This window comes from Symphalangus syndactylus, chromosome 17 (assembly GCF_028878055.3).
Source record: "Symphalangus syndactylus isolate Jambi chromosome 17, NHGRI_mSymSyn1-v2.1_pri, whole genome shotgun sequence".
NCBI classification, from domain to species: domain Eukaryota; kingdom Metazoa; phylum Chordata; class Mammalia; order Primates; family Hylobatidae; genus Symphalangus; species Symphalangus syndactylus.
This window is the reverse complement of record NC_072439.2, coordinates 12,695,943-12,764,749: the sequence shown is the minus strand read 5'-3', so window position 1 is coordinate 12,764,749 and position 68,807 is coordinate 12,695,943. Positions and strand designations below refer to the sequence as shown.

Genomic DNA, 68,807 nt, shown 5'->3' with positions numbered 1-68,807 from the left:
TTTCTATAATTATCCCACTATACAGGGTCACAGTGACGCAGCAGCGGAGGTGGGGTTTGAACCCAGGCTTGCACATCAGTGACGGTCTCACAGCCTCTGGGGGTAGCGTGATCTCTGAGATCTCAGCTGACCCCTACGGGTTGTGTTAGCGCTGGGCAGGTTAGCAGGGGACCTGGCGTCGTGTCCGGCATGCTGGGTGACCTTGGTGAGGTTCTATCCCTCTATGGGCTTGTGCACTTACTCTCCCAATAAATACAGCGTAGCCGGTAGTATGTTGGGGCCTGGGCAGATCATTCACACAGAAGCGGACAGATAGTATGTGTTCTGACAGCCACAAGGCCTCTGAAGAATGAGGGAAGCTGAGTAGGTAGGAGGAGGTGAGCTACTCTAGCCAGGCTGGCCTCTCTAGGATGTAATGTTTGATCTGAAAGGAAGAGAAAGGCTGGCTGTGGTTTAGGCAGAGGGAACAACCTATGCAGTGCAGAGGTCTTGAGGCTAGACTCTGGTTTGAGGAAGAGGGAGAAGGCCTGTGTGGCTGGAACAGGGGGAGGAATGGGAGGAGGTGAGAGGAGGGAGGCGATGGAAGTCAGATGACATAGACAGAGGTAGGGAGTTTCGATTTTATGTTGAGGGCAATAGGGAGCTATGGAAGGTTCTTGAGCAAGGGAGGCATGGGCTCTGATTCACTTTTTTTTTTTTTTTTTTTGAGTGGGGGAAGGATAGAGTTTTGCTCTTCTTGCCCAGCCTGGAGTGCAATGGCACGGTCTCAGCTCACTGCAACCTCCGCCTCCCGGGTTCAAGCAATTCTCCTGTATCAGCCTCCCAAGTAGCTATAGGCGCCCGCCACGACACCCAGCTAATTATTTTATTTTATTTTATTTTATTTTGAGACGTAGTTTCACTCTTGTTGCCCAGGCTGGAGTGCAATGGTGCAATCTCGGCTCACCGCAACCTCCGCCTCCCGGGTTCAAGCGATTCTCCTGCCTCAGCCTCCCAAGTAGCTGGGATTACAGGCATGCGCCACCACCCTGGCTAATTTTGTATTTTTAGTAGAGACAGGGTTTCTCCGTGTTGGTCAGGCTGGTCTTGAACTCCCGACCTCAGGTGATCTGCCCACCTTGGCCTTCCAAAGTGCTGGGATTACAGGCATGAGTCACCGCGCCCGGCCTTAATTTTTGTATTTTTACTAGAGACAGGGTTTCACCATGTTGGCCAGGCTGGTCTCGAACCCCTGGCCTCAGGCAGTCCCTCTTGGCTTCCCACAGTGCTGGGATTACAGGCATGAGCCACCATGCCCAGCCCTAATTCACATTTCAATTGATCATCAAGGATGTGGGGGCAATGGAGAATGCATAGCATAGATGTGGAGTGTGAGGGGAGGGTGGGAGAGAAGGACCCTTTAGGACATAGTGGGGGCTGGACACAGTGTTTCACACCTGTGATCCTAGCACTCTGTGAAGCTGAGGCAAGAGGACTGCTTGAGCCCAGGAGTTGAAGACCAGTCTGGGCAACATAGTGAGACCCTGTCTCTACAAAAAAAAATTTTTTTAATTAGCTGAGTGTGGTGGTACGCACCTGTGATTCCAGCTACTCCGGAGGCTGAGGCAGGAGGGTGGCTTGAGCCCAGCGAGGTCAAGGGTGCAGTGAGCTATGACGGTGGCACTGCACTCCAGACTGGGTGACAGAGTGAGACCTTGTTTCAAATAATAATAAGGACAAAATAAAGAAATGTTGGGAGTACAAATAGCTACCCTTTATGGAGCATTTACTATGCATTATTATTATTATTGTTATTATTTTTATTATTTTTTTTTTTTTTTGAGACAGAGTCTTGCTCTGTCCCCCAGGCTGAAGTGCAATGGTGTGATCTCAGCTCACTGCAACCTCCGCCTTCTGGGTTCCAAGGATTCTGCTGCCTCAGCCTCCTGAGTAGCTGGGATTACAGGCGTGTGCCACCTCGCTCGAATAATTTTTCTATTTTTAGTATAGATGGGGTTTCCCCACGTTGACCAGGCTGGTCTCGAACTCCTGACCTCAGGTGATCCACCCATCTTGGCCCAACCCAGTGCTGGGATTACAGGTGTGAGCTACTGCACCCGGCCTACTATGCATTATTGTAAGTACTTTAGAGGCCTTATTTGAACATTCTATTATCAACCTTGTGTTCCAGACAAGGAAACCCAAGCAGAGTGACCATGCCTGGCACTGAGCCACTGTCACACTGGGACTTCTCCCCCAGCCACCCAGTTCTTTCTCAGGGAGAGGCTGGAGTTTCTGAGCCCCTTGGCCCATCCTAGTGCCTCCTGCCACGGGCTCCCAGTCCCTGACTCCTACTGGTCAGAACCCAGTGTGACTTCAGGACCCATGCAAAAGTAGGCACAGGGGCCCTCTAACCCTAGGGCGTATCTACCTCCCCCCTACTTCACAGCTGGGGAATGTTCACAGATCCACACAGCAAAACTAGGGGTCAAAGCCCAAGGCTCACTCTGTCACAGGCAAGGGCTTAAGGCTGCCCCATCTTTTTCTGTCCACTTAGGGTTAGGGTGATCTAAAGGCACTGCTCAAATGAGGCAACTCCTATGCATTCTGCAAAACCCTAGCTTAAATACCGAAACCCAACATCTTTTTGTTTTGTTTTGTTTTTGAGACAGAGTCTCACTCTGTTGTCCAGGCTAGAGTGCAGTGGCACGATCTCGGCTCAATGCAACCTCTGCGTCCCAGGTTCAAGCAATTCTCCTGCCTCAGTCTCCTGAGTAGCTGGGACTACAGGAGCTGGGACTACCACCATGCCCGGCTAATTTTTGTATTTTTAGTAAAGACGGGGTTTCACTATGTTGGCCAGGCTGGTCTCGAACTCCTAGCCTCAGGTGATCCACCTGCCTCGGCCTCCTAAAGTGCTGGGATTACAGGCGTGAGCCACCACACCCTGCCTCAACATCTATTAAATACTACCACCCAACATCTAGAAAGCTATCCCAACTTCCCAGTGGGGGCGCTAAATCCTGGCTGAGCCTGCCCCCACTCCCACCCCCAGCTCTGATCCTCCCTAACCCCAACTCTCACCACAGGAGTTCTGAGAGAGCTGGGCTCCCTCCCCCTCCTCCTAAACTTGGGAGCCCCTCCTTGAGTTTCCACCAAGGTCAGCCCTGGCTGCTCACAGGCAGAACAGCACGGAGTATGGGCTTCAAGAATGAGTTTTGTCCAGCAATCTCACTGTGCATGTGGGTAAACTGAGGCTCAAAGAGAGGCCCTGGAGGTTCTAGGGAGATGGCTCCCCATGTTCCTGGGTGGAAGGAAATGTGTGTGTGTGATTTTTCCGGGGGGCACCCCGCCAAGCGTGGCGGGGAGCTGAGGCTCAGAGGTCACCCGAGAGCCCGGGGCCAGCGGGAGGGGATAGGCCTGGCTGGTGTCCCAGCAGCTCGGCTGGAGGGGGCGGTAGGCAGAGGTTGGCGGTGTCGGAAGCCAAAGGCTTGGCCTCCCCGAGGGAGCCGCTTTCCCGGCCCGGGTCGGATCAATGGGCTGTAATTATACCGCGCCGGGCCGGGAGCCGGCAGGGAGGGAGCGGGAGCTGGCGGGAGGGAGGCGGCGGGCGGGAGAGCGCGGGCCTGAGAGGTACCCACGTTACTTTGATTGACAGCCTGGGCGGGCGCCGCGCGGGAGCTTCTGGGAATCGTAGTCTTTTTCTGAAAACCCGTGCTCTCCTCCAGCTTGCACGCTCGGGGAAACTGAGGCACAAGGACCAGCACCGCCCCCCCCTCCACCCCTGCCTACCTATAGGCCCATCCCCCCCATCTGGGGGTAAAACTGAGACCGTTCCTGGAGCCTCCGGGCTCAGGTAAGAGCTTCAGCTCTTCGCCGGCCGTCCAGCGTGACTTAACTACTCTTTGCCTCAGTTTACCTATCTGTGAAATAGGGAGAAAGATGCAACCTCTGCTCCGCCAGCTAGCTGGTAGCATATTGCACGAGGGTCCCTTGTTTTTAAGGGGAGATAGGCAAGGCTTGGGGGTGACTCGCTTTCCCCTGTTTCTGGAGCCTTATTCCCCCTCCTCCAATCCGGCCGGGCTCGGGCGTCCACTAGGGTCTCAGATTCTCCTAGGGAGGGGGGCCACACTCGCCAAACCCCGCCGGGAGCGCCGAGCTGCCTTCCGATTGGCCCTATTGATCCCAGTGCCTCCTGCCATTGGTTGCTGGTCTCCTAATCCCCATTGGCCAGTTTCCTCTGTGACGTCACTGACCCATGTGGGAGCGTCGCGAGCGGATTGGCTGGCGCCCCCAGCCAACCACCGCGGAGAAAGGAATTTCCACAGTAGCTGGGGCGGCCAGGCTGATTTAAGGTGGTCTGAGCAATCCGGGGTCCCAGCGCAGCTTCTCAGCTTTTTCCCTTTTTTTTTTTTTTTTTTTTTTTTCCGTAAACCCACATCCACATCATAAAACCCTAGCCAGGAACCAGGGGCTGAGCCTCTCTGTAGTGGGAAGGGGGAGATCTGTGGCTGAGCTCCTTTTCCCCTCAGGCAGCTTCTTCCCTGATGGTGCAGCTGGGGAAACTGAGGCCCTAAGAGGTGGTCCGTGAAGTCCCACGTGGCAAATGAAGTCGCTGGGGACTCTGCCCAGGTTGGAACATGCCTGGCAGGTTGCTTCCCTGCTTCCTGCTCTGGCCGGATGTGGTATTTTGGGGAGTTATGGAGTCACAGGCGGCCAGGGGTTCCCCAGTATGCACACAGTTGCTGGCAGCTGAGTCTCCCCAAATTGCACCCGCTTCTCCCAAAGTTGGGGCGTTGCTGCCCAGAGCAAAAACTCCTCCTTCCTGGCGGATCGCACACACCAAGGGATGGGGTGTGTTCCTGTGTGCGTGTGTGGTCTTGCGGCTTCTCGGGCAATCCACAAATCTGTATTTACCCTCCCCGGTGCAGTGTGCCTGTTAGAGGGATCTGAAGATCCCCTCCTCCAGGAAGCCTCAGCTCACTCACCGGGCAGGGCCCCTGTTCCTCGCCTGGCTGCCTTCATCCTTAGCTCGCTCCTGTCCTGACACTGACCCTATGTGACCCTGGGAGGGTACGTCCCCATACCTCTGTCCCCGCCAGATGCTCTGGGAGTCCCTCCCTGGAAGGCCTGGGGCTGGGTCTTCTCTAGGGCTCCAGCCTCTTGCAGCATGTGGAGGTGGTCGTAGACTAAATATCCATTTATTCCCCAACACCAAGCAGTTTATGTCGTGTGTGTGTGTGTGTGTGTGTGTGTGTGTGTGTGTGTGTGTGTACATGGAGAAGACAGGAGGCGAAGAAAACAGGAGGCGAAGAAGACAGGAGGCTGGGGGAGATGGCTTTTGCAGGAGACAGTTTTTGGGTTGGGCCTTGAAAAAAATGGACTTTCTCCAGGCATAAAAGGAGGGGGAGGGAATTCCAGGAAGAGGTAACAAGCAGGGAAAGGCCCAGAAGTGGGAAAGAAAGTACACAAATTAGGTAATCTGGCCAGGGCGACTGGAGGGGGTTGGGGGTGTGGTGTGATCTGGTGGAGGAAGGTGAGGCTGGCTGTGGCAGGGATGCAGAGGTTCCAGTGTTAGGCTGAAGAGCTGGAAATTTATCCCTAGGGCAATAGGGAGCTAGGGGAGGGTTTGAGGGAAGGAGGGCCAGGCTCCAATTGAAGATCACCAAAAATAAAGGCTGCTAAGAGGGAGGAGGTGGCTGTGGTCCAGATGGGAGAGAGGACAAAGGCCTGGTCAGGGTGGGGGCTGCTGGGGTGGGGAGAACGGAGGAGGGTTGCAGGCCAGGTGCTGGGAATAGAGGGCTAGGGTGATGCTCTGGTTTAGAGTATCTGGGGGGCTTTGTGTGGGGACCCTGATAGGAGCAGGGGGTAAGAGTCTGAGATCTGGGGGACCTCTAGGGGAGATACCCAGTTGGTGGCTGGACTCACAGGGCTGGGTCTCAGGCTAGGAACCGGAGGTGGAGCCAGAGCTTGCAGCCATCCTCATGAGGTGGTCACTGAAGCCTGGAGGGGGAGGCAGTATCTCAGAGCCCTGGAAGCCAGAGGTGTGGGTTCAAGGTGACATTCAAGTGACTGGGCTAAGGAAGGACAGAGACCTATGTTTATTATTTTACTTTTTGTAGAGACGGGGGTGGGGGGTGGGTCTCGCTATGTTGCCCAGGCTGGTCTCAAACTCCTGGCCTCTTTGCCCTCCCAAAGTGCTGGGATTATAAATTTGAGCCACCACACCTGTGCTTAGAGAGGGAAGAGGGCTGCCTGGACAGGAGAGCCCCGCAGAGGGAGGTGAGGCTGCTCTGAGCAAGCCTTGTGATGGAGGTCAAGAAGGAGCCATTGGGTTTCGAGAGCCAGGGGCTTTGGCAGAAGAAGGAAGATCTGGAGGGGCGCGGTGGCTCACACCTGTAATCCTAGCACTTGGGAGGCCCAAGCGGGTGGATCACCTGCCAGGAGATCGAGACCAGCCTGGCCAACAAGGCGAAACCATGTCTCTACTAAAAATACAAAAATTAGCTGGGCGCGGTGGCTCACGTCTGTAATCCCAGCACTTTGGGAGGCTGAGGTGGGTGGATCACGAGGTCAAGAGATTGAGACCATCCTGCCTAACACGGTGAAACTCCGTCTTTACTAAAAACACAAAAAATTAGCTGGGCGTGGTGGCGGGTGCCTGTAGTCCCAGCTACTTGGGAGGCTGAGGCAGGAGAATGGCGTGAACCTGGGAGGCAGAGCTTGCAGTAAGCCGAGATGGCGCTGCTGCACTCCAGCCTGGGCGACAGAGCATCACTTTGTCTCAAAAAAAAAAAAAAAAAAAAAAAAAAAAAAAAAAAATTAGCAGGACGTGGTGCGTGTCTGTAATCCCAGCTGCTCAAGAGGCTGAGGCCCGAGAATCACTTGAACCTAGGAGGCGGAGGTTGCAGTGAGCCGAGATCTGTAATCCCAGCTACTCGGGAGGCTGAGGCAAGAGAATCACTTGAACCTGGGAGGCGGAGGTTGCAGTGAGTTGAGATCATGCCACTGCACTCCAGCCTGGACGACAGAGCATGACTCTGTCTAAAAAAAAAAAAAAAACAAAAAAACACCAAAGCAAAAAACAACCAAAAAGAAGGAAGATGTGGGGTGGACAGTTGCAGACAATGAGGACAGATGCCACCATGTATGCTCAGGGTCCAGGCAGGGGAGATGTTGGCCTCCCAGGGGCAGCGAAACACCTGCGGGAAAGGGTTTGGAATCAGCACTTCACAGACCCCCAAGAACCTGGAATGACGGACTCTTGGCAGCGTGGAATGGTGGCGCTCCCTGTTTGTGAGAATTTCCGAGCAGGGAGTGTGGCCGGTGGTTTCTGGCTTTAGGCTGGTTATTGAGCACTTACTGTGTGCCAGGCCCCGCAGAGACCTACACAGGCTCGGTCCCTCCACAGCCTTCTTCGTGGTGAGGGAGACAAACAAGGACGCGAACAACCTCCGAGTAAACATACTCACATCCAAAACACACTGTGGACCGGGCGCAGTGGCTCAAGCCTGTAATCACAGCACTTTGGAAGGCCAAGGAGGGTGGATCACCTGAGGTCAGGAGTTTGAGACCAGCCTGGCCAACATAGCGAAAGCCGGTCTCTACTAAAAATATAAAAATTAGCCAGGCGTGGTGGTGGGCGCCTGTAATCCCAGGTATTCGGGAGGCTGAGGCAGGAGAATCACCTGAACCCAGAAGGCGGAGGTTGCAGCAGTGAGCCGAGATCACGCCACTGCACTCCAGTGACAGAACGAGACTCCATCCCAAAACAAACAAAAACAAACCGAAGGCCAGGCATGGTAGCTCAGGCCTGTAATCCCAGCACTTTGAGAGGCCGAGGCAGGTGGATCACCTGAGGTCAGGAATTCAAGACCAGCCTGGCCAACATGGTGAATCCGTCTCTAGTAATAATACAAAAAAATTAGCCGGGCATGGTGGCAGGAGCCTGTAATACCAGCTACTCCAGAGGCTGAGGCAGGAGAATTGCTTGAACCCGGGAGGCATAGGTTGCAGCAGTGAGCCGAGATCGCGCCACTGCACTCCAGCCTGGGCAACAGAACAAGACTCCGTCTCAAAAACAAAAAGCCACACACTATGATAGGAGCCAGGAAGAGAGGGAGAATAGGACGGAGAGTGTGAAATAACGGGGTGGGCAGAAGCTGTTGAAATGGGTGGCTAGGAGGGGCCGTTCTGAGGAGGTAGCTTTTGAGCTGAGACTTGAATGATAAGAAGCAAGGGAAAAGCATTCCAGGTACAGGGAACAGAAAGTGCAATGGCCCTGAGGCTAGACTGTGCCTGGTGTGTTGGAAGACGCCAGTGTGACTTGGGCAGAGTGAGTGAGGGCGAAAACGACCGGAGTTAAGATCATGAAGCTGGCTGGCCGGGTGCAGTGGCTCATGCCTGTAATCTCAGCGCTTTGGGAGGCCGAGGTGGGAGGATCAAGTGAGCCCAGGAATGCAAGACCAGCCTGGGCAACACAGTGAGACCCTGTCTCTATAAACAGTAAACAAAACATAAAGACATCATGAAGGGGAAAAGGGGAAGAGTTTTGTGCAGAGCCTTGTGGGAAGAGAGACGAGTTTGGATTTATTTTGAGGGCAATAGGGAGCCAGTGAGTAGTACACACACACACAATTGTATCTTTATCCCAGGCTTTCTCTCTTTTCCCCCCTTCCCAGAGCTGCCCAACCTCATCGTTCAGGTCTCATCTCCAAGGCTACCCTCCCCCAAGAGTCCTCTCCCAGACACCCCAGATAAGCAGGTTCGCTCTTGTTCATCTCTACCACTGCCCTCTAAACTCTTTCTCTGTCTATACAAATAGTCCCATAATTACCAAGCTGTGAACCTGCCCAGCCTGTCACTCACATCCCACAAACTCAGAGAGGGCAGGGACCTGTCTCCCTTATCCACCCTTATAATCCCGGTGCCTGGAAGGATGCCTGACACCGCGTAGGTGCTCTGTAAATATTTGTGGGCTGGAAAACGATGGCTTTACATTTGATAAGGGCTTTTTTTTTTTTTTTTTTTTGAGACAAGGTCCTGCTCTGTCACCCAGGCTGGAGTGCAGTGATGTGATCTCAACTCATTGCAGCCTTGACCTCCAGGGGCTCAGGTATCTCCTGCCTCAGTCCCCCAAGTAGCTGGGACCACAGGTGTGCACCACCATGCCTGGCTAATTATTTTTGTATTTTTTGTAGAGACACAAAAAATACAAAATTTTTTTTTTTTTTTTTTTTTTATTGTTGCTGTGTTGTCCACACTGGTCTTGAACTCCTGGGCTCAAGCGATCCTCCCTCCTCAGCTTCCCAAAGTGCTGGGGCTACAGGCGTGACCCACCACCACCCCTGGCCCATTGATAAGGGCTCTTGTGCCCATTTGTAAGGGCACAAAATGGGTTTTTGTAACCCTAACCCTTAGGTACCGTTAGGTACTCGATCACCTAACGACACAGGTCCAAGCGTGATCAAGGGGCATGGATTTAATCCCAGCACTTTGGGAGGCCGAGGCGGGTGGATCACGAGGTCAGGAGATCGAGACCACGGTGAAACCCCGTCTCTACTAAAAATACAAAAAAATTAGCTGGGCGTGGTGGCGGGTGCCTGTAGTCCCAGCTACTCGGAGAGGCTGAGGCAGGAGAATGGCGTGAACCCGGGAGGCGGAGCTTGCAGTGAGCCGAGATTGTGCCACTGCACTCCAGCCTGGGCGACACAGCGAGACTCCGTCTCAAAAAAAAAAACAGGGGCGGGGGCATGGATTTTTCTCTGTTTTGTTCCCAGCTGTGCCCCAGTGTCTACAGCAGTGTGTGGTCCACAGTATGCACTTAGTACATGTTTGTTGATTGACTTCACGAACCTCTCCTGAGGTTTCTCCAGAGAGAATAAGAACTTCCCACTCCCCGGGTGGGCCTGAAGGATGCTGGCTGGATGTCTGTGGTCTCTGGTCGGGACTGGAGCCTTTGCCGTGGGAGAGACTTGAGTCTGATGGCAGAGCTGTGGTTCTTCCAGTTCTAAGTGGGCCATGGCTCCTGCCTTCAAGACACCCAGTCTGAGAGGGGAGACAGCCCAGTCCACGGGTGATGGCAGTAGGAACAAAATTCCTATCTGTGGAAGTTTGCTCTGTGTAGGGAAAGGCTGAGAGCGTTCATGCACCATCTCATTTAAGTGTAGTACCTAGTGTGGTGGCTCCCGCCTGTAATCCCAGCACTTTGGAAGGCCGAAGAGAAAGGATTGAGTCCAGGAGTTCAAGACCAGCCTGGGCAACATAGTGAGACGCCCCCGCTCATCTCTGCAAAAAATTAAAAAATTAGCTGGGCGTGGTGGTGCACACCTGTAGTCCCAGCTACTGGAGAAGCTGAGGGGGAAGGATCGTCTGAGCCCAGGAGTTCGAGGCTGCAGTGAGCCATGATCGCCCCACTGTACTCCAGCCTGGGCAACATAGCGAGACCCGATCTCTGCAAAAAATTAAACCCTAAAGATAGCGCACCACCCCTGTCCTTTTGTAGAGACTACTGAGGCCCCCAGAGGGCGAGGGCCCGGCGTGATCTGGGAAGCGGTGTTTGCTGTGAGATTCCCTTTCTGGCAGGGTTCCCTGCCAGCGCTTGGCAAGGCTGCGTCCTCCTGATCCTTCAATCTCAGCCCAATGTCACTTGTTTAGAAAAGCCATTTCCGACTCCAGACTGGCCCCCGCTCCCCGCAAGCCCCCCCTCCCACGGAGGGTAACACGGTGTGAATTTCTTCACTGGTTTTTCTTCTCCCGCCCCTCCTGGAGGGGGTGGGGACCCTGTTTTAAGGCACTGGGCGCCTCCCCACTCGGCCTCAGTTTCCCCACCGGCCCAGGGCCTGAAGAAAGGGGGCGGGTGCCCGGGGGCCGGGGGGGCCCGGGCGCGGGGAGGGGCGGCGCGCGCGGGGGTGGGCGCGGGGCGGGCCGTGCGCGCGTGGGGGCGGCGGCGCCACCTTAAGGCGGCTCAGCCCGAGGCTCCCGGCCGAGCCCCGCCGGAGGGAGGCGGCTCCGCGCGGGGCCCGCTGCCCGCGCCGCCGCCGCCGAAACCCGGCCGCGGCGCGCCCGACCTTCTGCGCCGGCTGCCGCGGCCGCCCTCGCCGCGCTCCCGCCCCGGCCGCTGCCCCCGCCCGCCCCGCTGGCCCCGCTCGCCCCGCGCGCCTCAGCCCGGGGAGGGGCTCCCACGACCCCGGGCGCGCGCGCTTGGGGGCGCGCCAGGGACTCCAGGGTCCCTTGCCCCGCGCCGCTTCTCCCTCCTCCCTCTTTCTTCGGGCAGCCTCCCCACCACCCCACTTCAGCCTCCCCCCACTCTTGCCGCCTCCATATCATCAAGCTCTGGTGGCGCTTGGGGGGGCTTCTCGGATCGGCAGGATGTACCCCCAGGGAAGGCACCCGGTGAGTGGGGACTGCGGGGAGGGGGCCCCCGTGTCCGAGAACTCAGACTCTGACGTCTCCCCCAAACCCTCCCAGACCCCGCTCCAGTCCGGCCAGCCCTTCAAGTTCTCGATCTTGGAGATCTGCGACCGCATCAAAGAAGAATTCCAGTTTCTCCAGGCTCAATACCACAGGTGAGGGGGGCCGCCCCAGGGGCCGCAGGAGTTCAGCTGGGCGCCAGGGCGGGGCGAAGCCTCTGGGGTGCAGGGCGGGGAGGAGGGGCTCCCGGTGAGGGGGTCGCGAGAAAGGCCTCCAGGTGGAAGCGCAGGTGCAGAGGGGTCTGGGGACAGTCAGAGCTTGGGCATTTGGAGATCAGGAAGGGGCGGGGAGGGACTGGGACAGGAGGTAGGGGGAGGTCTGTAAGGAAATCGGGAGGGGAAATCCAGCCCCTCACTTTGGAAGCCGGCCCACATAGGGCGGGCGGGAGCCCCTTGCCCTCTCTTTCCTTCTCAGCCTCAAGCTAGAATGTGAGAAGCTGGCCAGCGAGAAGACGGAAATGCAGCGACATTATGTCATGGTGAGGGCACTTATGATGCCAGGGTGAGGGGAGAGGCGGGCAGGGCTTTGAGTCACGGTGGACTCTGGGGTAGGTCCCTGCCCCACTCCGAGCCTCGTCTTCCCTGTCTGTACATTGGGCAGGTTGGGATTTCAGGCTCTCTAGGAGGGTCCTCCCAGCTCTGGGAACAGGGAGACAGGGAGGACCCCCCTCGCCTGATGGGAGTCTCTGTCGGGCCAGGGCCTCTGGATACTTCCTACCTACCCTGCCTCTCTGGGGAGGGTAGAAGGGGCCCTTCCAGGCAGATCCCCCGCTTCCTCCTCTGGGCTTCTCCTCTGGGACCCCATGGAGGTGGGGGGGGGGGCTCTGCATCCTGCTGTGATCCCCGAAACATGAGGACTCTTGGAAGACCCTGGCATCACCTGTCTGGAGGAGGGCACCCATCTCCACCCCAGACGTTCTTACTTGGTTTTTCCTTTGCAGTATTATGAGATGTCTTACGGGCTCAACATTGAAATGCATAAGCAGGTAACTGGGTTGGGGTTAAGCGTGTTCAGGAGGGAGGGTGGGGGTCTGGAAGCCCTGAGAAGGACCCAGTGTGGGCAGCCAGGGCCAGAGCAGACCTAGGGAACATGGGTCTCATCCTGAAATCTCTGCAGAGGTCACAGAGGGCCCATCTGGGACCAGGAAGACAGATTTCAGCCTCATAGAAGGAAAATGAGTCCCACTTCTGAAGACAGTATCTAGCAGTTGCAGCGTCCAGGAGAGAGGCAGGCAGTGGGCAGGGGCCACCAGGCATCCCCATCAAGAAGGGCACATAGCAGAGGCAGGGCAGCCAGGCCAGGGAGGCTGTGGAGGTGACTTCTGTCCTAGGAGGGAGCTGGATGGCCACTCTTAGAGGTCCCTTTCAATCCAGAGAGTCTGAAGTTTTGAGATGGACCCCAGGTTCTGTTGCTGCTTTGAAGCTTCTGAGATTGGTCTCAGTGTGATTGGCTGGAAGGTTCCGAGATTGTTCTCCAGGCCCTGAATTTGATGCCATGGTTCAGACTGTGACCCCACTATTCCAAAATAGACCTCAAAACTCTGTGGCTGTTTTCAGGGCTTTGAGATTGACTGCAGTGCCATAAGGCTCTGAGCCTCTTCTGGAGCTTCTCAGTGTGATCCAAGGTTCTGAGATACACCTCAGTGTTCTGAGATAGACCTCAGGGTTCTGAGATAGACCTCAGGGTTCTGAGATAGACCTCAGGGTTCTGAGATACACCTCAGGGTTCTGAGATTGACCTCAAGGTTCTGAGATTGACCTCAAGGTTCAGAGATAGACCTCAAGGTTCGGAGATAGACCTCAGGGTTCTGAGATAGACCTCAGGGTTCTGAGATAGACCTCAAGGTTCTGAGATAGACCTCAGGGTTCTGAGATAGACCTCAAGGTTCAGAGATAGACCTCAAGGTTCTGAGATAGACCTCAAGGTTCTGAGATAGACCTCAGGGTTCTGAGACCTCAGGGTTCTGAGATAGACCTCAGTGTTCTGAGATAGACCTCAGGGTTCTGAGATAGACCTCAGGGTTCTGAGATACACCTCAGGGTTCTGAGATTGACCTCAAGGTTCTGAGATTGACCTCAAGGTTCAGAGATAGACCTCAAGGTTCAGAGATAGACCTCAGGGTTCTGAGATAGACCTCAGTGTTCTGAGATAGACCTCAAGGTTCTGAGATAGACCTCAGGGTTCTGAGATAGACCTCAAGGTTCTGAGATAGACCTCAGGGTTCTGAGATAGACCTCAAGGTTCTGAGATAGACCTCAAGGTTCAGAGATAGACCTCAAGGTTCTGAGATAGACCTCAGGGTTCTGAGATAGACCTCAAGGTTCTGAGATAGACCTCAGGGTTCTGAGATAGACCTCAGGGTTCAGAGATAGACCTCAAGGTTCAGAGATAGACCTCAAGGTTCTGAGATAGACCTCAGGGTTCTGAGATAGACCTCAGGGTTCTGAGACCTCAGGGTTCTGAGATAGACCTCAGTGTTCTGAATAGACCTCAGTGTTCTGAGATAGACCTCAGGGTTCTGAGATAGACCTCAGGGTTCTGAAATAGACCTCAGGGTTCTGAGATAGACCTCAGTGTTCTGAGATAGACCTCAGGGTTCTGAGATACACCTCAGGGTTCTGAGATAGACCTCAGGGTTCTGAGACCTCAGGGTTCTGAGATAGACCTCAGTGTTCTGAGATAGACCTCAGGGTTCTGAGATAGACCTCAGGGTTCTGAAATAGACCTCAGGGTTCTGAGATACACCTCAGTGTTCTGAGATAGACCTCAGGGTTCTGAGATACACCTCAGGGTTCTGAGATAGACCTCAGTGTTCTGAGATAGACCTCAGGGTTCTGAGATAGACCTCAGGGTTCTGAGATAGACCTCAAGGTTCTGAGATTGACCTCAGGGTTCTGAGATACACCTCAGGGTTCTGAGATTGACCTCAGGGTTCTGAGATACACCTCAGGGTTCTGACATAGACTTCAAATTTCTGAAATTGACTTCAGGGTTCAGAGATAGACCTCAAGGGTCAGAGATAGAGCTCGGGGTTCTGAGATTGTCCTATCTGTGTACTGAGATGGGTTAAAAGGTTCTGAGGCTGTTCCTGAACTTGTGATCTCAAGGTTCTGAGATAGACCCAAAGATTTTTTTTTTTTTTTAATTTTGAGACGGAGTTTCACTCTTGTTGCCCAGGTTGGAGTGCAGTGAGCCGATCTTGGCTCACTGCAACCTCCGCCTCCTGAGTTCAAGCGCTTCTCCTGCCTCAGCCTCCTGAGTAGCTGGGATTACAGGTGCCTGCTACCATGCCCGGCTAATTTTTTGTATTTTTAGTAGAGACGGGGGTTCTCCATGTTGGCCAGGCTGCTCTCGAACTCCTGATCTCAGGTGATCCACCTGCCTCGGCCTCCCAAAGTGCTGGGATTACAGGAGTGAGCCACCGTGCCTGGCCAATAGACCCAAAGATTCTAAAATTGACTTTAATGGTCCGTGCTTAACCGTGAGATCCTGAGACTGGCCAGTGGTTTCTAAAGGGATGAGAGGGGTCCCAAGCTTCTGAGCTTCATGGGCTCCTAGATTCTATCAGAATATTAGAATCAATGAGTAGAACCTTGTATTGGGACTTCCCGGTGGCTGGGAAGGAGAAGGGGGTGGACTGGGAGTGTGGGGTGCCTGGGGGTGCCCACCCTGGCATGCTTTCCTGCATGTGTGGGGTTGGTTCTGATGTGGGCAGGAGGGGGCTTGTCTGCTGAAGCATGACGTGGCCCCATGGGTCCACGCAATAGACCCCCCCCTTATGGGGTGAGGGACACCCTGGGATCCCGGTTCCACCCCCCTGGTGGGAATAAGAGACAGACTTCGCCAGACACACAGCACACCTGTAACTCAGGCAGAGGCAAAGCCCGTGGCCATTGTACGCCCGCCCCCTTCCCCACCCACACGCCTTCTCCTCTGCTCAGCCTCTTTGGGGCACCTGGGCCCAGACCCGCTCCAGGTGAAATCCTTCCCTTGAGTGTGGCGTGCTGAGATCTCCACCTGGAGGCATCCCCACCTGGTAGATCAGTCCTGGGAATGGGAGGAGACCAAGAGAAGGGCCTTGCCTGGGACGGACTTGGGCCCAGCTGGGGCTGGAATCTGGGACTCGGGGTGGAGGCCCCTTTCCTTTGTTTCAGCTGAGCCCAGCACCTCTGAGTGTCTGCGTCTGAGTTGGGTGTCTGAGCGTCTGTCTCCTGCAAATCCCTGGCGGGTGTGCGTCTGGCGGGTGGTGTATCTGTGACTCGTAGGACCTCAGCCCTGGTCTTCCCAGCTCCAGGCCACCCTGGGCCTCGCTCAGCTGAGCATGCAGCCTGGTGGGGCTCTGAATCCCGCCTCGGCCCATGCCATGCTGGCCTGAGTTCCCTCTGTGCACCTGCGGGCGCCACCTCCCCAACCCTTCAGCTTTGCAAGCACCTGGTCCGCCTGGGAGTCCAGAGCTGGGTTGCAAATCTCTACCCCGCTCCAAGCTTCCTCTCATTGCTTCCTGCCAGGCGGAGATTGTGAAGCGTCTGAGCGGTATCTGCGCTCAGATTATCCCCTTCCTGACCCAGGAGGTGAGTGGGCCTGGGGGTTGGGGGAGGAGGGGAAGGGAGCCGGAGGAAGACGGGAGGGAGTAGGTCTGGGCGAGGACGCCCCAGGCACTGATTCTGCTGCGTAGCCTGCAGTACGGATAGAGACCATTTTTTCACTGCAGTAGTCCCGCAGCCCTGAGGCCAGGCATCCCGCTGGGGCAGGGGCTGCGGGGATGGAGGGAGGTGCTGGCTGAGGGTGAGGACTGGGGGTAGAGGTGACCCCCTCAAGCCCTGCAAGTTGGCTGCCTGGGTCTGAATCCTGGCTGTGTGGCCTCAGGCAGGACACTTGTCTCTCTGTTTTTTTCAGTAGCGTAGGTGTGAAGTTGAGATGAGCTGATATACCCAGGGTGCTGAAGATGATGGGTGCACTTACTCAGCACCCGATGAACGTTAACCCTACCGTCTTGCTAGAAGAAATCACTGAGGGACAAACACTGGGTGATCCGCTCCTAGGAGGTCCCAGGGTCGTCAGGTTCACTGAGACAGAAAGCAGAATGGGGGGTGCCAGGGGTTGGGGAGGGCACAGGGAGTAAGTGTTCCATGGGGACAGAAATTCAGTTTGGGAAGATGGGAAAATTCTGGAGATGGTGCTGGGGATGGCTGCACAACCGTGTGTGTGCTTTATGCTGCTGAGCCGTGCACTTACAAATGGTTAAAATGGCCTGTAATTCGGCCCAGTGCGGTGGCTCATGCCTGTAATCCCAGCATTTTGGGAGGCCGAGGCAGGTGGATCATCAGAGGTCAGGAGTTTGAGACCAGCCTGTCCAACATGGTGAAACCCTGTCTCTGCTAAAACTTAAAAAAAAAAAAAAAAAATTAGCTGGGCATGGTGGTGTGCACCTGTAATCCCAGCTACTCGGGAGGCTGAGGCGAGGTAATAGAATTGCTTGAACTCGGGAGGCGGAGGTTGCAGTGAGCAGAGATTGCACCACTGCACTGCAGCCTGGGTGACAGAGTTAGACTCCATCTCAAAAAAAAAAAAAAACAGTTAGCTCTTCTGAGAGTGCCCCGGGTTCCTTTCAGCCTCAGTACCTTTGCACAGTCCCTGTTTCTTGATTTTTTTCTTTTTTCTTTCTTTCTTTTTTTTTTTTTTTTTTTGAGATGGATTCTTGCTCTGTCTTCCAGGCTGGAGTGCAGTGGCACGATCTTGGCTCACTGCAACCTCCACCTCCTGGGTTCAAGCGATTCTCATGCCTCAGCCTCCTGAGTAGCTGGGACTGCAGGTGTGCACCACCATGCCCAGCTAATTTTTGTATTTTTAGTAGAGATGGGTCTCCCTATGTTACCCAGGCTGGTCTCGAACCCCTGGACTCAAGCAATCTGCCCGTGTCAGCCTCCGAGTGTTGGGTTTACAGGTGTGAGCCACTGCACCCAGCCAGCACTGTCCCTGTTTCTGTATGGTACATTCTCTCTTCAGAGAGACATGAAAGATAGTTCTATTTCAGAGTGGATAAACTGGGAGGACCCTAATGCCTTGAGGACCAAACCCAGAGGGGAGATGCTCAGTTTGGTTCCGATACCACTGAGTTTGAGATTTCTGGAAGCTTAGGGTGGGGGAGAGGTCCTGTCTAGACACAGAGCATAAAGAATATCTGCAGCGGAAGGTGGGGACAAGGTTGTCCAGAGAGAGAAAGGCAAGAGCCACAAGAATTTTAGGTAGGGCCGAGCGCAGTGGCTCACGCCTGTAATCCCAGCACTTTGGGAGGCCAAGGCGTGCGGATCATGAGGTCAGGAGTTTGAGACCAACCTGGCCAGCATGGTGAAACCACATTTCTACTAAAAATACAAAAATTAGCTGGGCGTGGTGGTGCACACCTGTAGTCCCAGCTACTGGGGAGGCTGAGGCAGGAGAATTGCTTGAACCCGGGAGGTGGAGGTTGCAGTGAGCCAAGATCGTGCCATTGCACTCCAGCTTGGGCAACAGAGTCAGATTCTGTCTCAAAAAAAAAAAAAAAAAGTTAGGTAAAATGACTGTTGAAAGGAATGAGTAAAGGCACACATTTCCAGGAATTAGCAAACTGCAGCTTGAGGGCCAACTCTGGCCCTCCACTTGTTTTTGCAAATAAAGTTTTATTGACACAGCCACGCCCACTCATGTACATACCATTTCCAGCAGCTTTCCCACTGCAGTGACAGAGTTTGGTAGTTGCAACAGAGAACCTCTGGCCTGCAGAGGGAAAATATTTTCACTCTCTGGCCCTTTCTAGAAAGTCTTCCAACCCATCCTACACACACCCACACACAGGTGCACCACCATGGGAGCTCTGTATCCGCATCCTGATACCTCCTGGGTGGAGACAGCCCAGATGTCTGTCTTCAGGAGCGTGTATACACAAGCAGCCTTAGAGTGCATACAGTGCAATATGCTACTGTTCTGCTATCCTACACGGCAGTCACCAGCCCCGTGTGATCATTTACACTTATGTTAACTATTAATAATATTTAAATCTATTATTTTTTTCCTTAAAAATTTTTTTTTTTTTTTGAGAGAGAGTCTTGCTCTGTCGCCCAGGCTGGAGTGCAATGGCATGATCTCGGCTCACTGCAATCTCTGCCTCCCGGGTTCAAGGGATTCTTCTGCCTCAGCCTCCCAAGTAGCTGGGATTACAGGCACCCGCCATCATGCCCGGCTAATTTTTGTATTTTTGTAGAGAGGGAGTTTCGCCATGTTGGCCAGGCTGGTCTTGAACTCCTGACCTCAGGTGATCCACCTGCCTCAGCCTCCCAAAGTGCTGGGATTACAGGTGTGAGCCACTGCACCTGGCCTAAAAAAATTTTTTTTTACAAAAATTAGCTGGGCGTGGTGGCAGGTGCCTGTAATCCCAGCTACTCAGGAGGCTGAGGCAGGAAAATTGCTTGAACCTGGGAGGCAGAGGTTAGCGTGAGCTGAGATCACGCCACTGCATTCCAGCCTGGGCGACAGAGCGAGACTCCGGCCTAAGTATATGTCTATCTGTATGTATATATATATTAACAGAGAGGGAGTCTCACCATGTTGCCCAGGCTGGTCTCAAACTCCTGGACTCACGTAATCCTCCCACTCCGGCGTCCTGAAGTACTGGGATTACAAGTATGAGCCACTGCACCCGACCTGAAATCTGTTAAATTAATTTTATATTTAAATTTATATTTAGGCCAGGCGTGGTGGCTCACACCTGTAATACCAGCACTTTGGGAGGCTGAGGGGGGCAAATCACTTGAGATAAGGAGTTCAAGACTAGCCTGGTCAACATGGTGAAATCCCGTCTCTACTGAAAGTATGAAAATTAGTTGGGTGTGGTGGTGCGCCTGTAATCTCAGCTACTTGGGAGGCTGAGGCAGGAGAATTGTTTGAACCTGGGAGGCAGAGGGTGCAGTGAGCCAAGAGCATGCCATTGCACTCCAGCCTGGGCAACAGAGTGAGACTACGTCTCAAAAAAGTAAAAATAAAAAAAAGCCTATTAAATTTATTTTATATTTAAATTTATATTCGCTTAAATTTAATAAAATTAAGCATTCTATTCATCAGTTGCACCAGCCACATGTCAAATGCCTGGTGGCCACACACATGACCAGTGGCTTCTGTGTGGAACAGCAAAAATACAACATTTTCTTTCTTTCTTTTTTTTTGAGACTGAGTCTCGCTTTGTCGCCCAGGCTGGAGTGCATGGCACGATCTTGGCTCACTGCAACCTCCCCCTTCCAGGTTCAAGTGTTTCTCCTGCCCCAGCCTCCCGAGTAGCTGGGATTACAGGTGCGTGCCACCACACCTAATTTTTGTATTTTTAGTAGAGACGGGGTTTCACCATCTTGGTCAGGTTGGTCTCGAACTCCTGATCTTGTGATCCACCTGCCTCAGCCTCCCAAAGTGCTGGGATTACAGGTGTGAGTCACCATGCCCGGCCTCTTTTTTTTTTTTTTTTTTTTTTTTTTTTTTTTTTTTTTTTTTTTTTTTTTTTGAGACTGAGTCTCACTGTCGCCCAGGCTGGAGTGCAGTGGCGCAATCTTGGCTCACTGCAACCTCTGCCTCTTGGGTTCAAGTGATTCTCCTGTGTCAGCCTCATGAGTAGCTGGTATTACAGGCACCCGCCACCACGTCTGGCTAATTTTTTTGTATTTTTAGTAGAGACGGGGTTTCACCATGTTGGCCAGGCTGGTCTTGAACTCCTGACCTCAAGTGATCCGCCTACCTTGGCCTCCCAAAGTGCTATGATTACAGGCGTGAGCCTCCGCGCCCAGCCTAGATATAACATTTTCTCGCAGCAGAGTCCCACAGCTCTGAAAGCTGAATATGCTGCCGCCACCCACCACATCATGGAAGAAGCTTAAAATGTGATACTGAGAGGCCAGACGCCAAAGAGAACACAGAGAATGAGCCCACAACATAGTTGAAAATGGACAAATCCACGCAGGTTTAGGAAGGCAATCGTAGGAGGCAGAATTATACAGAAAAACAAATTATTGTCATGAAGGTGGAGAAGGGAGGGTGTTCCAATGGCAGGGAGTGTACGGGCTCCTGGAGTCTGGTACTTTCTGTTCCTTAACCTAGGAGGAGGGTCCATGGTGCTGATTTATTACAGTGGTTTTTTTTTTTTTTCCTGGGGGTAGTTTCACCACCAGGAGACGTCTGTGGTTGTCACAACTCGGGGTGCCCCTGGCATGGAGTGGGTGGAGGTCGGGGATGCTGCTCAGCTCCTTGTAGTGTCCGGAACGGCCCAGCCCCAGAGAACGATCCAGCCCCAAATGTCTTCGATGCCCCAAAGGAGAGACTGATTTGTAATTTTTTTTTTTTTTTTTTTTTTTCTTGAGACGGAGTCTCGCTCTGTCACCCAGGCTGGAATGCATTGGCACGATCTCAGTTCACTGCAGCCTCCACCTCCCGGGTTCAAGCAATTCTCCTGCCTCAGCCTCTTGAGCAGCTGGGATTACAGGTGCCCGCCACCACCATGCCTGGCTACTTTTTGTATTTTTAATAGAGACGGGGGTTTCACCATGTTGGCCAGGCTGGTCTCGAACTCTTGGCCTCAGGTGATCCGCCCACCTCAGCCTTCCAAAGTGCTGGGATTCCAGGCATGAGCCACCGCGCCCGGCCTGATTTGTAATTATTCTACCTGCACTTAGGTTTGGTTTCTTTCTCCGTGTGCTTATTTCAAAATTCCAAAAGGAAAGGGAGAGAGTGAGGGGGAAAAGATTAAAGAGAAATGGAGAGTACCGGGGCAAAGATAAGAGGGTGGCGGGTGGAGGTCAGGCCCCCAAGGGCACCGCTAGCGTGAGCAGGGGCTCAGCGTACCCTCGACCTGATCCTTCCCACCCGCCAGCATCAGCAGCAGGTGCTCCAGGCCGTAGAACGCGCCAAGCAGGTCACCGTGGGGGAGCTGAACAGCCTCATCGGGGTGAGTATCTCCAGCCCCTGCCCCGCCATGGGGAGACGCCCACTCCCAGGTCCCTGGCACCCACCCAGGAGGTGTTAAAGCTGTGGGTGGTGTGTGGGCCTCGGCTCCGGAGGTCCTGGGAACCCCAGAGGCACACGCTGTGCTTAGGCCCTGTTCCCTGTGTCTGCCTCTTGGGCTGGGGAACCGCTGGGCTCCCGCCACGCCCCCCGGTCCCGGCCCATCCTCCCTCCTTTCCAGCAGCAGCAGCTCCAGCCGCTGTCCCACCACGCACCCCCTGTGCCCCTCACCCCCCGCCCAGCCGGGCTGGTGGGCGGCAGTGCCACGGGGCTGCTTGCCCTGTCCGGAGCCCTGGCTGCCCAGGCTCAGCTGGCCACGGTTGTGAAGGAGGACCGTGCGGGCGTGGAGGCCGAGGGGTCCAGAGGTGAGTGGGCAGCGCGGGGTGGCATTGGCTGGGGGGACGGGGCTGGGGAGGAGGACTGGAAGGCCAGGGCAGCAAACACATCACTGTGAGGGGATGAAGTGGCTCATGCCTATAATCCCAACAATTTGGGAGGCCGAGGCAGGAGGATCGCTTGAGCCCAGGAGTTCATGACCAGCCTGGGCAACAGAGCGAGACCCCATCTCTACAAAAATTTAAAAATTTGCTGGGTGTGGTGGTGCATACCTGTATTCCCAGCTACTTAGGAGGCTGAGGTGGGAGGATCACTTGAGGCCGGGAGTTAGAGGCCAGCCCGAGCAACATAGCAAGATGCCATCTCTATGAAAAATTTAAAAATTAGTCAAGCATAGGCTGGGCGTGGTGGCTTATGCCTGTAATCCCAGCACTTTGGGAGGCTGAGGTGGCTGGATCACCCAAGGCCAGGAGTTCGAGAGCAGCCTGGCCAACATGGGAAAACCCCATCTCTACTAAAAATACAAAAAAAAAAATTAGGCGGGAGTGATGGCGGGTGCCTGTAATTTCAGCTACTCAGGAGGCTGAGGCAGGAGAATCGCTTGAACCTGGGAGGCAGAGGTTGCAGTGAGCCAAGATTGTGCCACTGTACTCCAGCCTGAGTGAGACAGTGAGACTCCGTCTCAAAAAATTAAATAAATAAATAAAAATAGCCGGGCACGGTGGTTCACGCCTGTAATCCCAGCACTCTGGGAGACCGAAGCAGGCAGATCACCTGAGGTCAGGAGTTTGAGACCAGCCTGGTCAACGTGGTGAAACCTTGTCTCTACTAAAAATACAAAAATTAGCTGGGCATGGTGGTGGGTGCCTGTAATCTCAGCTACTCGGGAAGCTGGGACAAGAGAATTGCTTGAACCTGGGAGGCGGAGGTTGCAGTGAGCTGAGTCCAGCCTGGGCGACAGCGAGACTCTGTCTCATTCATAAATAAATAAATGCCAAGCATGGTGGCATGCCCCTGGAGTCCCAGCTACTCGGGAGGCTGAGATGGGACAATCACTTGAGCCCAGGAGGTCGAGGCTGCAGTGAACTGTGACTGGGCCACTGCACTCCAGCCTGGGCAACAGAGCAAGACCCCAATTCTTAAAGTGTGAGGGGATGAACGACAGCGGCTGCAAGGCCCTGGGGTTCAGCGTCACCCCCAATGGGCTGTGTGTCTTGAGGCGAGTCACTATCCCTCTCTGGGCATTGATCTGAATGCAGCGGAGGGCTAATCCACCACTTGCAAGGGTGTTGGAAGGATAGAGAGACTCTGAGTGGGGTGGTGGGGGCGGGGGGCTTTATAAACTGTGGAGGGCTGTACTCTGGCGCCATGGATACAAACGCCTCATTCTTTCTCCTTCTTTCTCTTTATCTCATTCCCAATCTGCCAGTGGAGAGAGCCCCAAGCAGGGTAAGTGAGTGGCATCCTGGGACTCTCTTTATATTCTTGGGAGGCCGACACTGGTTCTGAGCTGATGGGGGCCTCAGAATGAGACCTGGGCTGAGCATGGTGGCTCACGCCTTTGATCCCAGCACGTTGGTAGGCAGAGGTAGGAGAATCATTTGAGGCCAGGAGTTTGAGACCAGCCCGAGCAACATGGCAAAACCCCGTCTCTACAGAAAAATACAAAAAGTTACTGGGTGTGGCGGTCCATGCCTGTTGTGTCAGCTACTCGGGAGGCTGAGGTGGGAGGATCGCTTGAGCCCAGAAGGCCAAGGCTGCAGGGAGCTGTGATCGTGCCACTGCACTCCAGCCTGGGTGACAGAGTAAGACCCTGTCTCAAAAAGAAAGAAAGAAAGAGAGAAAAAAATCCAGGCCAGGTGCGGACCTGTAATCCCAGCACTTTGGGAGGCCAAGGTGGGCAGATCACTTGAGGCCAGGAGTTCAAAACCAGCCTGGCCAACATGGCAAAACCCCGTCTCTACTAAAAATTCAAAAATTGGCCGAATGGGGTGGCGGGTGCCTGTGATCCCAGCTACTCGGGAGGCCAAGGCAGGAGAATCACTTGGACCTGGGAGACAGAGGTTGCAGTGAGCTGAGATTGCACCACCGCATTCCAGCTTGTGCGACAGTGTGAGACTCTGTCTCAAAAAACAAACAGCAATTGGCCGGGCGCGGTGGCTCACGCTTGTAATCCCAGCACTTTGGGAGGCCGAGGCGGGTGGATCATGAGGTCAGGAGATCGAGACCACAGTGAAACCCCATCTCTACTAAAAACACAAAAAATTAGCCGGGCGTGGTGGCGGGCGCCTGTAGTCCCAGCTACTCCGAGAGGCTGAGGCAAGAGAATGGCATGAACCTGGGAGGCGGAGCTTACAGTGAGCCAAGACTGCGCCACTGCACTCCAGCCTGGGCGACAGAGCAAGACTCCGTCTCAAAAAAAAAAAAAACCAGCAACAACAACAACAAAAAACAAGATCCATAGCCCAGTTTTCTGAAGCCTTTCTGTGTGGGAGATGCCCGCAAGGCTGTAGTGTTTAAAATTTTCAGTCGTGGCCGGGCGCAGTGGCTCACACCTATAATCTCAGCACTTTGGGAGGCCAAGGCAGGTGGATCACTTGAGGTCAGGAGTTCGAGACCAGCCTGGCCAACATGGCGAAACCACGTCTCTACTAAAAATACAAAATTAGCTGGGCGAGGTGGCGGGCGCCTGTAGTCCCAGCTACTCGGGAGGCTGAGGCAGAAGAATGGCGTGAACCCGGGAGGCGGAGGTTGCAGTGAGCCGAGATTGCGCCACTGCACTCCAGCCTGGGCGACAGAGCGAGACTCTATCTCAAAAGAAAAAAAAAATTTCATCCTCCAGCTTTTTTCGGGTAATTAAATAAATGGATGCATGACCTTGGACCCTTCTTCCCATCCTCACTTTCGTTTGTGTAGCCATCATCCTTTCAGCAATATCTGTAGGTGCCCAACAGAAATGTCATGTGAGCTGTGTCTGTTTTTCATAAAATGGTTTAATTTTTTTTTTTGAGACTGAGTCTCGCCCTGTCGCCCAGGCTGGAGTGCAGTGGTGCGATCTCGACTCATTGCAAGCTCTGCCTCCTGGGTTCAAGTGATTCTCCTGCCTCAGTCTCCTAAGTAGCTGGGACTACAAGCGCCTGCCACCATGCCCGGCTAATTTTTTTTTTTTTTTTTTTTTGTATTTTTAGTAGAGACGGGGTTTCACCGTGTTAGCCAGGATGGTCTCGATCTCCTGACCTTGTGATCTGCCCACCCCAGCCTCCCAAAGTGCTGGGATTACAGGCGTGAGCCACTGCGCCCGACCAAAATGGTTTAATTTTGAAATAATTATAGATGTCAGAGAGGTTGCAGAAGAAGTAAGGCGCTGGTTGCGGTGGCTCATGCCTGTAATCCCAGCACTTTGGGAGGCCGAGGCAGGTGGATCACCTGAGGTCAGGAGTTTGAGACAGGCCTGGCCAACATGGCAAAACCCTGTCTCTACTAAAAATACAAAAATTAGCTGGGCATGGTGATGGGCCCCTGTAATCCCAGCTACTGGGGAGGCTGAGGCAAGAGAATCGCTTGAACCCGGGAGGCGGGGCTCTCAGTGGGCCGAGATGGCTCCCCTGCACTCCAGCCTGGGCAACAGAGCAAGACTCCGTCAAAAACAAAACAAAACAGAAGAGAAAACCGAACCTTAGCACTGAGTCAGCCCTTGGAAGCTCCCATTTCCCAGATGGGAAGCTTGAGGCCCAGACCCTAATAATGGTGGGGGACCCTCAGTCTCGGCTGGATCACAGTGCAATCTAGGAGCCCGGGGTCCTGACCCTGTCTCCCCCGGCCTTTGTCTCTCCTCAGAGTGCATCTCCCTCGCCCCCTGACAGTCTCCTGGAGGAGGAGCGACCGAGTGGCCCTGGTGGTGGTGGGAAGCAGAGAGCAGATGAGAAGGAGCTGTCAGGACCTTATGTGAGTGGGGGCAGGTGCAGGACTGGGGTGGGCATGCATGGCCCAGACCAGCCTGGCCCCTCAGAGCCTTCTAGAGCCCAGCTCTGGCCATGATTCTCTCACTCCAGAGCCTGCCATAGCTCCCTACTACTCAGAGTACTGACCAGTCAGAGGAGATCCTGTAAGGCAAGACTTAACTCCAATTGCTTGAAGTCTCTGCAGCCTCCTGGCCGTACAGCCATTTTCCCACCCTCTAGCTCTTGCTCCAGCTGTTTTCTTTCCCTAGAACACTCGTTTTAGAAACCCGTTTTTCTGTCAAGAAACAAAGTGCCACCTCCTACAGGAAGCCTTCCCTGACCACCTCCTACAGGCTGGGACCTCCTCTCATTGCCAGACGGCTGCACACTTGTAGTTTCCAACTCTAGCATCCCAGGAGCCAGGCTGAATGTGGGGAATGGGGCTGTGGCCAGCTGGGGAGCCCCTTCTCCCACCTACAGGGGCAGCTGCCACTTGATCCCCGGAGACTGGCAGGCTCAGTGTGGGCCAATATTGCTGTTTCTCAGAGAAGCCTTAAATCTTCCTTTTTACCTAATAGCTTTTTTTTTTTTTTTGGCAATGAATTTTATTTATTTATTTATTGAGGCGGAGTCTCGTTCTGTCGCCCAGTCTGGAGTGCAATGGCACGATCTCGGCTCACTGCACCCTCCGCCTCCCGCATTCAAGCGATTCTCCTGCCTCAGCCTACCCAGTAGCTGGGACTACAGGCACACGCCACCACACCTGGCTAATTTTTGTATTTTTAGTAGAGATCGGATTTCACCGTGTTGGCCAGGCTGGTCTCAAACTCCTGACCACAGGTGATCCACCTGCCTTGGTCTCCCAAAGTGCCAGGATTACAGGCATGAGCCACTGCACGCGGACACAACAAATTTTCATTTAAAGAAGAAAACTGGGCATGGGAGGGGAGTCTAGGAGGACCCACCCACTGGGCGGATTTTGTTTTCCAAGCTGCGACCTTTTTTCTTACTTTCGTTTCCAGCCCACCCAGAGGTTGCCCTCAAGCCCAACATGTCAGTGGTGTCCCATCCCACCCCGCTCCCTGCCACGGTACCCAGGATAGTGTTGTCTGCATCAGTGAATAGAGTTGGAGCTTGGTCTTTCTTCCCAGGCAATGGGGAGCCATAGAGGGTTGCAGAGCAGAGGTGGGGATAGGTCTTAGGAAAATCTGTCTGGGGCCAGCTTGGAGGGTTGCCTGGAGGGGCAAGGCTGGAGGCCAGGAGCCCCAGGAAGGGATTGGGAGGGGATGAGGTCTGTCCTAGGGCTGTGGGATAGTGGGTGGAAATGGCCAGAGAGATGGGTGAGAGACATGCCTGAGAGACTGCTTGGCTTTGTGGGGTGAGATTGAGGAAGGCGGTAAGGATGATTGCTGGTCTCTGGCTCTCCCCTCACTATGCAGAGGGGTAAACTGAGGCCTGAGAGGGCCAGGAGTCACACAGGGCACTCATGTAGTCCACATCCTTCAACGTCCTCTCCACAAGGTGCCCACCTGCCCCGCCTCCCCCCGTCTTTCCCAGATGTGGGCACGTGCAGCCTTCCCTTCTGCTCTGAGCAAACGGGCACAGTGGTCTGAGAATCCCAGTCATGCCCCGGGGCTGGCTGGGCTCATGCCCCCAACTCCTGCAGAGCAGATAGGGGGCACGGAGGCAGGGGCATGACCACGATGAGCTCTCTCCCCCGTCTGCCCCCAGGAAAGCGATGAAGACAAGAGTGACTACAATCTGGTGGTGGACGAGGTGAGTCTGGGGGTCCAACCTCTTCCCCTACTCTGGGCACAGAGCAAGGGGTGGGTTTTCTGGAATGGGAGGACCCAGAGGTAGTGGGGATCCTGCTTCCCCACTCTGTGGGACAGCTGGGATGGGGCCAGGAAGCGTCGGGGACTCCAGGACACTTCTGGCCGACTTCCTCTCCTTGCACAGGGAGTGACTTCAAGCCCGGGCTCACTGAGTGATTTGTGGGCAGTGACACCCCCTTCCCTGGCCTCACTTTTCCCCATCTGTTCAATGGGAAAATAAAACCAAGCCCTTATATAGTCCTTGCTATGGGTGCTTATGGAGTAGAGCCTATCATTAAACCCATTTTACAGGCCAGGCGTGGTGGCTCACACCTGTAATCCCAGCACTTTGGGAGGCCGAAGCAGATGGATCACTTGAGGTCAGGAGTTTGAGACCAGCCTGACCAACATGGTGAAACCTTGTCTCTACGAAAAATACAAAAAAAATCAGCTGGATGTGTTTGCTTGAACCCAGGAGGCGGAGGTTGCAGTGAGCCACTGTACTCCAGCCTGGGTGATGGAGCGAGACTCAAAAAAAAAAAAAAAATAATAAATACATTTTACAGACGAGTAAACTGAGGCAGCAGGAGGTTTCATAATCTTCCCATGGTGGGTCATGGGTACCCATTCTAGAGATTGGGGTGCGAGTCGGGGGTAGGATAGAGAGGGACTCTTCTTTCCATTTCAACTCCGCTCAACGTCACCTCCTCGAACCCAGGACCAACCCTCAGAGCCCCCCAGCCCGGCTACCACCCCCTGCGGAAAGGTACCCATCTGCGTTCCTGCCCGTCGGGACCTGGTGGACAGTCCGGCCTCCTTGGCTTCTAGCCTTGGCTCACCGCTCCCTAGAGCCAAGGAGCTCATCCTGGTAAGGAGGAGGGGAGGGCCCTGAAGCTCACGTTATTCATCCTGGGGGCCTGGAAACAGACACTACCCCAGACGCAGAGGGCAGTGACGAGAAATCAGCCAGGCTGGCGTTGTGCACCCTCTCTTGTGTTTTTTTTTTTTTTTTTTTTAACCTCCTGCTTGGACTGACTTTGCTGAACCTCAGTAAATATTAAAAGGCAACTTTGTAAAGAAGCTTTGTAGATAAATTTTAAAAGGCAATTCACTACCTTACATGGAAAGCAGGTCTCTCTCTTGCAATCAATAGGAAATCCCATGGAAATAAACATAGTGAAAGCCCAGCCCCCTAGGCTGGACCTAGGCCTGCATGTGTTGAGCCCTTCCAGAGGCGCTTAGAGACACACCGGCCGCAAGCTGAGATGTTGTCCCCGGAAGGAAAGATAATTAATATAGGAACAACTTTCCAGGTGGACCTCCTGGAGTTTAATGCCAGGCATGTGAGCCATCTAAAAGCACCCCCAGGGCATTCGAAATTCAGCTCCTTTTGCTGCTCCCCTCACCCTAAATCTTCTCCAGACCCCTCCCCTGCACTTACCAGGGGAGAGTATGTCGGTTTCTAGGCCTCCCCTCCCGGTTTCAAGGCCTCCCCTCCTGGCAGGTTACCATGGCAACCGCCAGAGGTTGGGGCTCCCATTCCATCTTAAGTGCCCTCCTCCCACTGCGGGAAAAGCTCACCAGGGGATGGGGCAGCTCCGTCGTATTGGAGGAGCCCTCAGGGGTCCTCCCTGACCCCACAGTTGTCCCATCCACCCTCTCGCGGGTGCCGGTGCTGCGCGGCTGTCACCGTTTGTGCGATAGTGTCATGGGAAGCCGAGACAGACGCAAGACAAGGATGCAAAGTTTCTTGGGAGGCAGGGGAGGTGATGACATGAAGCAGAGATAACAGAGCCTGCCCCTAGATGGAGGTCCAGCTGCTGCTTTCCTCAGAGCTTCTGCTTCCCAGAGCTGGGGAGGGACAGCTCTGGGTGACACCTCCCTCTCTTGGGGGGGCACAAGGAGGATGGCACTGTGTGCTAGGCGCTCTTCCTTCACCTGGGAATATGCCGCTGTGGGGTCTGCCTCTCCGCGAGCCCATCCCGCAGTTTCTAATTCCTTGTCGTTCAAGAATCTCAACAGTGGCTGGGTGCTGTGGCTCATCCCTGTCATCCCAGGGCTTTGGGAGGCCAAGGCAGGACCATCACTCCACAGCAGGAGTTGGAGACTAGCCTGGGCAACATAGACCTTGTCTGTATGAAGAATTTAAAAAGTTAGCTGGGCATGGAGTCGTGTGCCTGTAGTGCCAGCTACTTGGGAGGCTGAGTCGGGAGGATCACTTGAGCGTGAGAGGTTGAGGCTGCTGTGAGCTATGATCATGCCTTTTGTTTGTTTGTTTTTCGTTTTGGAGATGGAGTCTCACTCTGTCACCCAGGCTGGAGTGCAGTGGCCCGATCTCGGCTCACTGCAACCACTGCCTCCCGGGTTCAAGAGATTCTCCTGCCTCTGGCTAGGCGTGGTGGCTCAAGCCTGTAATCCTAGCACTTTGGGAGGCAGAGGTGGGCGGATCACGAGGGCAGGAGTTCGAGACCATCCTGGCCAACATAGTGAAACTCTGTCTCTACTAAAAAAAAAAAATACAAAAAAATTAGCCGGGCGTGGTGGCGGGCGCCTGTAGTCCCAGCTACTCGGGAGGCTGAGGCAGGAGAATGGCGTGAACCCGGGAGGCGGAGCTTGCAGTGAGCCAAGATGGTGCCACTGCACTCCAGCCTGGGGGACAGAGCCAGACTCTGTCTCAAAAAAAAAAAAAAAAGAGATTTCTCCTGCCTCAGCCTCCTGGGTAGTGGGTAGCTGGGACTACAGGCGCGTGCCACCACACCAGGCTAATTTTTTGTATTTTTAGTAGAGATGGGGTTTCACCGTGTTAGCCAGGATGGTCTAGATCTCTTGATCTCAGGTGATCCGCCCGCCTTGGCCTCCCAAAGTGCTGGGATTACAGGCATGCGCCACCACGTCCAGCTAATTTTGTATTTTTAGTAGAGACAGGGTTTCACCATGTTCGCCAGGCTGGCCTCAAACTCCTGACCTCAAGTGATCCACCGGCCTCGGCCTCCCAAAGTACTGGGATTACAGGCGTGAGCCACCATGCCTGGCCTGTTGTTGTTGTTTTGAGACAGTCTTTTTTCTTTTTTTTTTTTTTGAGACGGAGTCTCGCTGTGTCTCCCAGGCTGGAGTGTAGTGGCATGATGTCGGCTCACTGCAAGCTCCGTCTCCCTGGTTCATGCCATTCTCCTGCCTCAGCCTCCCAAGTAGCTGGGATCACAGGCACCTGCCACCACCCCTGGCTAATCTTTTTTTGTATTTTTAGTAGAGATGGGGTTTTACCATGTTGGCCAGGCTGGTTTCTAACTCCTGGCCTCAGGTGATCCGCGTGCCTGGGCCTCCCAAAGTGCTGGGATTACAGGCATGAGACCGCGACTGCCTCCTCCCCCACCCCCCAGTTTCTGATCAGATTGTTGGGCCACAAGACACCAGGTGCCTGGTGGCGTTCAGTCCTGTCCTTTCTCTGCAGAATGACCTTCCCGCCAGCACTCCTGCCTCCAAGTCCTGTGACTCCTCCCCGCCCCAGGACGCGTCCACCCCCGGGCCCAGCTCAGCCAGTCACCTCTGCCAGCTCGCTGCCAAGCCAGCGCCTTCCACGGACAGCATTGGTGAGCACCTTGCCTGTTGATGCCTGTCCAGAGCAGACCTCATCTCTGGGGAGATCTAGGAAAAGGGGCTGGAGAGGCAGAAGGCTGGGATTCCAGGCTTGGTGTTCATTGCCTTGGCCCTTTCTGTGACTTCAAGTTAGATGCTGCCTCCCTCTGGGCAGTTCCTCATTGTCTCAGCTCGGCAGGTATGGAAACTGACGCCTGGAGAGTGGAAGTGGCTTAGTCAGGGGTTTCAGCCTAGTGCACTGGAAAGACAGTCTTCGGGGCCAGACAGGCTTGGGTTTCAGACCAGGCTTGGGCATTCACCAGCTGGGTGACCTTGGGCAAGTGACCCAACCTCTCTGAGCCTCAGTTTCCCCATCAGTAATCTGGGGAATGACAGTGCTCATCTTTTCTGCCTTATGGTCAGGCCCTGGGCTGGTTCTGGGGCCCCTGAAAGAAGCTGGCCTTGAAACCTGCCCTCAAGGAACTCCCAGGTGGCACAAAGGGACGAGACCCAGACCCCAAAACTCACAGCCCTGTATAGTCAGGGCTGGTACCAAGCTAGGTACCCAAGATGGGCAAGGCTGGAGATTGGCAATGGGGAGGCTCAAGGATGTTTCTGAGGCTGGGCGCGGTGGCTCACGCCTGTAATCCCAGCACTTTGGGAGGCTGAGGCAGGCGGATCACGAGGTCAGGGGATCGAGACCATCCTGGCTAACACGGTGAAACCCCGTCTCTACTAAAAATACCAAAAAATTAGCCGGGCATGGTGGCGGGCACCTGTAGTCCCAGCTACTCGGGAGGCTGAGGCAGGAGAATGGCATGAACCTATGAGGCAGAGCTTGCAGTGAGCCAAGATCGCGCCACTGCACTCCAGCCTGGGCGATAGAGCAAGACTCTGTCTCAAAAAAAAAAAAAAAAAAAAAAAAAAAAAAAGGTTGTTTCTGAGATGTTAATGGACATTGGGCCTGGGTTTTTTTGCTTTTTCTTTTTTTTCTTTTGAGACAGAGTTTCACTCTTGTTGCCCAGGCTGGAGTGCAATGGCACGATCTCAGCTCACTGCAACCTCCCGCTCCCGGGTTCAAGCAATTCTCCTACCCTAGCCTCCTGAGTAGCTGGAATTACAGGCATGCGCCAACACGCCTGGCTAATTTTTGTATTTTTAGTAGAGACCAGGTTTCACCATGTTGGTCAGGCTGGTCTTGAACTCCTGACCTCAGGTGATCCGCCCACCTTGGCCTCCCAAAGTGCTGGGATTACAGGTGTGAGCCGCCGTGCTTGGCAGGCCTGGGTTTTGAAGGATGGATGGGAGTTTGCCAATTAAAAGAAAGAGAATGGCCATAGTCCTAGCTACTCAGGAGGTTGAGGCAGCAGAATTGCTTGAACCCAGGAGGCAGCGGTTTCAGTGAGCCGAGATCGTGCCACTGAACTCCAGCCTGGCAACAGAGCAAGATTCCATCTCAAAAAAAAAAAAAAAAAAGAGGCTGGGCATGGTGGCTCACGCCTGTAATCCCAGCACTTTGGGAGGCTGAGGCTGGCGGACCATGAGGTCAGAAGATTGAGACCATCCTGGCTAACACAGTGAAACCCCGTCTCTACTAAAAATACGAAAAAATTAGCCGGGCGTGGTGGCGGGTGCCTGTAGTCCCAGCTACTTGGGAGGCTGAGGCAGGAGAATGATGTGAACCCAGGAGGCGGAGCTTGCAGTGAGCCGAGATCATGCCATTGCACTCCAGACTGGGCGACAGAGCGAGACTCTGTCTCAAAAAAAAAAAAAAAAAAAAAAAAATCGTGTCCACCGGAGGAATGATAGTGCAGAGGTCTGGAGGTGTCCCAGGCTATGGCCAATGTGGGACCAGCACATGGAAACTCTGAATGAAAGGCCAGGGAGCTCCCAAGGCAGTGGGAGGCGGGATCTGGGTCCAAGGCCTCAAAACCTGTCCCCGACTCTTCCATCTCAGCCCTGAGGAGCCCCCTGACTCTGTCCAGTCCCTTCACCACGTCCTTCAGCCTGGGCTCCCACAGCACCCTCAACGGAGACCTCTCCGTGCCCAGCTCCTACGTCAGCCTCCACCTGTCCCCCCAGGTCAGCAGCTCTGTGGTGTACGGACGCTCCCCGATGGTGAGTCCTTGGGTGGGGGCAGGAGGTGTCAGCAGGGCCCGGGGGCTGGGGACCGGGAGGAGAAACCAACTACACAAGGAGAGACAAGGGAGTGCAGAAAGGGAAGGCAGCCCTGGCTCAACATGGGAAGACGATCAGGGGGTCTCAGTAGTCCCACAAGCTTAATACAAAGCAGGACTTGTGATTGTGGAAAAATGGAACGGTGATTAAGCTGCATGAAAAGGGGCAGTAGAAGGCCGGGCGCGGTGGCTCATGCCTGTAATCCCAGCACTTTGGGAGGCCGAGGCGGGCGGATCACGAGGTCAGGAGATCGAGACCACCCTAGCTAACACGGTGAAACCCCGTCTCCACTAAAAATACAAAAAATTAGCCGGGCGAGGTGGCGGGCGCCTGTAGTCCCAGCTACTCGGGAGGCTGAGGCAGGAGAATGGAGTGAACCCCGAGGGGCGGAGCCTGCAGTGAGCCGAGATCGCGCCACTGCACTCCAGCCTGGGCGACAGCGAGACTCTGTCTCAAAAAAAAAAAAAAAAAAAAAAAAAAAGAAAAGGGGCAGTAGGGCCCCTTGGCCTCGGGACGCTGTTTACAAAAAGAGGCAGTGGACCAGATTTGTCCCGGGGGGCTGGAGTTTGGAGACCCCTGTCCTAGAGCCAGTCTGGGCATTGGATGGAGAACCCTTCAGGATCCTTGGAACCCTGGAGTTCTAGGATTTCCTGGACAGAGATTTTGGGGTTGGTGCACTCAAGTGAAAACCTCAGCCCTCCCATCTGTAGTGTGACAGGCAGAGAGAAGGCATCTCTGCTTCCTTGGGGAGGGGCTGATAAACAGAGAGGGGAATGGCAGGTGGGCATGGGGTGGCACAGAGGTGGATTGGAGTCACCTGCCTCACTGACATCCCCTCTGGCATTCTGACAGATGGCATTTGAGTCTCATCCCCATCTCCGAGGGTCATCCGTCTCTTCCTCCCTACCCAGCATCCCTGGGGGAAAGCCGTGAGTACCAGGGTAGGGATCCCTGCCTGGGGACCCGGGCCAGCCCCCTGCCTCCTCTGAGGTCTTACCCTGTGTGGTTGGGGTCTCCCTGCTTCCCTTCTAGGAAGTCTCTTGTGTGGGCTGGGCACAGTGGTTCACTCCTGTAATCCCAGCACTTTGGAAAGCTGAGGCAGGTGGATCACTTGAGGTCAGGAGTTTAAGACCAGCCTGGCCAACATGGCAAAACCCTGTCTCTACTAAAAATATACAAATTAGCTGGACGTGGTGGCAGGCACCTGTAATCCTAGCTACTCAGGAGGCTGAGGCAAGAGAATCACTTGAACCCGGGAGGTGGAGGTTGCAGTGAGCTGAGACTGTGCCATTGCACTCCAGCCTAGGCGACAGAGTGAGACTCAGTCTCGGAAAAAAAAAAAAAAAAAAAAAGGAAAGAAAAAAAGAAAGTCTCTTGTGTAAGCTACTCAGAGTTCCACTGGCTTTCCATAGAAGTAGACTCTGACCCCCCAGGGGACACTGGACGATGTCGGGGGACACGTGTGGTTGTCACAGCTGGGGGAGGAGACGTCCCTGGCCTGGAGTGTGGAGGCCGGGGATGCTGCTTAGCACCCTGCATCGTCCAGGACGGCTCCGCCAGAGGAGATCAGGCCCCAGTGTCCACAGAATTTTCTGCAGTGATGGAAGTTCTAGACCCACTGCTGGCCAACCCGGTCGCCACCAGCTGGGTGTGGCTTTCAGTACTTGAAATGTGACCAGTGCAACTGAGGAGCTGAAAATTTTTGTTTTGTTTTGTTTTCTGAGATGAAGTTTCGCTCTGTCCCCCAGGCTGGAGTACAGTGGTGAGATCTCAGCTCACTGCAACCTCCATCTCCCGGGTTCAAGCGATTCTCCTGCTCTAGCCTCCTGAGTAGCTGGGATTACAGGCGCGCAGCACCGCCGACTAATTTTTGTATTTTTAGTAGAGACAGGGTTTCACCATGTTGGCCAGGCTAGTTTTGAACTCCTGACCTCAAATGATCCACCCACCTCGGTCTCTCAACGTGCTGGGATGCCAGGTGTGAGCCACCGTGCGGGTCTGAAAATGTTTATTTAATTTTAGTTCGTTTAAGTGTTTCAATCGGTCACAGGTGGCCAGGGCTCCTAGGACAGCACCCTCTAGCTGGTCTGGAACACTCAAGGTGTCTTTGTGGGTCCTCGGTTGAATGAACATTTATTAAGCGCTTGTTTACCATGTGCCACACCACGACCTAGACTCCCTGTGTATTTGTGCCACCCGCTGACTGTCCCGTATCACCTTTGACCATGTTGTCCTGCCTTTTTCCTAAATCAGAGGCCGAGCACCATGGCTTACTCCTGTAATCCCAGTGCTTTGGGAGGCCAAGGCGGGAGGATCATTTGAAGCCAGGAGTTTGAGACCAGCCTGGGCAACATAGCAAGACCCCATCTCTACAAAATAATAACAGAGAAAATTACTCTAAAAAATGCATCAGAGGCCGGGCCCGGTGGCTCACACCTGTAATCCCAGCATTTTGGGAGGCCGAGGTGGGCAGATCATTTGAGGTCAGGAGTTTGAGACCAGCCTGACCAACATGGTGAAACCCCGTCTCTACTAAAAATACAAAAAAATTAGCCAGGCGTGGTGGCGGGCGCCTGTAATCCCAGCTCCTTGGGAGGCTGAGGCAGGAGAATCGCTTGAACCCGGGAAGCAGAGTTTGCAGTGAGCCCAGATCATGCCACTGCCCTCCAGCCTGGGTGACAGAGCGGGACTCCATCTCAAAAAACAAAAAAACGCATCAGGCTGGGCATGGTGGCTCACGCCTATAATCCTAGCACTTTGGGAGGCCGAGGCGGGCAGATCACTTGAGGTTAGGAGTTCAAAACCAGCCTGGCCAATATGGTGAAACCCCGTCTCTACTAAAAATACAAAAAACTTAGCCGGGCGTGGTGGTGCATGCCTGCAATCTCAGCTACTGGGGAGCCTGAGGCAAGAGAATCGCTTGAACCCAGGAGGCAGAGGTTGCAGTGAGCCAAGATCGGGCCACTGCACTCCAGCCTGGGCGACACAGCGAGACTCCCTCTCAAAAAACAAAACAAAAAATAAAACATCAGAGGGTGCCAGGCAGGACAAAGGCGTCTCCCTGCCCTCCCAGGTGCGGGTGCGGGGGCGTGGTGCCCAGGGCTGGGTCATGCCCCGTCTTTCTCTCCAGGGCCTACTCCTTCCACGTATCTGCGGATGGGCAGATGCAGCCGGTGCCCTTCCCGTCGGACGCACTGGTAGGCGCGGGCATCCCGCGGCACGCCCGGCAGCTGCACACGCTGGCACACGGCGAGGTGGTCTGCGCGGTCACCATCAGCGGCTCCACGCAGCACGTGTACACAGGCGGCAAAGGCTGTGTGAAGGTGTGGGACGTGGGCCAGCCTGGGGCCAAGACGCCTGTGGCCCAGCTCGACTGCCTGGTGAGGGCTGGGTGGGACAGTGGGCGGGAGTCACCGGTGAGGGGTGGAGCTTATGTTCAAATGGGCGGTGTTTGCAGGCTGGCCGTGGGTGGGGCTACAGGTGAAGGGCGGAGCTCGTAGTCACATGGGACAAGGCTTGCAGGCCAAAGGGGTGGGGCTCATTGGCCAATCAGAATTGGACTTGCAAGACAATCAGGACAGGGTTTGCAGGCCAACTATGGGTGGGGCTTATAGGTAAAGGATGGAGCTTATAGTCAGATGGGGGGCAGTGTTTGCAGGTCAAAGGGGCGGGGCTCACCAGCCAATCAGGGTAGGGCTTGCAGGCTAATCAGGATGAGGCTACATTGGGCTCCAGAGACCCCCACATTGAGCTAGGCTTCTAGAGACCTCACCTGGGACCAACCCCCAGCCCCTGCTTCTCTCCCTAACCCCAGAACCGAGACAACTACATTCGCTCCTGCAAGTTGCTGCCGGACGGCCGGAGTCTGATCGTGGGCGGTGAGGCCAGCACCTTGTCCATTTGGGACCTGGCGGCGCCCACCCCCCGTATCAAGGCCGAGCTGACCTCCTCAGCCCCAGCCTGCTACGCCCTGGCCGTCAGCCCCGACGCCAAGGTTTGCTTCTCCTGCTGCAGCGATGGCAACATCGTGGTCTGGGACCTGCATAATCAGACTATGGTCAGGTGGGTGGCGGGTGCGCTTGGATCTTGGGCAAGCCCCCGGCTGCTCTCGGTGCAGGGGGAGTGGAGGAGTGTGACCTGGGAGGATGCTGGGGCAGCTCGAATTCCAGGATGGATGCCTGGGCCTTTCCTCCTCCAGGCAGTTCCAGGGCCACACGGACGGCGCCAGCTGCATTGATATCTCCGATTACGGCACTCGGCTCTGGACAGGGGGCCTGGACAACACGGTGCGCTGCTGGGACCTACGGGAGGGCCGCCAGCTGCAGCAGCATGACTTCAGCTCCCAGGTGCTGTTCGGTTCTGGCGGGAGGGGAATGGAAGCTCCAGGAATCCAGCGTCCCTTCCTCTCCTTGTGAGGTGCCCACTTCCAGAGGCAGGACAGGACTCCCATCTGCTGTGGTGTCCATCTTTCTTGTCCCCCAGACACATCCACAGGCTTCCCCTTTAACTCTCTAAAGACGTAGGGGAACACAAAAGAGCTGATTCATAGGAAGCTGTGGGGCTACTGAGACCCCCAGATCAACTTCCCCACCTGCTTTTGTCCAGCCATACCCTTATATGTGCCTTTCCTCGCGTAGCTGGGTTCTTCTCCTGGCCTTTAATCTCTGGACCCAGCTGAGAGTGCGGGACACACACTTCCCCACCAAGGAGTCGCCATGGGGGAGCTACTGGCCAGGAGGACAGAGTGGAGGTTGATGTAGGAGGAGCTGGGCATGGAGAGGTCCCCATTGAAGGTGGAGCCTAAGCTGAAGGACATGGTGAACAGGCGGGACAGAGCTGGGGGCTCCTCAGGGCTGAACAAAGAGAGTGAATCTTCAGGCACTGTGACCCCAGATCCTGCCTCTCACTGCTTTGGGGGCAGCTGTGAGCTCCTTGTTGTCATTCAGGGTTTCCATGGGCTGTTCTCATGCACACCATACTCTGGGACAGCTCTGAGACCTCTGCACATTTGTTCCCTGTGGCTGAAATGCCTTTCTCTTCTTTCTGTAATTAGCAAACTCCTACTCATCCCTCAAGACCCATCTCATTTGCCCCTCCTCTTTGAAACCTAAGAGGAGCTAACTCCTAACTCCCAAGCTCCTCCTCCTTTCTTTTTTTTTTTTGAGATAGGGATGCAATGTTGTGATCTCAGCTCACTGCTACCTCCGCCTCCGAGGTTCAAATGATTCTCGTGCCTCAGCCACCTGAGCAGCTGGGACTACAGGCATGCACCACCATGCCCGGCTAATTTTTGTCTTTGTTGGTAGAGACAGGGTTTCACTGTGTTGTCCAGGCTGGTCTTGGACTATAGGCTCAGTGACTGATGCCTGTAATCGCAGCACTTGGGGAGGCTGAGGTGGGTGGATCACTTGAGGTTGGGAATTCGAGACCAGCCTGACCAATATGGAGAAACTCCGTCTCTACTGAAAATACAAAATTAGCTGGGCGTGCTGGTGCATGCCTGTAATCCCAGCTGCTTGGGAGGCTGAGGCAAGAGAATCACTTGAACCTGGGAGGCAGAGGTTGCAGTGAGCTGAGATCATGCCATTGCACTCCAGCCTGGGCAAGAAGAGCGAAACTCTGTCTCAAAAATAATAAAAATAATAAAAATAAAAATAATAAAAATAATAATAATAAAACTGAAAAGCAGTATTGCAAATGGGGAACGTTCCAGCCCAGGCTCAGTGGTTGACGCCTGTAATCCCAGAACTTTGGGAGGCTGAGGCAGGAGGATTGCTTGAGCCTAGGAGATTGAGATCAGCCTGGGCAACATAGCGAGACCTTGTCCCTACAAAAAAACATTAAAAATAAGGCACGGTGGGCTAGGCGCCGTGGCTCATGCCTGTAATCCTAGCACTTTGGGAGGCCAAGGTGGGCGGATCACGAGGTCAGGAGATCGAGACCATCCTGGTTAATACGGTCAAACCCTGTCTCCACTAAAAATACAAAAAACTAACCGGGTGTGGTGGCGGGCGTGTGTAGTCCCAGCTACTCGGGAGGCTGAGGCAGGAGAATGGCATGAACCCGGGAGGCAGAGCTTGCAGTGAGCCAAGATCGCGCCACTGCACTCCAGCCTGGGTGAAACTGTGAGACTCCGTCTCAAAAAATAAATAAGGCACGGTGGCATGCACCTGTGATCCCAGCTACTTGTGAGGCTGAGGTGGGAGGTTCACTTGAGCCTGGGAGGAGGTTGAGGCTGCAGTGGGTCATGATCGCACCACTGCACGCCAGCCTAGGCGACAGAGTGAGACCCTGTCTCAAAAAAATAAAATGGGGAACATTTCAAGCTAAGAGTGAGAAGTTCTGTCTCCCAGGCCTGGTCAGTCCGTCTTATTTTTGTTTTTGTTTTTGAGACAGAGTCTTGCTCTGTCACCCAGGCTGGAGTGCAGTGGTGCAATCTCAGGTCACTGCAACCTCCACCTCCCAAGTTCAAGCGATTCTCCTGCCTCAGCCTCCTGAGTAGCTGGGATTACAGGTGCCTGCAATCACGCCCAGCTAATTTTTGCATTTTTAGTAGAGATGGGTTTTCGCCATGTTGGCCAGACTGGTCATGAACTCCTGACCTCAGACGATCCGCCTGCCTTGGCCTCCCAAAGTGCTGGGATTACAGGCCTGAGCCACAGAGCCCGGCCAAGGCCTGGTCTTTCATAGTCTTGCTCTGTGGCCTTGAGGGGACACTGCCTCAGCTTCCACCATCTGCTTAAGGGGCGTGATTGTCCTTGCCTGGCTGTTCCCTTCTCTGTCCCTCCTCCCTCCTCTCTCCCTCCTCCCTCCTCCCTCCTCTCTCCCTCCTCCCTCCTTTCTCCCTCCTCCCTCCTGTCTCCCTCCTCCCTCCTCTCTCCCTCCTCCCTCCTCCCTCCTCCCTCCTCTCTCCCTCCTCCCTCCTCCCTCCTCCCTCCTCTCTCCCTCCTCCCTCCTCTCTCCCTCCTCCCTGTGCTGTTGTGCACTCAGAGCAGATAATGGATGTGCGGCCCTAGGGTTCTGTGTAATTCTGATTAATATTAATGATTCAACATGCAGTTGTCTGCTGTGTTCCCAGTCCTGGGCCAGCTGCCTTTCTCTGGGGGGGAGGCTGAAGAGGGAGAATGTTGGACTCCACCCCCCAACCCCTGATGGTGCTGGGCACCCCCGAATATCCAAAGGGGCTCGTAGGCTGGACATGGTGGCTCACACCTGTAATCCCAGCACTTTGGGAGGCCGAGGCGGGCAGATCACTTGAGGTTAGTAGTTTGAGACCAGCCTGGCCAACATGGTGAAACTCCGTCTTTACTAAAAATACAAAAATTACTCGGGCGTACTAGCAGGCACCTGTAATTCCAGCTACTTGGGAGGCTGAGGCAGGAGAATCCCTTGAACCTGGGAGGCAGAGGCTGCAGTGAGCTGAGACTGCGACATTGCACTCCAGCCTGGGTGGACACAGTGAGACTCGTCTCAAAAAAAAAAAAAAAATTATCCAGCGTGATGGTGCGTGCCTGTAGTCCCAGCTTCTGGGGCTGAGGCAGGAGGATCTCTTGAACCCTGGAGGTCAAGGCTGCAATGAGCCATGATTGTGCCACTCCAGCCTGGGTGATGGAGTGAGACCCCGTCTCAACACAAAACGAAGGGGGGCTCGTGACCCCATCTCTTCCCTCTTTACCCCCAGATTTTCTCCCTGGGCCACTGCCCTAACCAGGACTGGCTGGCGGTCGGAATGGAGAGTAGCAACGTGGAGATCCTGCATGTCCGTAAGCCGGAGAAATACCAGCTGCACCTCCACGAGAGCTGCGTGCTGTCCCTGAAGTTTGCCTCCTGCGGTGTGTCTTCCGGGACGGGGTGGCACGCCCTCAAAACCCCAACAAAACCCAGGGTGCCTATTCAATCTGAATCTTAGATAAATAACAAATAATGTTATTTATATACTAAGTTTTATATACTCAAAAGCAAATCGTTAGTACAAGTATATCCCAAATGGTGTGTGGGATATACTTATACTAAAAACCAAATAATGAGGTATTTGGGATATACCTGTCCTAAAAATTATTGATGACTTATCTGAGATTCAAATTTAAGGCTGGGTGTGGTAGCTCACGCCTGTCATCCCAACACTTTGGGAGGCCAAGGCAGGCAGATCACCTGAGGTCAGGAGTTTGAGACCAGCCTGGTGAACGTGGTGAAACCCTGACTCTATTAAAAGTACAAAAATTAGCCGGGCATGGTGGCGGGCGCCTGTAACCCCAGCTACTTGGGAGGTTGAGGCAGGAGAATTGCTTGAACCCAGGAGGTGGAGGTTGCAGTGAGCCAAGATCATGCCACTGTACTCCAGCCTGGGAGACAAGAGTGAGACTCTATCTCAAAAAAAAAAAAAAAAAAAAAAAAAGAAAATAAATTTAAGCCAGGCACAGTAGCTGATGCATGTAGTTTCAGCTACTTGGGAGGCTGAGGCAGAAGGATCACCCAAGACCAGGAGTTCAAGACCAGCCTGGGCAACATAGCAAGACTTTCTGTACAAAAAAAAAATAAAGCAGCCTGGTATGGTGGGTCGCACCTGTAGTCCCAGCTACTAGGAAGGCTTGAGGCAGGAGGATTGCTTGAACCCAGGACTTTGAGGCTGTAGGGAGCTATGATCACATCACTGCCCTCCAGCCTGGGCAATACAGTGAGACCCTGTCTCTTAAAAAAAATCATTCGTTAGTGTAAGTATATCCTAAATAGTACATGGGATATCTTATACCAAAAAACAAACAAACAAACAAACAAACAAAAACCTGGGCTGGGCACAGTGGCTCACACCTGTAATCCCAGCACTTTAGGAGACCAAGGTGGGAGGATCACTTGAGGCCAGGAGTTTGAGACCAGCCTGGGCAGCATAGTGAGATCCCAACTCTACAAAAAATAATTTTTTTTGAGAGGAGTCTCACTGTGCTGCCCAGGCTGGAGTGCAGTGGCATGATCTCAGCTCACTGCAACCTCTGCGTCCTGGGTTCAAGCGATTCTCAAGCCTCAGCCTCCCCAGTAGCTGGAGTTACAGGTGCCTGCCACAATGCCCAGCTGATTTTTTGTATTTTTAATAGAGAAAGCGTTTTACCATTTTGGCCAGGCTGATCTCAAACTCCTGACCTCAAGTGACCTGGCTGCCTCGGCCTCCCAAAGTGCTGGGATTACAGGTGTGAGCCACCGCCCCCAGCAAAAAATAAAAATGTTAGGTGGGCATGGTGGTACACACCTGTGGTCCCAGCTACTTGGGAGGCTGGGTGGGAGGAGCGCTTGAGCCCAGGTGGTCGAGGCTGCAGTGAGCTATGATTGTACCATTGCACTCCAGCCTGGGTGACAGAGCAAGACCCTTTCTAGGAAAAAAAAAAAAAAAAGGAAAAGGGAGAGGCCAGACCCAGACCCAGCCTGCCCCACTTCCCCCTGCAGCCCTGGTCTCTCTTTAGTGCCCCCTCCTTGAACCTTGCTGCTCTCCTTCCCCAAGGACGGTGGTTTGTGAGCACTGGGAAGGACAACCTGCTCAACGCCTGGAGGACGCCGTACGGGGCCAGCATTTTCCAGGTACTCGGCGGTCTGGAGCCCCCACCCTTGCAGGGCCATGTGCCCGGGTATGCCAGGGTCAGACAGGGAGATTGCCCCTGTCCCCGTCCCCCAGGCCCCCCCGCCACCCGGACCCCTCCTCAGGCCCCTGCAAGCCTCCCCACCACCCAGGTACTAAAGCAGAGGTTGGAATTTCAGCCGGAGGCCTCGCCTCATCTGCCCGTAGCCTGTTGGTTTTTCTAAAATTTAGTTGCAGTAAAATGCACATAACATTATAAAATCTAAAATTTGCCGGCCAGGCGCGGTGGCTCATGCCTGTAATCCCAGCACTTTGGGAGGCCGAGGCGGGTGGATCACGAGGTCAGGAGATCGAGACCGTCCTGGCTAATATGGTGAAACCCCGTCTGTACTAAAAAAATACAAAAAAATTAGCCAGGCGTCGTGGCAGGCGCCTGTAGTCCCAGCTACTCGAGAGGCTGAGGCAGGAGAATGGCAGGAACCCGGGAGGTGGAGCTTGCAGTGAGCCGAGATTGCACCACTGCACTCCAGCCTGGGCGACAGAGCGAGACTCTGCCTCAAAAATAAATAAAAAAAAATAAATAAAATTTGCCATCTTTTTTTTTTTTTTTTGGAGACAGAGTCTTGCTCTGTCTCCCAGGCTGGAGTGCAGTGGCGCGATCTCAGCTTACTGCAAGCTCCACCTCCCGGGTCCAATTGATTCTCCTGCCTCAGCCTCCCGAGTAGCTGGGATTACAGGCATGTACCACCACGCCTGGCTAATTTTTGTATTTTCAGTAGAGATAGGGTTTCACCATGTTGTCTAGGCTGGTCTCAAACTCTTGACCTCAGATGATCTGCCCACCTTGGCCTCCCAAAGTGTTCAGATTACAGGTGTGAGCCACCGTGCCCAGCTGTTTTTTTTTTTTTGAGACGGAGTCTCGCTCTGTCACCCAGGCTGGAGTGCAGTGGCACAATCTCGGCTTACTGCAAGCTCCACCTCCTGGGTTCACACCATTCTCCTGCCTCAGCCTCTCGAGTAGCTGGGACTCCAGGCACCCGCCACCACACCTGGCTAATTTTTTGTATTTTTAGTAGAGATGGGGTTTCACTGTATTAGCCAGGATGGTCTTGATCTCCTGACCTCATGATCTGCCTACCTTGGACTCCCAAAGTGCTGGGATTACAGGCATGAGCCACCACGCCCGGCCTGTTTTTCAAATTTTATATCCCCATCAGCAGTGATTGAGGTTTTAAAATTCTCTGCATCCTCACCAACATTTATTATTGGCCATCTTTTTAATGATGCCCATCCTCGATGGTACAGTGTTTCTGTTGTTATTTGACATGGAGTCCTGTTCTGTCACCCAGCCTGGAGTGCAGTGGCACAATCTCAGCTCACTGCAGCCTCCACCTCCTGGGTTCAAGTGATTCTCCTCCCACAGCTTCTCAAGTAGCTGGCATTACATGTGCCCGCCACCATGCCTGGCTAAGTTTTCTATTTTTAGTAGAGATGGGGATTCCCCATGTTGGCCAGTCTGGTCTGGAACTCCTGACCTCAGGTGATCCACCTGCCTCAGCCTCCCGAAGTGCTGAGATTATGAATGTGAGCCACTGTGCCCGGCCCAGTTTTTTATATTTTTAAAGGGTTGTAAGAAAAAAATCCCAGAATATGTGACATAGACTTATTTAGACTTTAGGCAAAGCCTAAAATGTTTACCAGGCCCTTTGTGAAGTTTGCTGATCCCTGGTCTATGCCATGGCCTTGGCCCTCTGCTGTGCTGTGTGACATGCCTGGTGCACACCCACTCTGAGCTTCCAGAAAGGGCAGCACTTCAGTTCCATTTCTGTTGGTATTGAGGGAATGGAGGCCCTGCTCTGCCCATCAGACTTAGTTCCAAAGCACCTGTCTCTAGAAAACAAGTCGCTCGGCCATGCGTGGTGGCTCATGCTTGTAATCCCAGCGCTTTGGGAGGCCCAGGCAGTGGATCACCTGAGGTCAGGAGTTTGAGACCAGCCTGGCCAACAGTAGAAACCCAGTCTCTACTAAAAATACAAAAATTAGGCCGGGTGCAGTGACTCACGCCTGTAATCTCAACACTTTGGGAGACCAAGGCAGGCGGATCACCTGAGGTCAGGAGTTCAAAGCCAACCTGGCCAACATGGTGAAACCCCGCCTCTTCTAAAAATACAAAAATGAGCCAGGTGTGGTGGCACGCACCTGCAATCCCAGCTGCTTGGGAGTTCCAGACAGGAGGATTGCCTGAACCTGGGAGGCGGAGGTTGCAGTGAGCTGAGATCACACCATTGCACTCCAGCCTGGGCGAGAGTGAGACCCTGTCTCACACAAAAAATTATATGCACACACACACGCAAAAAAAAAAATTGGCCGGGCGTGGTGGCAGGCGCCTATAATCCCAGCTACTCGGGAGGCTGAGGCAGGAGAATGTCTTGAGCCCGGGAGGTGGAGGTTGCAGTGAGCTGAGATTGCGCCACTGCACTTTAGCCTGGGCTACAAGAACAAAACTCATCTCAAAAAAAAGCAAACTCATCACTCAGTAGGTGAGTCCTGACCTGTTCCCGACTCTGCCCCAGCCTTGCCCACACACCTATCTGTGGGGGCTATGCCTCACCACACCCATTTCTCTCCCCCTTCCCTTGGCAGTCCAAGGAGTCGTCCTCAGTCCTGAGTTGTGACATCTCCAGAAATAACAAATACATCGTGACAGGCTCGGGGGACAAGAAGGCCACCGTGTATGAGGTGGTTTACTGAGACATGACCCCCCTTCCTGTACCCGAAGTCCAGACTCCCAGGGGAATCAGCAGCCAGGACAGACATCCCAGCAGCCGCCTCCCAGCCCTGCCTAGAAACCGTTCATCCCATCTGCTCTCTGGCTGCTGCATGTGGGGGCCGATGGGCAGGGGACCTCGGTGGAAATAAAATGTACTTATCACATCCGCATTTCTCTCTTGGGCTGGGGAACCGGTGATCATTGCTCCTCTTGGGCACGGTTACTGGGAGTCAACCATGTCCTGGGGATGGGGTCATACGTAACGAGAATTCATTCTGCAGGATATTCAGAGGTGTCTGCCTGGTGTGTGAGAGCCACTCCGAGACACAGGAGTGGCGTTGGGCAGGATAGTTTAGATGCTGTTGAGTGACAAGTAGCTCCCAAATCTCAGGGTTAACGCATTTATTCCTTGCTCATACCCACACGGTGCACAGGGCTCTACTCCAGGTAGTCACTCAGGCCTCTAGGTAGAAACTTTTTTTTGAGACAGTCTCACTCTGTCGCCCAGGCTGGAGTACAGTGGTATGAGCTCAGCTCACTGCAACCTCCGCCTCCTGGGCTCAAGCGATTCTTCTGCCTCAGCCTCCCAAGTAGCTGGGATTACAGGAGTACCACCACACCCAGCTAATTTTTGTATTTTTAGTAGAGACAGGGTTTCTCCGTGTTGGCCAGGCTGGTCTCAAACTCCTAACCTCAGGTGATCCCCCCACCTCGGCCTCCCAAAGTGCTGGGATTACAGGCGTGAGCCACTGCACCCGGCCTGGAATTTAAGACAGGGTCTCGCTCTGTTGCCCAGCCTAGAGTGCTGTGGCACAGTCCTAACTCACCTCAACCTCCTGGGCTCAAGCAATCCTGCCTCAGCCTCCCAAGTAACCGGGACTATAGTCACGTACCACCACCATGCCTGGTTAACTTATTTTAGAGATGGGGTCGATGTTGCCCAGGCTGGTCTCAAACTCCTGGACTCAAGTGATCCGCTCATGTTGGCCTCCCAAAGTGCTGGGTTTACAGGCATGAGCCACTCTACCTGGCCAACATTCTCTTTTTTGAGACGGGGTCTTGCTCTCGCCCAGGCTGGAGTGCAGTGGTGCTCTCCAGCTCACTGCAACCTCTGCCTACCGGGCTCAAGCGTTCCCGTCTAAGCTTCCTGAATAGCTAGGATTACAGGCACACACCACCATGCCCAGCTAATTTCTGTATTTTTAGTAGAGATGGGGTTTTACCATATTGGCCAGGCTGGTCTCAAACACCTAACACCAAGTGATCCGTCCGCCTCGGCCTCCCAAACTTCTGGGATTACAGGTGTCAGCCACTGCACCCAGTCCCAAGACCCTATCTTAAAAAAAAAAAAAAATTATCACAAGATTCAGCCTAAGTACAAGGAGTGGGGGAAAAAAGGGCAGAGCAGACAGCTATTCAGAGTGTAGCCAAACTTCCTGTGAGACTTCCGAGGAACTTTTTTTAAGACAGAGTCTTGCTCTGTCACCAGGCTGGAGTGCAGTGGCGCAATCTCAGCTCACTGCAACCTCTGCCTCCTGGGTTCAAGCAATTCTCCTGCCTCAGCCTCCCAAGTAGCTGGGACTACAGGCACCTGCCACCACGCCCGGCTAATTTTTGTATTTGTAGTAGAGATGGGGTTTCACCATGTTGGCCAGGCTGGTCTCAAACTCCTAACCTCAGGTGATCCGCCCACCTCGGCCTCCCAAAGTGCTGGGATTACAGGCATGAGCCACTGTACCTGGCTAGATTCCAAGGATTTCTAAGAGCCCCGCGCACAGCAAAGGGCTGAGCAAACGTCCCTGCCCAGTGGAGGGGAGGGGTACACTGAGCACTAAGGGATGAGAAACAGCCCCTGGAGCACTGAGAAGGCTGTTCTGGAAAGAGGAGAACGGTGGATGCAACGTCTCAGAGGCAAGGGGAGCTTGGCCTGGTGGTTACCCAGAAGACAGCTAGGTTCTGGAGAATGAGGCCTGCAGACAAGGCTTCAGCGGGGAGCAGGGAGAGTGGGAGGCGATGAGACCCGTCTTCTGGAAGCTCAGGTGGGCTACCATGCACAGCATGGGTTAAGACTGGTGCCGGGGCTCACACCTGTCATCTGAACACTTTGGGAGGCTGACGCGGGAGGATTGCTTGAGCCAGGAGTTTGAGACCAGCCTGGGCAATAGTGAGACTCCATCTCTAGAAAAAAATTTAAGGCAGCATAGGTTGGGCGGAGTAGATGCCGCTGGGAACGTTCTAGAAAGAGATGGGAGGGTTCCTGCTGAGAACAGAAGGCACGCCCTGGTGGACGTTTCTGGAGACACTGCAGGAAAGGAGATAATTCTGTGGGTTAAGGAGCCTAGGCCTGTTGACATCTGGGCCCCTTCCTAACTTGGAAAAGGCAGGGTGGGCAAATGGTGTTTCCAGAGCCCTAGTTTGTGTGGGAAGGCGGCCGAGCAGTGAAGCTATTGGAAATTTGTTTCGACCTTAGCACTGTGGACATCGGGACTGGACCATCCTCTGGGGTGGGGCCATCATGGGCACCGCAGAGTGGTGAGTATTGTCCCTGCCCCCACCCACTCCATGCCGGGGGACCCCACAAGTCATGACAACCAGAAATGCCTCCAGAGATCGCCTAGAGTCCCCTGGGGGCAGAATCACCCTACTGGAGGCTCACTGGTCAAATGGGACATGTCTAGGACGGGACCACTCACACCGCTCCTGGAATCACACCAGAAACATCGGACGACACTGGAGCTGCTCCAGGCGGCACAGGTGGAAATCTGCTACCCCAGCAGGGAAGTCTGTGGCTGTGACTAGATTCCCAGAGAACGAGGATGGAAACGGCTCAGAGGGCCGGGCACCGTGGCTCACGCCTGTCATCCCAGCACTTTGGGAGGCCGAGGTGGGAGGATCACGTAAAATCAGGAGTTTGAGACCAGCCTGGGCAACAGAGCAAGACCCCATCTCTACACAAAATTTTGTCATTTCTATTAATTTGAGACAGAGTCTTGCTCCATTGCCAGGCTGGAGTACAGTGGCATGATCTTGGCTCACTGCAACCTCTGCCTCCCGGGTTCAAGCGATTCTCCTGCCTCTGCCTCCTTAGTAGCTGGGATTACAGGCACGTGCCACCGTGCCCAGCTCATTTTTGTATTTTTAGTAGAGATGGGGTTTCACCGTGATGGTCTCAAACCCCCGACCTCAAAGTGCTGGAATTACAGGTGTGAGCCACCACACCCAGCATCTACAAAAAAATTAAACTAGCCGAGTGGGGTGGTGTACATCTATAGTCTCAACTACTCACGAGTCTGAGGCAGGAGGATGGCTTGAGCCCAGAAGTTGGAGAGGCTGCAGTGAGTTGTGATGGCACCACTGCACTCCAGCCTGCATAACAGAGTGAGACCCTGCCCCCCACCAAAAAAAAAAAAAAAAAAGGTTTAGAGTCACCAGGCTGAAGTCCTTCCAGGTTTCCACAAGTTGAGCAGGGACAAGATGGGAAGGCCTCTTTCCCTTCAGAGGACAGGACACGTCCACTCTGCCTTTCCCGGGTGCTTTATTACACGTGACGGCGACCAGTCTGTACACCACAGACTGGATCATGGATGCCATAAAAGAGCCTTCCTGCTTCCCTCCACCATGACCCCCTAGTTGGGGGGCAAAAAAAAAAAAAGGGGGGATGAAAAGAGGAGCCGGAGTCGGATGACAGCAGCGAGGCCCCTCAGTAGGTGATCTGGTACACAGAGGCATGCTCCCCAGAGCCTGTGACGATGAGGCGGTTGTTGGAAGAGATGTCACAGCACGTCATTGGGGACGTCTCAGGCACCTGGAGGGGGGGCAGTGGGCAGTGAGCTGGGGTAGGGCTCACACAGCCCTGGTCTCCACCCGTCAGCTCAAGCATGAAGCATCGTCTCTTCAAAGAAAGACAGGGTCTTGCTCTGTTGCCCAGGCTGGAGTGCAGTGTTGCAATCTCAGCTCGCTGCAGCCTTGACCTCCTGGACTCAAGCAATCTTCCTGCCTCAGCCTCCCAAGTAGCTGAGACCACAGGTGCTCACCACCACACTCAGCTATTTTTAATTTCTTTATATTTTTTTTTTTTTTTTTTTTTTTGAGACAGAGTCTCGTTCTGTTGCCCAGGCTGGAGTGCAGTGGCACGATCTTGGCTCACTGCAAGCTCCGCCTCCTAGGTTCACACCATTCTCCTGCCTCAGCCTCCCAAGTAGCTGCGACTACAGGTGCCCACCACCATGCCCGCTAATTTTTTTGTAGTTTTAGTAGAGACGAGGTTTCACCGTGTTAGCCAGGATGGTCTCTATCTCCTGACCTCGTCATCTGCCCGCCTCGGCCTCCCAAAGTGCTGGGATTACAGGCGTGAGCCACCGCGCCCGGCTCAGCTAATTATTTTTTGTAGAGGTGGGGTCTCACTATGTTGGCCAGGCTGGTCTCGAACTCCTAAACTGAAGAGATCTTCCTGCCTCAGCCTCCCAAAATGCTGGGATTAAAGCCATGAGCCACCATACCTGGCTAATTTTTAAGTTTTTTATGGAGACAGGGTCTTGCTGTGTTGCCCAGGCTGGTCCCTTTGGGGCCACCCCCGGGTCCTGCCCCCAGCCCACCGCAGTACCTGGAACACCTTTGTCCCCGCCGGCATGCTGTAGACGCCAAGGAAGTCGTCCATTCCAACGCTTGCCCACCACTGGCCTGGGAGAAATGAGAGTGCTGGCTCATGGGGACACCAGCGGCTGAAGGGGGAAGGACTGCCTGGGGCGGGGGCGGGGGCGGGGGCGGGGGCGGGGGCGGGGGCGGACCACTCCGGGCAAAGGAAGGGCCCAAGCACCCACCCCCCCTTGCCTCCCTCATCCCCCTGCAAGAGCATCCCCAAGACTGGTTTCTGCTACAGAAGGGTTCTGAGGTGTCCTAGAGGGTGTCCTGGCATTGGGTGGGGTCTTGTGGGAGGCTGGGGGCTGCAGGGGAGTCCCCCTACCTTCCGCCAGCCGCTTACCAAAGGGGGAGAACTTGACGCTCAGGATGACGCTGTCTTTCTGCCCCACCATGTGCCGCTGGCTCCCGCTGGTGCTCTGCAGCCACTGCTGGCCATTGGCCATGCCCAGCAGTACCCAGTCCTCCTGGGGGCTGTGGGACAGGCTCATTATCTGGGTAATGGGCAGTGGGGAGGGAGGAACCTGGTTAGGTCCCAGCCTGGCCCAGGAAGCAGGCAGGAGCCTGGGGACCTACCCTGGAGGTCCGGGTGACTGACCCCTTCCTAGCTGTGCAGCCCTGGGACAAGCAACTTCATGTCTGTGCCTCAGTTTGTTGGTGTGTAAAATGGAGAGGCTTCCCTACTTTGCACAGGATATAGTGTGAGTGTTTATTTTGAGATGGAGTCTCGCTCTGTTGCCAGGCTGGAGTACAATGATACGATCTCGGCTTACTACAACCTCTGCCTCCTGGGGTTTAAGCGATTCTCCTGCCTCAGCCTCCTGAGTAGCTGGGACTACAGGCATGCGCCACCATGCCTGGCTAATTATTCTGTATTTTTTTAGTGGAGACGGGGTTTCACCATGTTGGTCAGGCTGGTCTTGAACTTCTGACCTCAAATGATCCGCCCGCCTTGGCCTCCCAAAGGGCTGGGATTACAGGCGTGAGCCACCGCGCCCAGCCTGCAAAGAATATTTCTAATGATCTCTGTGTTTAGAGCATCAGTGAGACTTAAAACCACGACCCCCTTTTTCCTTCCCAGAGTTCAAGAGTTCATCCTCCCCACCCTTTTTTTTTTTTTTTTTTTAAAGACAGGGTCTCATTCTGTCACCCAGGCTGGACTACAGTCAGTGGATGATCACAGCTCACTGTGGCCTCAACCTCCCTGGGCTCCAGCCATCCTCTCACCTCGGCCTCCCAACTAGCTGTGACCCCAGATGCATGCCACCATGCTCAGCTAATTTTTATTTTTTGTAGAAACAGGGTCTCACTATGTTGCCCAGGCTGGTCTCAAATTCCTGGGTTCAAGTCTTCCTCCCACCTCTGCCTCCCAAAGTGCTGGGATTACAGGCATAAGCCACTGTGCCTGGCCAACCTCATTTGTTTTTGAGACAGAGTTTCGCTCTTATTGCCCAGCCTGGAGTGCAATGGCACGATCTCGGCTCACCACAGCCTCCACCCCCCAGGTTCAAGCAATTCTCCTGCCTCAGCCTCCTGACTAGCTGGGATTATAGGCATGCGCCACCATGCCTGGCCAGTTTTGTATTTTTAGTAGGGAAAGGGTTTCACCATGTTGGTCAGGCTGGTCTCGAACTCCCGACCTCAGGTGATTTGCCCACCTCGGCCTCCCAAAGTGCTGGGATTACAGGTGTGAGCCTCTGTGCCCAGCCCTAATTTTTGTACTTTTAATAGAGATGGGGTTTCACTATGTTGGCCAGGCTGGTCTCAAACTCCTGACCTCAGGTGATCCACCCACGTTGGCCTCCCAAAGTGCTAAGATTATAGGCGTGAGCCACAGAGCCCGGCCTCAACCTCATTTTTTAATCTGAGGACCAGAGGATGCCTGGCCAAGCAGACCCCATCCCGGCCTCCGCACCTGAGACTTGAATTGGTACTCCAGAGGTTTCATGATGGTCCTCTGGTCCCAGCACCGCAGACAGGCATCCGGACCCCCAGTCCAGATGTTGTAGCCCTTGACCACGAAACTCTTGACTCCATCAGGGTAACCCGTGAGGTCCCTGGCCACAAGGGACATTGGGAGGCAGTCAGGCCAAGACTCTGAGGTTTGGGCCCCCGGAAACACCAGTCACTATGTTTGGGCATGAAAGGGATAGTGCCACCACCCAAAAATCTCTGCCTGCACAGATTGTCAAAGTTGGCAGAAAATGGACACAGGATCTAGTGCCGGCCCCTTCCAGCCCTCAGCCTCCCTTCTCCGTCCACCTGGGCCTCCCCTTGCCTCTTCCATCCTGAGTCCACTCGAGCTCTGAAGCAGGTCTACAGGAATCCCTTCAAGGAGGGAAGGGGAATAGTGCTGGGTAGGTGGTGTGTATTCTACGTCAGCCATTGCTTCCTGCAGACATACGCTGATAGATATTTTATATGTTTTATATATATATGTGTGTATGTATGTGTATGTATATATATGTGTGTGTGTGTATATATATATGTATTTTTTTTTTTTTGAGATGGAGTCTCGTTTTGTTGCCCAGGCTGGAGTGCAGCAGCGCAATCTCAGCTCACTGCAACCTCTGCCCCCGGGTTCAAGCGATTCTCCTGCCTCAGCCTCCCGAGTAGCTGGGATTACAGGCATGGGCCACCACACCGAATTAATTTTGTATTTTCAGTAGAGATGGGGTATCTCCATGTTAGCCTGGTCTCAAACTCCCGACCTCAGGTGATCTGCCTGCCTCAGCCTTCCAAAGTGCTGGGATTACAGGCGTGAGCCACTGCGCCTAGCATGCATATATATATATACACACACACACACACACACATATACACATATATATATACCAATATATATACACACACACGTATGTATATATGTATATATATCTGTATGTGTATATGTGTGTATATGTCTGTGTGTGTATATATACATATATATGTGTATGTGTGTATATATATATATATATATATATATATATTTTTTTTTTTTTTTTTTTTTTTGAGATGGACTCTCGTTTTGTTGCCCAGGCTGGAGTGCAGCAGCACCATCTCAGGTCACTGCAACTTCTGCCTCTTGGATTCAAGCGACTTTAGTGCCTCAGCCTCCCAGGTGGCTGGGATTACAGGTGTGCGCCACCATGCCCAGCCTATTTACATACATTTTATATATATATGTGTGTATACATATATACACATATATACATATATATACACACACATATATACACACATATACACATATATATACACATATATACATATATATACACACACATATACACACATATATACACATATATACACACATATATATGTATATATATAAATTTTTTTTGAGTCAGAGTCTCACTCTGTGACCCAGGCTGGAGTGCAGTGGCACCATCTTGGCTCACCGCAAACTCCGCCTCTCAAGCGATTCTCCTGCCTCAGCCTCCGGAGTAGCTGGGATTACAGGCATGTGCCACCATGCCAGCTAATTTTCATATTTTTTAGTAGAGACGGGGTTTCGCCATGTTTGGCAGGCTGGTCTTGAGCTGCTGGCCTCAAGTGATCCATCCGCCTCGGCCTCCCAAAGTGCTGGGATTACAGGTGTGAGACACTGCACCCAACCTGTTTTTTATATATTTATGTGTATGTGTATATATATATATATATATATATATATATATATGTATATATGTGTATATATGTATATATGTATATATATACGTATATATATGTATATATATGTATATATACATGTATATATATATACGTATATATATATTTTTTCTTTTTTGAGATGGAGTCTCACTCTGTCGCCCAGGCTGGAGTGCAGTGGCACAGATCTTGGCTCACCGCAAGCGCCGCCTCCTGGGTTCACGCCATTCTCCTGCCTCAGCCTCCCGAGTAGCTGGGACTACAGGCTCCCGCCACCACGCCCGGCTAATTTTTTTCTATTTTTAGTAGAGACAGGGTTTCACCATGTTAGCTAGAATGGTCTTGATCTCCTGACCTCATGATCTGCCTGCCTCGGCCTCCCTAACTGCTGGGAGTACAGCCATGAGCCACCCAGCCAATTTATATATACATATTTTTAAACAGAGATGAGGTCTCATTATGTTACCCAGGTTAATCTCAAATTCCTGGGCTCAAGCATTTCTCCCGTCTTGACCTCCCAAAGTGCTGGGTTGACATGTTTGAGGCACCAGGCCTGGCCTGCTGTTTTATATTTTTACAACAAATTTGCCCTTCTAACAAGCCTTTGAGTTTGGGGCTGTTACATCCTGTGTCCAGGTGGGGAAACTGAGGCAGACAAAAAGTAAAATGCCCTGGGCTGCAAGGAACGCAGTCCAGCCAAGATTCAAGTCTGCACCTCTAACTTTCTCAAATGCAAGTTCAAGGGGGCAAGGGTTTTGGCTGGGAGAGTGCTATATCCCAGGTTCAGGAGGTGGCAGGAAGGTGGGCAGAGGTAGCCACAGGAGGCTGGAAACAGGATGCTTCCCCTTCCCACCCCCCAAACGCACCTGACCACACTCTGATCCCGCAGGTCCCAAATCCTGACCACACCATTGGTGAAGCTGGCGAAAGCCAGGTTGGCATCCAGGTTGGCGTCCAGGGCCTGGCAGTTGAGACCCACACAGGGCAACTGCTCCTTCACATGCAGGGAGGGCGCCGCCAGGTCCCACACACTCACGCTGGCCAGGTTGTAGCCACCGGTGAACAGGCTCCTGCTGTTTGAGGACAGCAGGCAGGTGCGCAGGAAGGCCCCAGGGGTCTGGGGTGGGCAGAGTCACCGTGAGCTGTCGCCCCCTATGGCATTCTGCCTGGACTGCTTTGCCTCATGAGAGCGAACTCCTATTCATCCTTTAGGTTCCTAGCTATTATGCCCCTTTTCCCTGGAAGCCCTCTCTCCACCACCTGGGCTCTCCCAGAGTCAAACCTCAAACCCCGTTCCCAGAAGCCCTGCACCCCTGGAAACCAAGGCCGCCCTCACCTGTACAGGCAGGTGGCTCTCAGGGAACCTGTCCTCAGCCACCTGGCCAGTCAGGCTCCACACCTTGATGCCTCTTCTGCCACAGGTGAACACGTGTCGCGTGAAGCTGCTGATGGCCGTGGCGAGCACGAGCTCCCCGTGTGCCAAAATCCGCATCTTCTCCAGTTTGCACGGGATGGCAAGTCTCTTAGACTGCCCGGGCAAGGCATCTGGCCTCTTCCATGCATCTGCAAAGTCCTCAGGGTCCCAGGATCTTGGGAGGGGAGGCCTCGGGGTAACTGACCTGCCTGTGAGCCCCTTTGCCCAGTGGGAGCCACACATCAAGGCCTAGAGGGGCTTTTTTCAGATTTTGGGGTCCCCCCTCTCAGGCCTTGTTTTACCCTCAGACTCCACCCAATGTCCTGCCCACATTCCTTCAAGTATTGTCCCTTTGCCACAGCCCTCCATATACTTCTGCCTTCTTCCTAGACTGCTTTGCCCCAGGAGGAAGAACTCCTATTCATCTTTTATGGTCCTAGCTATTATGCCCCTTCCCCAGAAAAGCCTTCTTTGCCCCATCTGGGTTCTCCCAGCGTCACTCCACAAGGTTGGGACAATCTGCATCCAGTTCTAACACAGCTACACCCCATCCCCTTCCATGAAAACGTCTTCCCCAAATGCCTTGAGCCCAGTGTTGGGGCAGCGATCCTGTGAACCTAACACTGCACTTTTTTTTTTTTTTTTTTTTTGAGACAGAGTCTCACTCTGTCGCCCAGGCTGGAGTGCAGTAGTGGACGATCTCAGCTCACTGCAAGCTCCACCTCCTGGGTTCACGCCATTCTCCTGCCTCAGCCTCCCGAGTAGCTGGGACTACAGGCACCCCCCACCACGCCTGGCTAATTTTTTTGTATTTTTAGTAGAGACGAGGTTTCACCACGTTAGCCAGGATGGTCTCGATCTCCCGACCTCGTGATCCGCCCGCCTCGGCCTCCCAAAGTGCTGGGATTACAGGCGTGAGCCACCGCGCCCGGCCTAACACTGCACTTTTCTACCCAGCCTCTGCAGCTGCTGTTGGAGAGGATGGCAGAGTAGTGATGAAAAAGGCGGAAGAAAGTCTTCCACCTCTGTTCCCCTCTATGTGCCGGGAACACAGGTATAGACAGGAAGGAATTCCCACTGCCCCCACCCCGCCCACAAGCAAACAGTGCAGACACTTACACGGACTGCAGAAACCGAAGGGCTCCTCCAGGACGCTCCTGCAGGCAGGGAGATCACAGCTGCCCCCGCCTCCCCGCACGTCTGTGCCCACCTCCTCCACCCCACCTGGGCAGCCTTCACGCTGCGCTACCAGCTCGGGCCTGGGTCTCACCTGGACCATACTCCATCTTGTGTTCCTGTCTTGGAAACCCTCAGGGGGGCTGGAGGAGGTCTCAGGTGGCCTGGGGGCTAGCAGGGGGACAAGACGGACTAAGTGGCTTGCATTAGCTCCTAAGCACAGGATGCCCCCCACCCCATCCCGCCTGCAGTGGGTCGGCCCCTGCCCGCTGGGATTACTGGAAGCATCTTCGGGACATGGGTCTGCTCCTGGGTCACAGGATCCTGGTGCCTTGCTTTCCTGCCCCTAGAAAATGGAAAAGTCTCATCAGGCCTGCTGACCTGCCCGTTAGGACCAGAAGATGTCAGGGATTCCTGGGCAGCATGCACGGGGCTTGTCAGCTGCCTGGGGTCCTGTCTCTGGGTCTGGGCAGAGTTGCAGAGAGTCAGGGTATAGGGTCCTAGAAAGCCCTGGGCTGTGGGTCCCGGGCTGCTCCAGTATAGCCTCCTGGAGCACCCAAGTGCCCCCCGGGGGACCCCAGGGGCAGGATGAAAGGAAGACAAATCCCACAGGAACCCCAGTGCCCTGACCTGGGGGAGCCCAACTGCCTGCCCGGAAGCCCACCCCTCTGGGTAGAGCCGAGGTTGTTTACTCACCAGGCCTGGTGCCTGCTCTGTCACCATGACAACGGAGAGGAGGAGGGGGACAGAGAGAGAACAGCAGGGTTCACTGCACAACCCCCGAGATGCAGCCTGTGGCCACCCCTTCCCCCTCACCCTCGGGGACACTGACGTCTGTCTCTGGGCTTTGCCTTCTCATCGTGGACGCCAGCAAAAATCCGCCAGAGTTGCTCGGTCAGAGCGTCGTGCCAAAACCAAGGCTCCTTGTCCCAGAACAGCTGGGTCTCTGCCTGATCGTCCTCCCCCAAAGGCCGCCGGAGCCAGTCGGAGGACCTGGTGGTCATGATGTCCTCAAAGCTCGACTCCTGCAGGCTCTTGTCCTCCGCTTGCCGGGCTGTCCCAGGGCTGGCTGGTTCAGCAGGTGAGACCTGGCCCGGCAGGAACAAGGCGGTGAGAGCTTTGAGGATGAGCCTTCACCCAAGCCTGTCCCCTCCCCTCCTTGAAGACCAGAAACCCACCTCCTCAGACTGGAAACCCTGGAGTTGGCTGCAGCTCTCCACAATCTGTAAGAAGTTTCCTATCTAGAGGGAGGTTGGCAGCAAAACAGTTAAACGTTGCAGTTAAGGGTTTGCAATCCTACAGCATGATTATCCCCACCTGTAGGAGGTATATCATCTACTTGTTTTTTTGAGACAGTCTCTCACTCTGTCACCCAGGCTGGAGTGCAGTGGCGCAATCTCAGCTCACTGCAACCTCCGCCTCCCAGGTTCAAGTGATTCTCCTGCCTCAGCCTCCTGAATAGCTGGGATTACAGGTGCCCACCACCACACCCAGCTAATTTTTTGTTGTTGTTTTTGTTTTTTTTTTTTTGAGATGGAGTCTCACTCTGTCGCCCAGGCTGGAGTGCAGTGGCGCGCTCTCGGCTCACTGCAGGCTCCGCCTCCCAGGTTCACGCCATTCTCCTACCTCAGCCTCCCGAGTAGCTGGGACTACAGGCGCCCGCCACCACGCCCGGCTAATTTTTTGTATTTTTAGTAGAGACGGGGTTTTACCGTGGTCTCGATCTCCTGACCTCTTGATTCGCCCACCTCGGCCTCCCAAAGCGCTGGAATTACAGGTGTGAGCCACCACACCTGGCCTAATTTTTGTATTTTTAGTACAGACAGGGTTTCACCATGTTGGCCAGGCTGGTCTCGAACTCCCGACCTCAGGTGATCTGCCCACCTCAGCCTCCCAAAGTGCTGGGATTACAGGCATAAGACACCACCCCCAGCCTTCATCTACTTTTTTGCAGATAAGATCTCACTCTGACAGCCAGGCTGGAGTACAGTGGTACAATTACAGCTCACTGCACCCTCAACCTCCCAGGCTCAAGTGATCCTCCCATCTCAGCCTCCTGAGTAGCTGGGATTACAGGTGTGCACCACCATGCTCAGCTAATTTAAACACATTTTTTGTAGAAATGGGAGTCTCATTATGTTGGCCAGGCTGGTCTTGAATTCCTGACCTCAAGTGATCCTCCCACCTCTGCCTCCCAAAGTACCGGGATAACAGGTGTAAGCCACCACATCCGGCCTATTGCACCTGGCATATTTTTTTTTAGACAGAGTCTCACTCTGTGGCCCAGGCAGGAGTACAGTGACTTGGTCTTGGCTCACTGCAACGTCCACCTCCCCGGTTCAAGCGATTCTCCTGCCTCAGCCTCCCAAGTAGCTGAGATTACAGGTGTGTGCCACTACACCGACTGATTTTTGTATTTTTAGTGGAGACAGGGTTTCACCATGTCGCCCAGGCTGGTCTTGAACTCTTGACGTCAGATGATTCTCCTGCCTTGGCCTCCCAAAGTGCTGGGATTACAGATGTGAGCCACCATACCTGGCCCCAGCTACTCTTTTTGGGATGTTGCAGAAAGAAAACCTGACCACTACCACCCTTTGCTTCAAATGACTTCAAGAAGGCCAGGCGCGGTGGCTCACGCCTGTAATCCCAGCACTTTGGGAGGCCGAGGCGGGCGGATCACCAGGTTGAGAGATCGAGACCATCCTGGCTAACATGGTGAAACTGCATCTCTACTAAAAATACAAAAAAAAAAATTAGCCGGGCGTGGTGGCAGGCGACTGTAGTCCCAGCTACTCGGGAGGCTGAGGCAGAAGAATGGCGTGAATCCAGGAGGCAGAGCTTGCAGTGAGCCGAGATCGTGCCACTGCACTCCAGCTTGGGTGACAGAGCGAGACTCTGTCTTTAAAAAAAAAAAAAAAAAAAAAAAGGCTTCAAGCAGCAAAACAGCATACCTATGTCTCCCTAGGTGAGGAAGACATTTTAATTTGCTTAAACTTTGGAAAGATACTAAAAAACCGAGGAACTGAGGGTTACCTGCTGGGGAGAATTGATAGAAACAAGTCAGTGGTAATTTTTTTTTTTCTCTTTTGAGACAGTCTTGCTCTGTCGCCCAGGCTGAAGTGCAATGGCACCATCTCTGCTCACTGTAACCTCTGCCTCCCGGGTTAAAGCAATTCTCTGCCTCAGGCTCCCAAGTAACTGGGATTACAGGCACCCGTCACCATGCCCAGCTTATTTTTGTATTTTTAGTAGAGACGGGGTTTCTCCATGTTGGCCAGGCTGGTCTCGAACTCCTGACCTCAGGTGATCTGCCTGCCTCAGCCTCCCAAAGTGCTGGGATTACAGGCGTGAGCCATCGCACCCAGTCTGGTGTTTTATTTAAAATGAACAAAGAGCAACAAAAATCAAGTCATCTGACCACTGCCAATCCCAAATTTAAATGTAGTTTCCCAGTAAACGGAATAAAATCTAGATCAATACCATCCAGTACAAGTATAATTGGAATCATACATAGAGTCATTCATATGGAATGCCCAGTAGCCATGTTCAAAGTATAAAGAAATTGGCCAGGTGCGATGGCTCACACCTGTAATTCTAGCACTTTGAGAGGCCGAGGCGGTCGGATCACCTGAGGTCAGAAGTTCGAGACCAGCCTGGCCAACATGGCAAAACCTTGTCTCTACTAAAAATATAAAAGTTAGCCAGGCATGGTGGCACACACCTGTAATCCCAGCTACTTGGGAGGCTGAGGCAGGAGAATCGCTTGAACCCAGGAGGTGGCGGTTGCAGTGAGCTGAGATCCCGCCACTGCACTCCAGCCTGGGAGACGGAGCATGATCCGTCAAAACAACAAAAAAAGAAAGCAAGGCGAGTGATCCTATCTCTAAGATTTTTTCTACAAAAAGGCTACCTGTCTGTTTCCTTAGCAGGACAGCGGAGGGAGGGGCCAGGAGGGGAGACCCTCCATCGGAGCCTTGCAGGGGGACGGACTCCAGGCTGCTGCCTCCTGGGGCAGCCCGTGATGGATTTCCCAGCTGAGCCCGCCCAGCAGCAGCAAAGCCCAGGGGAGCCCTCTCCAATTCACCCCGCCTCGTTAATGCGCAATTTACCGGCACTTTAATGCGCTCAGCATGAAAAGTGTGGCTCCCTTCTGCCTGCTAGCAGGCCCTCCCTGGGGAGAGTGGCAGGCAGGCTGGCGGAGGAGGGGGCTGTGCTGATGGGGATTTTGAAAGCACAGCGAGGCGGCTGGGAAAGCCCGGAACTGGAGGCAGGGGGTGGGGGAAGCGGGCCGCCCAGGACCACAAGCCAGGCTGGGCTGCCAGGGATCCTGGGGCCTCCTGCAGTGGGGGCTGGGCAGGGACCCTCCTGAGTCTGGCTCCAACCGAAGTGGCTCCTTTGCTTTGGGGCCCTCACCCCCTGCATATCCTGATGCTCAGCAGCTGCGGTCAGGTTCCTCCCAAAACATGTCCACAATCATTCAATTACTTCTCATCACTAAGCAACCAGCATTCCACACCTGGACTGTCCTAACTGGTTCCCGGGCTTCTGCCCTCATCCCTCCTCCTTCTTCTCTGTCCTCTCCGCAGTAGCCAGGGCGTGCCCTCTGTCCGCAGCCCTCGATGGCTCCCACCTCCCTCCCTTGGGGTTCAAGCCCAAGTCCTCCCTGAAGCTCGCAGGACCCTTCGTGGCGTGGCCTGCCCTGCCCCCTCCCTGCCCTCCCCTCCTCCTCCTCTCACTCTGCTCCAGCCACGCGGGCCTCCTCGTAGTGCCTTCAGGACCAACACAGCAGGCACCGTCCTGCCTCAGAGCCTTCGCACAGGCTGTGCCCTCTGCCTGAAATATCCCTCCCATCCCAGACAGCCACACTTCCTCTTTGATGTCCTTTAAGTGTCCGCTCAGATGTCACCTTCTCGCATGTCTTCCCTGACCACCCTGAATTGCAACCCTCGCCCACCCTGGCCTCCCCAATCCCATTGGGGCTGCTCTCTTCCACCCGCCGCCTGGCGCAGCCCTCATCCCCTAACACTCCATCTACCAGGCTCCACTCGCCCCAAGGGTGGGAAGCTCTGCGTTGTTCTTTGCTATTTTCCTGGCTTCTACAACAGTATTTGGCAAGGAGGTGATGGATAAATATCTGTTGAATGAATAACCATGTTTTGGTTGCTTCCTGGCCCCCCTCACCCTGTTCCCTTCGCTGCCCCCCTCCTCCCAGGCCCTGCTAAGTTGCAGAAACAGCCCTGGGCCCCTGCCAGTTACATCTGGCACAGGCGGAAAATCCTGCCAGCGCCTGGGAGAAAAGGCCAGGTGGCGAGAGGACAGGCAGGGCTGGAAGGCGTACTTCAGCTTGGGCCAGGCGCCCTGGGCCGGCAGGTGGCAGCCTGAGAGCCCCCTCCCATGCATAGCTCCCCTCACTCCCACGTCATATGGCCCCTCATTGAACATCCAGACATGCAGAGGAACACAGCCGGGTGCCTGCCCCATCACAGGCTCTCTCTGTCCAAAGCAACTGACCAGCAAAGGGTCATCTAGGTTGCGCAGGGGCCCAGGGAGCTGAAGGAGCAGGACAGACCGTCTCTTGGAAGCAGCCCAGAGACAGGACTGGAGATGCTCCCCAAGACATGGGGCCTCTACTAATATCACGGGGGATTCCAAACCATAGCATGTGCCTCCTCTGCCAGCAGTCCTCCATGGCTCCCACCTCCCTTGGGGTCAAAGCCCCAAGTCCTTCTCACGGCTCAGAAGGCTCTGCATGACCTGCCCCTCGTCCTCTCCCTGTCTTCACCATCCCTTTTTTTTTTTTTTTTTTTTGAGACAGAGTCTCGCTGTCACCCAGGCTGGAGTGCAGTGCCACTATCTTGCCTCACTGCAATCTGCACCTCCCGGGTTCAAGTGATTCTCCTGCCACAGCCTCCCAAGTAGCTGGGACTACAGCCGCCTGCCACCACGCCTGGCTAATTTTTTTATTTTTAGTAGAGACGGGGTTTCACCATGTTGGCCAGGCTGGTCTCGAACTCCTCACCTCAAGTGATCCGCCCTCCTCGGCCTCCCAAACTGCTGGGATTACAGGTGTGAGCCACTGTGCCCGGCCCCCATCTGTCCTTTCTCATGCCTTTCATGGAGGGACAGCCGCACCCCTGAGCTCTGGGTCACCCACCTGCTTGTGATGTTCCGCCACATCCTGCTGGATCTTGTGCAGCTGCAAAGGGAAAACAGAGATCCCATTGGGAGGTGCTCTGGGTGTGAATGCTGTGTGACCCTGGGCAAGTTGCTCTACCCTCTCTGGTCCCTACCCCCCCGCCCCCACCTTAAAAAATTTTTGTTTTCACCTTCTCCTTTACTTTCATACTACACTGGTGTATGGTCCCTACTTTTTTAAGAGAGGCAGTCTTGCTCTGTCACCGGGGCTGGAGTACAGTGTGATCTCAGTTCCTGGCAACCTCTGCCTCCCGGGCCTAAGCAATTCTCCTGCCTCAGTCTCCCGAGTAGCTGGGATTACAGGCACCAGCCACCATGCCCGGCTAATTTTTGTATTTTTAGTAGAGACAGGGTCTCTACTATGTTGGCCAGGCTGGTCTCAAACTCTCGACCTCAGGTGATCTACCTGCCTCGCCCTCCCAAAGTGCTGGGATTACAGGTGTGAGGCACACTGCCTGGCGGAAAAGAACCTCTCTAGGGCAGTCAGGAGGCAGGGCTGGGAAACCACTGCCTTGGCTTGTCCCAGTGGGGCCCTCCTTGGTGGGGGCTGCCTGGGTCTGGCTCACCGAGTAGTAAATGCTCTCCAACTCTGCAGCAAAATGAGGAGAAAACCTGAGGGGGAAGGAGGAGAGGCTGTAAGACCTGTGGCTTCAGGACCCCTTCCCCAGGGCGAGCCCCGCCCTCAACCCCTAGGGAGAGCCTCAATGAAGCTGGAAGGCACTGGCTCTTGAAGCCAAATTTAAGGCAGCGCCAAGAAGTTCAGTAAGATTTTAATGCAGTATATTCTTTTTTTTTTTTTTTTTTTTTTGAGACAGAGTCTCACTCTTGTCACCCAGGCTGGAGTGCAGTGGCATGATCTCGGCTCACTGCAACCTCCGCCTCCCCAGTTCAAGAGATTCTCCTGCCTCAGCCTCCTGAGTAGCCAGGATTACAGGCATGTGCCACCACGCCCAGCTAATTTTTTGTATTTTTTTTTTTTTTTTTTTTTTTTTTTTTTTTGAGACGGAGTCTCGCTGTTTCACCCAGGCTGGAGTGCAGTGGCGCGTTCTCGGCTCACTGCAGGCTCCGCCCCCCGGGGTTCACGCCATTCTCCTGCCTCAGCCTCCCGAGTAGCTGGGACTACAGGCGCCTGCCACCTCGCCCGGCTAATTTTTTGTATTTTTAGTAGAGACGGGGTTTCACCGTGTTAGCCAGGATGGTCTCGATCTCCTGACCTCGTGATCCGCCCGCCTCGGCCTCCCAAAGTGCTGGGATTACAGGCGTGAGCCACCGCGCCTGGCCAATTTTTTGTATTTTAAATAGAGACAGTGTTTCACCATGTTGGCCAGGCTGGTCTCAAACTCCTGACCCCAGGTGATCTGCCCACCTTGGCTTCCCAAAGTGCTAGGATTACAGGCGTGAGCCACCATGCCCCGCCACTTTCTTCAACATTTTTTTTTTTTTTTTGAAACAGAATCTCACCCTGTTGCCCGGGCTAGGGTGCAGTGGTACAATCATGGCTCACTGCAGCCTCCAATTCCTGGGCTCAGATGATACTCCTGCCTCAGTCTCCTGAGTGGCTGGGACTACAGGTGTGCACCACGACACTCAGCTAGATTTTTTATTTTTTAAGAGATGGCGTCTCGCTATGTTGCCAAGGCTGGTATTGAACTCTGGACTCAAGCGATCCTCCTGCCTCTGCCTCCCAAAGTGCTGGGATTACAGGTGCAAGCCAGCACACCCAGGCATTGCAGTATTTTTCAACAATAAAATTGAATGCCAACAAATCCATGTGGAACAGGAAAATCAAAATTTTAATATTTGTTTGTAATTGTGTTTGTTTAATCAAAAGCTGCGCTGGGTATTGCTGGGTTCTCCATGCCGAGTATCTGTGTGGCTTCCTGTTCCTGAACCTGTCTCTTGGGCCAGCAGCTTCTAAACCACTCACTAGGACCTCAAGGAGAGAGGCCAGGTGGGGCTCCTTCCCAGGGTGAGACCTCCAGCCCCTGGAATTGCTCTCACCTGGGGAACTGCTTGAGCCGATTTAGAATGCCCTGATAATTCATCGTAGGAGAGCTCTCAGAGTTCGACGTCCCAGGATGAGGCTGCAAAGGTCAAAGCAAGGTTACATAAAACTTACAATGCTCCAAACACCCAAGACCCCAGGTCTCCATCTCAACCGGGGCATAGGTATTAGGTTGGTGCAAAAGTAATTGCGGTTTTTGCCTTTTTTTTTTTTTTTTTTTTTGGAAACCAAGTCTTGCTCTGTCGCCCAAGCTGGAGTGCAGGGGCACGATCTCAGCTCACTGCAAACTCCCGCCTCAGCCTCCAAAGTAGATGGGATTACATGCGCCCCCCACCACGCCTGGCTGATTTTTGTATTTTTAGTAGAGATGGGGTTTCACCATCTTGGCCAGGCTGGTCTCAACCTCCTGACCTCGTGATCTACCCACCTTGGCCTCCTAAAGTGCTGGAATTACAGGCGTGAACCACCGCGCCCAGCCTCTCGTATTTCAGTAAACAGCATCTTCCATTTTGCACTTTGGCCTAAAGTCTAAAATATTCACCACATTCTTGTGATGAAAATAGAAGCACAAAATACTTTTAAAAATAAAAGGCCAGGCAAGGTGGCTCATGCCTGTAATCCCAGCACTTTGGGAGGCCGAGGTGAGCAGATCACCTGAGGTCAGGAGTTTGAGACAACCCTGGGCAACTCAGCAAAACCCTGTCTCTACTAAAAATACAAAAATTAGCCGGGCGTGATGGCGCGCACCTGTAATCCCAGCTACTCGGGAGGCTGAGGCAGGAGAATCACTTGAACCTGGGAGGTAGAGGCTGCAGTGAGCCGAGATCGTGCCACTGCACTCCAGCCTGGGCGACAAGAGCAAGACTCAATAAAATAAAGTCTCTTGGCCAGGGATATAGGCTCATGCCTATAATCCCAGCACTTTGGGAGGCTGAGGCAGGCAGATCACGAGGTCAGGAGCTCGAGACCAGCCTGGACAACATGGTGAAACCCAGTCTCTACTAAAAATACAAGAAAAATTTGGTGGTCATGGTGGCAGGTGCCTGTAATCCCAGCTACTCAGGAGGTGAGGCGGAAGAATCACTTGAACCCGGGAGGTGGAGGGTGCAGTGAGCCGAGATTGTGCCATTGCACTCCAGCTGAGGTGACAGTGTGAGACTCCGTCTCAAAAATAATAAAGTCATAAAATAAAGTCTCAAAATATCCCTCATCTGACCCCTTTACAAAAAAAAAAAAAAAGTCTGCTCAGCCCTGAGAGCTTAAATTTACAAACGGTCACCTCTGGGACGCAAAGTGCAGGGAGCGGGGATTGCTTATAAAATATTAACCGAATATGTGATGTGTTCCTGTGTTTTTATCACCAAGGATGGAGTGCAGTGGTACCATCATAGTTCACTGCAGCCTCAAACTCCTTGGGCTCAAGCGAACCCTCTGCCTCAGCCTCCCGAGTAGCTGCAACTACAGGCCCACGTCACTAGGCCCAGCTGATTCTTATAGTTTTATTTTTTATAGAGACAGCGTCTCACTACGTTGTCCAGGCTGGTTTCAAACTCCTGGGCTCAAGTGGTCCTCCTGCCTTGGCCTCCCAAAATGTTGAGATTACAGTTGTGAGCCACAGTGTCTAGCCTACACTTAATTAAAAAAAAAAAAAAAAAAAACGGCTCCTTGGCACCTGTCTTGAGTGTAGCAGTGACCAGTATTGTCTTCAGCTGCGAGGCCTGGACGGGGCCAGCCCAGGTCATAGGTGGAGAAAGGGGCAGAACCACATTGGGCCCGGGTTTCCCTTGAGGGCTGATCCCACCACATGCCCTCCTCACCGAAGTGCTTTTCGGGGGGCCCTTGGGGCTGCGCTGGTCCCTAGAGGTCATCTTCAGGCAGTAGCCTCCAAGACTTTAGCCAGAGTCTAAAACAACAAGGAGATGGCAGGTCTTGAGGGACAGAAAATAAGGCAGTACCAGGGAGGGAAGCCACCCATTACCCCACCTGCACCTCCCAGTTTGGTAAGTCTCCAGGGACCCAGTCCTGCGGTTCCCCCATGCGTTCCCTGGGTCCTGTCCTCACTTATCAATGCCTCCAGCTGCCCAGAATCATGGGGGCGGGGACCCAGAAAGAACAGAGCCCTGCCTCCCAGGCCTCACCCTAGGAGATTGGGGTGGATAGTGCACATACACTCCCTGCTGGGGGCAGTCAGGGATCGGCGAGCCCAGGGAAGGTCGCCAAAGCTCAACCTTAGTTTTGAGACAATTTCCTAAAGCGCAGGGAGATCACTAGGAAGGGGTTTTGAAGGATGAATAGGAGTTAGCCAGGTGCATTAGGCAGAATTCATCAGACAGAAGAAACGACCTCTCTCCACCTCCATCCCTGCTGCAGCACCCAGCTCCTTCCTTGCCACAGTCCTGCCCCTCCACGCCCCTGCAGCCCCTTCCCCGGCCGGGAATCCTGGAGTCCCCCCAACCCCCAGGAACACGCCTGGCAACTCACGTCCCTCACCGGGCGGAAGCTACCGAGGTCAGCCAAGTTCAGGCCAAAAGGAAACTCCTCCTTCCCCCACCGGGGGCCATTTGACCCATCGGGCCCCGCCTCGTCCCGCCTAGTCCCCGCCCCGTCCCGCCCAGGCCCCACCCAGCCGCCACCTGGACCGTGAAGCCGATCAATGAAGGCGCAGTAGCTGCACGTGGGTTCGGGCTCCGGGGGGCAGGCCTCTGGCGGCGCTGGCCAATCGCGAGGCCGTTTACGCACGTGGGTCGCGCACGCCCTCTCTGATTGGTCGGCTCTCCCCGGCCGCCGGCCATGCTGTCACTCAGCGACCAGGAGCCTCCGCTTAACCCTTTCGGTCCCGCTGCCGGGAAGGGCGGAATTGCAGAGCTGTAGGCAATTTGGGGTCCCAGCGGGGGCGGGGATATTTAAGAGGGCGTGGGGCTTGAGGCTCAGAGGCTGGAACTTGGGAAGGGATAGGTGGTGAGTAGTTGCATTGTTTTACGCATTTTTAGCCTTGTACGGAAGTGGCTTATGGCTGGAGGTGAGGAGTGGGAGGTGGGTGGGGTCGATCTTTAGCACTCTCACCCCAATTCTTAAATACGAGCTAATTACATTTTCCTCAATATTAAATAACGTGCAATGCAAACGAAGCTTCAAGTCCTCTTTCTGGAGCCAACTTACTGGGTCCTCTTGATGGTCCTAGCCCCGGGCTATGCATTTATCACCGAATTTTCCCAACTCCTCTTCCAGCCCAGTGACAAAGGCTCTGAGAGCAGAAAGCGGGACAGCAGAGGCCCTGAGGCTGATACAGTATTGCGGGATCCAAGCCCGGGGTGGGACAGAGTGGTGGGTATTCCAGACGGAGGGAATAGCGGAACCTCTCAGGCAGAGCTGGGCTGGTTACAGGAGCAGACAGGGAGGCTAACGGGGCTGCGTGCACTCCCAACAGGCCTGCGGTGATTTCCGGGAGGTAAGTGGGTTGCTACAGAGCGAGAGAAACCTGCTATGTGGGGTCGTGGGGATAGGGGTAAGGGGATTCCAGAGTTTTGTTTTGGCCTATTCAAAATATGAGGCCAAGGCACCATGGCTCACGCCTGTGATCCCAGCACTTTCCAAGGCTGAGGTGGGAGGATTGCTTGAGGCCAGGAGTTGGAGACCAGCCTGGGCAACACAGTGACACCCTGTCTCTACAAAAAATTTAAAAATTAGCCAAGTGTGCTGGTCATGCACCTGTAGTCTAAGCTACTAGGGAGGCTGAGGCTGATGGCGTAAGCCTAGGAGGTTGGGCTGGAGTGAGCTATGATCGTGCCACTGCACTCCAGTCTGAGCAACAGAGCAAGACCCCACCTCAAAAAAAAAAAAAAAAAAAAAATATATATATATATATATATATATATATATATATATATACATATATATATAGTGGTCAGGCCGCAGTTCTGGAGTGAGAGCCGGTTTCTTTCTGTTTGGCGCAGGACCTGGTACTGGCATTAGCAGTTCGCTCTGCCAGGGACAGTCTCCCTCAGACAGCCACCGGCCGGCTGCTTACTCCCTCAGCTCCCTACTTAGAAATCACCACATTGGGCCAGGCGTGGTGGTGCACGCCTGTAATCCCAGCACTTT

At 54.0% G+C, this 68,807-nt stretch overlaps 2 protein-coding genes across 7 annotated transcripts; one reads left to right on the top strand and one right to left on the bottom strand.

Annotated features, from left to right (window-relative positions):
* The first annotated feature begins 10,962 nt into the window (after positions 1–10,962).
* TLE2 (TLE family member 2, transcriptional corepressor) lies at positions 10,963–45,812 on the top strand. Of its 3 annotated transcripts, none has more exons than XM_055247169.2 (20): positions 10,963–11,373; positions 11,449–11,546; positions 11,866–11,929; positions 12,392–12,436; positions 15,960–16,022; positions 21,338–21,412; positions 21,653–21,833; positions 23,234–23,253; positions 25,642–25,749; positions 27,477–27,521; positions 28,278–28,427; positions 31,011–31,149; positions 33,093–33,253; positions 34,166–34,242; positions 36,444–36,693; positions 37,128–37,375; positions 37,512–37,659; positions 40,995–41,145; positions 42,804–42,880; positions 45,522–45,812. In XM_055247169.2, the coding sequence occupies exons 1-20, from the start codon at positions 11,350–11,352 to the stop codon at positions 45,627–45,629; spliced, it is 2,232 nt and encodes a 743-aa protein (XP_055103144.1). In that variant the 5' UTR covers positions 10,963–11,349; the 3' UTR covers positions 45,630–45,812. The 3 variants fall into 3 exon arrangements, with proteins under 3 accessions (XP_055103144.1, XP_055103141.1, XP_055103145.1); XM_055247166.2 differs by having other exon boundaries at positions 21,650–21,833; XM_055247170.2 differs by lacking the exons at positions 10,963–11,373; positions 42,804–42,880 and having other exon boundaries at positions 21,650–21,833.
* Positions 45,813–46,035: 223 nt separating this feature from the next.
* TLE6 (TLE family member 6, subcortical maternal complex member) lies at positions 46,036–67,281 on the bottom strand. Of its 4 annotated transcripts, XM_055247174.2 has the most exons (17): positions 67,197–67,281; positions 66,524–66,609; positions 64,703–64,785; positions 63,268–63,313; positions 62,661–62,702; positions 57,685–57,747; positions 57,339–57,594; positions 57,203–57,219; positions 56,786–56,852; positions 56,601–56,677; positions 56,450–56,487; positions 55,253–55,505; positions 54,783–55,033; positions 52,202–52,343; positions 50,630–50,780; positions 50,252–50,328; positions 46,036–49,453 (listed from the first exon to the last, which is right to left on the bottom strand). In XM_055247174.2, the coding sequence occupies exons 2-17, from the start codon at positions 66,572–66,574 to the stop codon at positions 49,349–49,351; spliced, it is 1,719 nt and encodes a 572-aa protein (XP_055103149.1). In that variant the 5' UTR covers positions 66,575–66,609; positions 67,197–67,281; the 3' UTR covers positions 46,036–49,348. The 4 variants fall into 4 exon arrangements, with proteins under 4 accessions (XP_055103149.1, XP_063476732.1, XP_063476733.1 ...); XM_063620662.1 differs by lacking the exon at positions 56,450–56,487 and having other exon boundaries at positions 55,253–55,549; positions 67,188–67,281; XM_063620663.1 differs by lacking the exon at positions 56,450–56,487 and having other exon boundaries at positions 55,253–55,549.
* Positions 67,282–68,807: the final 1,526 nt, after the last annotated feature.

Coding starts and splice junctions, on each gene's coding strand:
- TLE2 (XM_055247166.2), top strand. CDS start 11,350: ATGTACCCCCAGGGAAGGCACCCG. Junction 21,413..21,649: donor AGCTGAACAGCCTCATCGGG/GTGAGTATCTCC, acceptor CCTCCTTTCCAG/CAGCAGCAGCTCCAGCCGCT. Junction 37,660..40,994: donor AGCATGACTTCAGCTCCCAG/GTGCTGTTCGGT, acceptor CTTTACCCCCAG/ATTTTCTCCCTGGGCCACTG.
- TLE6 (XM_063620662.1), bottom strand. CDS start 66,574: ATGACCTCTAGGGACCAGCGCAGCCCCAAGGGCCCCCCGAAAAGCACT. Junction 62,703..63,267: donor TGGAGAGCATTTACTACTCG/GTGAGCCAGACC, acceptor TTCCCTTTGCAG/CTGCACAAGATCCAGCAGGA. Junction 55,034..55,252: donor AGAGCCACCTGCCTGTACAG/GTGAGGGCGGCC, acceptor TGCCCACCCCAG/ACCCCTGGGGCCTTCCTGCG.